The 72,089-nt window shown below is 36.3% G+C and overlaps 6 protein-coding genes across 6 annotated transcripts in view; all 6 read left to right on the forward strand.

Moving 5' to 3' along the window:
- Positions 1-952, forward strand: part of LOC133321680 (aminopeptidase N-like) — a 4,598-nt gene extending 3,646 nt beyond the window's left edge. The window contains exon 5 of the mRNA XM_061530762.1: positions 1-952. This exon is cut by the window's left edge and continues 504 nt beyond it. Coding sequence (XP_061386746.1) covers positions 1-952 — 952 coding nt within the window.
- A 3,889-nt stretch (positions 953-4,841) lies between these two features.
- Positions 4,842-8,666, forward strand: LOC133321681 (aminopeptidase N-like). Its single transcript, XM_061530763.1, has 5 exons — positions 4,842-5,377; positions 5,488-5,643; positions 5,727-6,201; positions 6,268-6,506; positions 7,211-8,666. The coding sequence occupies exons 1-5, from the start codon at positions 4,842-4,844 to the stop codon at positions 8,664-8,666; spliced, it is 2,862 nt and encodes a 953-aa protein (XP_061386747.1).
- A 19,542-nt stretch (positions 8,667-28,208) lies between these two features.
- LOC133321682 (membrane alanyl aminopeptidase) lies at positions 28,209-32,683 on the forward strand. Its single transcript, XM_061530764.1, has 5 exons — positions 28,209-28,705; positions 28,925-29,083; positions 29,157-29,873; positions 31,184-32,308; positions 32,380-32,683. The coding sequence occupies exons 1-5, from the start codon at positions 28,209-28,211 to the stop codon at positions 32,681-32,683; spliced, it is 2,802 nt and encodes a 933-aa protein (XP_061386748.1).
- Positions 32,684-44,218: 11,535 nt separating this feature from the next.
- On the forward strand, positions 44,219-48,786 carry LOC133321683 (membrane alanyl aminopeptidase-like). Its single transcript, XM_061530765.1, has 6 exons — positions 44,219-44,715; positions 45,189-45,347; positions 45,419-45,893; positions 45,957-46,198; positions 47,286-48,410; positions 48,483-48,786. The coding sequence occupies exons 1-6, from the start codon at positions 44,219-44,221 to the stop codon at positions 48,784-48,786; spliced, it is 2,802 nt and encodes a 933-aa protein (XP_061386749.1).
- A 9,163-nt stretch (positions 48,787-57,949) lies between these two features.
- LOC133321685 (membrane alanyl aminopeptidase) lies at positions 57,950-67,187 on the forward strand. The gene is made up of 7 exons (XM_061530766.1): positions 57,950-58,407; positions 63,638-63,796; positions 63,854-64,147; positions 64,311-64,497; positions 64,558-64,805; positions 65,695-66,813; positions 66,887-67,187. Exons 1-7 carry the CDS (start codon positions 57,950-57,952, stop codon positions 67,185-67,187), a joined length of 2,766 nt encoding a protein of 921 aa, XP_061386750.1.
- Positions 67,188-71,350: 4,163 nt separating this feature from the next.
- LOC133321686 (membrane alanyl aminopeptidase-like) overlaps positions 71,351-72,089 on the forward strand; it is a 10,882-nt gene continuing 10,143 nt past the window's right edge. The window contains exon 1 of the mRNA XM_061530767.1: positions 71,351-71,683. Coding sequence (XP_061386751.1) covers positions 71,351-71,683 — 333 coding nt within the window. The remainder of the gene's footprint in view (positions 71,684-72,089) is intronic.

A 72,089-nucleotide genomic window follows, 5' to 3' on the forward strand; every position in this document is an offset into this window, starting at 1 on the left:
TCGTTTACCCCATTCCGTTCTCTTGGACTTGTTCACCTATTTGCCCAATGAAGATCAATACGCCCCCTTGTCCACCGTCAATGGTATTATCAATGTCTACAACCGTTATTTGAATGGTGATGCCAGATATTCGGATTTCCAAAACTTCTTGGCTGAAATGATCGCTCCTGCCTATGAAAAAATTGGTGCCAATGACATTGATGGTGAACAACATATGCAGAAATTCACCCGCAACTCGGTCATCAATATGGCCTGTTTGGCTGGTGTCAAGAGCTGTCTCGTGGATACCAACAATAAATTGAAGGATTTAAAGGAACAGGGTACCCCCGTTGAACCCAATGTTAAAACTCAAGTGTTCTGCCATGGTCTTAGACAATCCGAAGATGATGTGTTCCAATACTATTTCCGCACCCTTGAACAATCCTCCGATGCGACATTCCGTCGCTTGCTCATCAGTTCGTTGGGTTGCTCCCAAAACGAGAAGCAATTGCAATTCTATTTGGAAAGTTCAATTGATCAAAGCAACCAATTGCGCCCCGCTGAACGTACCACCATACTCAATCCAGTCTACTCACGTGGATCGGTCGGTTTGATGGCCACTTTTGATTTCCTCGACCAATACTGGAATGCTTATGGCAATTTGAATGGAGGTTCGGGTAAACCTTTGGATACAGCTTTGCGTGGTATGTCCCAGTATGTTGTGAACGCCGAACAAGAGAAACGTCTATTGGCTTTGGTTGATAAGGTTAAGGGTACCGCTCATGCCACCAGCAATTTGGAGTCCACGGTCAAGACAAACATTGAAGCAAACAATAATTGGTTGAAGGTTCATCGTGATCCATTGATGGATTGGTTCCAATCCTATCATGCCAAGAGTGGTAGTGCTGCTATTACCGGTTCCAGTATGGCTATTGGTGCTCTAATGATGGTGGTTATCTCACGCCTTTTGTAGATGTTTTAGATAATATTGTAGTGTAATATGGAGTGATTTGTATGATGTTGAAAAAAAAAACAAAAGCGAAATATATTTTCGAATTAAAATAATACAAATTGTAATTATTTATTTTTATACCATTCATCTACAAATCCTACGAATGAAAAATTAAATTGGTACGTTGAGCGTATCTAAAATTCCACGTCACCCTTGTATGGTCACTATGTAGATATATGGATCTACTCACTAAAGTCCCACAATGTAAAATTTCAACGACTTTATAATGCTAAAATATAGTCACTTCGGTTGAAAAATGCGCCTATAAAAATACCTATTAAGGGTGTGGAACCTTATATTTATGAGGGTGTGGATCCAATATAGACCGATATTTATAATTTTTGTTAGAAAGGTATGCCACCCAATGATAACCCAAAATATTCACCTTGAAAATTGCAAAAAATGTCGTGTGACCATCGTATGGGGGCTATTCAGTATACTGAACCTATCCGCCGATAGTCTGGAATACCAGCCACTTTGTAAAGCCAAAATATAGCCACTTCGACTATAAAAATGCCTAAGGGGCTGAACAAATTTAGTAGAACATTTATGCTAAATAGTCTTGCCACCCAAATAATTATACAAAATTTTAATCTACAGACACACGGCGCCCAATGATAAATTAATATATTAATGAAGGGACACCTTTTTATTTGGGGGCTATATAAAAGCATGGATCTACCTCACAGGTTATAACATGTATCTACTATTCATCAATATGAAGGGAGTGCCCTATAATAATAAAAATAATCCGAATAATAAGAGCGGTGTACGTTTCAACACAAAAATAGGCATAAAATGATGCCTCTCCCGACAACTCAGATATTTAGATTATGTCGGTGATGTCTGCCTTCAACCTCAAAAGATAACCAATACAAAATTCGAAAACCTGAAGAGACTGTTTCGCAATGTTGGACTTGAGATTAATAGCAAGAAAATGGTCATAAAAATTAACAACACCAGTATAGAAAATATCATACTACAAAGTATTGAATATGTCGATAGCCAATTCTACACCCCAAAATGATCATAACTCCAAATTTATCGGTTCACCCAAAATATAAAATTTAGTACACATTAGTACAATTTTCCTACGTATCCCAATCCTACACACCAACTCCTAATTTCAGGATTCTAGCTCAAAATTTAAATTGTACCAAATATGGTACACATTAGTATGAATTTCCAAACTACATAGCCCAATTCTACATCTCAACAGTGATCATAACTCATATGTCAAGATTCCAGTTTTATCGGTTCAGCAAATATACAAATTGTACCAAATTTAGTATCCATAAGTATGAATTTTTAAAAATTACATCCATACCACAATCCTACACTCCAAAATTTAGTTTTTCAGTTCTATCGCTTTACCCAAATCCGAATTTGGTACCATTTAGTACACAATAGTACGAATTTCCAAAACTGCCTACATAACCCCAATCCTAGCCCCCTTCAATGATCCTATCTCGAAATTTCAGGATCCCTCGTCTATCGGTCCACCAAAAATACAAATTGTATCAAGCGTCGCAAATCTATTGAGGTAAAAAAACTCAGCGCATAAAGCAACCCTGACGACACAAAATACGTGGGAGAATTATCGGGAGAAAAGGAGAGAGAAGAAATCTTAAAAAAAGAAAAAAAAAACAACAAGGAAATTCAAGAGTGAGCAAATCAAGATCTATAGGAGTTAGTATTAAGGCCGGACATTTTACCAAGGAGTAAAACACCAAAGGCTTTGGCTGTCGAGATGAACATGGAAACCTAGGGACGGTTTAACCACCACCATTAAAAAACCTTGGCACGATCGGGAGTGTGGTAATGCTAGTGAGGTGAAAAACGCAGCGTATTTATCAACCCTGCGGCAGTAGCATCACGCAATGCGAAATATAGGAGAAACTTATTAAACGAAAAGAAGAAAGAACAAGAAAAACGTAAGCGTGAGAAAATCTAGATGTACTGATATACAGAATGAAGTTTACCTATGGTACCTGATGAGATTATGAATCTGGATGAAGCATATTGTGAAACTTCTGGTATGAAATAGTGGAGGAGATATCCCAGAGACAATACAAGACGACAGCATAGAATGGTTACAACTGTGACGACGTGTTTATCACTTTGATGCTGGGGTAGGTTCAACGGGGGCTACAGTCGTGACCAGAATTTATTTTTGTTGTGGGATTTTTAAGAGAGAGATATGACTCTGAGGAGAAGTAGTCCACGGGACGAAGTTTTGGTATGCGGTACTAGAACAAGTTTCGGCACGAGAGAATGCGAAGAATTAGATCGGCGTTCGAGATTCAACTAAGAGTTTGGGTTGTTTAGCTATTCGATCGACGTTATTTCGTCTGGATTTGAATCAGATTAATCAAGGTGAAGGTGGATGGTGTAGGTGTTACTCTGTTTAAAGAATGGTGACGGCATTCGGAGGTTGACGGCTGCAGGCACAGTGCAGCCCGATGACAGTAACGGGAGCAGGCACAGTGCAGCCCGATGACAGCAGAAAGAATGCAACCCGCTGACAGTCACTCGCAGTATGACAGTAGAAAACACAGTATAGCCCGATGACAGTGACAGTCGATGGTGTACTCAAAATATTTGGGCAAATGGTTATCAGTAGTATATATCAGCTTATTGCTAAAGGAACGCTTGTTCATTGATTGGAACATCAGCATCTTGTGTCCCCTACACAAAAAATGAGAGATACGTTCTAATTACACAGGAATTAGTCTCATCACATATAAAGAGTTATCCAGCGTGCTGTGTGAACGACTAAACATATTGGATCATTTGACAGCCCAATCCGCTCGAAGGTTTTTAAAGATATGTCTGCGTTCGTCATTCCTGCAAAATTGATACGGCTATGCAGGAAAACTTTATGTGGCACAAGATCAGCAGTTAAAGTCGGAAAGAACCTCTCGGAGCCATTCAATACGTGGGTTCAGACAAAGTGACAGTCTATCGTGTGATTTATTTAACGTCCTTGTGAATATCAGACTAGATGCAAAAGTAAACGGAAATGGTGTCCTTTGAACAAATTAAGAAGGCGTCTGACAAAGTAGGTCTGGCAATAAATGGCTAGAAGCCAAGTTAATGACATCAACACGCAGCAAGACGTCCAGTAGCCTCGGACCAACTGTGGAACTTGAAAACTACTGCTTTGAGGTACTCAGAAATTTTATTTACATCAGTATCGAGGTCACCGAGGTTAGAGATTGCTATAGAGCGGACCAAGCTATTATGACAATTCTAGCAAAACGTCTGGAAGACTACGAGCGCTGAAACTTAATGACAAATTTAATATCCTCCACCTCATAGCTGATGGTATACAATTTCCACCCTGTAGGTGTCCTTGAAAATATATCTTTAAGAGAATCAAAGTAGAACACTGCAACATTTTTGTTTATATATTTGAAGAGCACCTAGACGCGTTAGATTATCGATTGAAATAATCTAAGTTTTTACAATATCAATATCAAACCATTGACATACATACATATATTCCTTATTCAAGATAACGAACAACAAATTGATAAGTAGAAATTTTTCCATAAAACCCGGTAATTGACATTTATTGGTCTCAGCTATCTAAGCAGACATCTAACAAGTTATGATTTCTTAAGAACACAACTTATATCTGTGAGGCGTCAAAATTCCCAAGTCCTAAAAAAATCGCGATAAAGCATCAATATAATGCGTGCCATTGATATCCATATCAGAAGTTCTAAAATAAATAATAAAAAATCGTCACTGATAATCGGCCGAAGAAGTCGGCCAAGTTTATAAAATTCCTAGGATGCCGCAACGGCACGATCAATTGCATGTTGTAACTGCGACGTGAAACAACATGCATAGTTTAGGCGGTATTCTGTGTGTGGGCCTGATGGTCGTGCTCCTGTCAGCAGGACCTGCTTATGCTGGTGTTCGTGGTAGGCCACCATTGTACCGCGAAACGGGTAATTTGGAAAATCCCACAGCTCGTTTGCAGCAACGTGCCGAAGATTTAAATTATCGCCTGCCGAATAACACCATACCCCTACACTATGAAGTCGAATTCACCACCAATGTCCATGATGGTACCAGGGAATTTTCGGGTATTGTTAAAATTGATATAAATGTGGTGGAACCAACGACAAGTGTGGTCCTGCATGCCCGACAATTAACCATTAAATCGGCTAAAATTCAAAGTTCAACCTCGGCTAGTGAAGATTTGAATATTGCCTTCGAAGAAGAACGTGAATTTTTAACTTTGTCACGTAAAACTTCGGAGAATTTCCCCAAGGATAGCAAATGGACAGTGACGGTGGAATATGAAGGTCTATTGCGTCTCGATATGGGTGGTTTCTATTTGTCCACCTATACCGATGAAAATGGAGAGACGAGGTGAGTTTTTCGGAATAAAAAAAAAGAAATTTTCCTCCTCTCCCAAGTGTTTATTGACCCTTCGGAACCCTGATCCTGACTAAATTGCATTTTTATTTTCCTTTCACTAGATATTTAGCTACCACCCAGTTCGAAAGTACCGAGGCCCGTCACGGTTTCCCCTGTTACGATGAGCCCAGCAAGCGTGCCACATTCACCATTATCATCAATCACAGTCCCACCTATAACGCCATCTCAAATATGCCTGTTAATGAAGAGGCCACTACGTGAGTTAATTTTCTCTTCCCTGCGGTACCTCAAGCCCAAAATTATATTTTTTTTTTCGATTATCTCTCCCCTCCCCATTTAGTGTCGGCAGAACAGTTTTCCAGCCCACACCCATTATGCCCAGTTATTTAATTGCCTACGTCATATCCGACTTCGAATATACCGAAGGTGTTTTGGGTGGTGTGCCGCAGCGCATCTACTCGCGACCCAATGCCAAACATGAACAAGAATGGGCTTTGGTTTCGGGTATGCTGATCGTGGAGCGTTTGGGTGAATATTTCAATATTCCATATATGTTGCCGAAATTGGATCAAGCAGCTATACCTGATTTCTCTGCCGGTGCTATGGAAAACTGGGGTTTGGCCACATACCGTGAAGCGTATTTGCTGTACAACAAGGAAACCTCAACCGTTGGCACTCAAACCTCCATTGCCACAGTTATTGCTCACGAATTGGGTCACTTTTGGTTCGGTGATTATGTAGCCATTAGATGGTGGACTTATACATGGCTGAAGGAAGGTTTTGCCACCCTCTTCGAGTACAAAACTACAGATGATGTAAGTAAAACAATTTTGATTTCCGATTTTATTACCTATACATAAAATTTTTTTTTTTTAATTTAGGCCTATCCTGAATGGGGTATTTGGCAACAATTCCACACCGATTCTTATCAATCAGCTTTGGTAAATGATGCCAACAGTTCTCCCCGCCCCATGACCCATTATGTGCAGACACCTTATGAGGTTGATAGTGTATTCGATTATGTATCATATGCCAAGGCCGGTTCCGTGTTGCACATGTGGAATCATGCCTTGACCGATCCAGTTTTCCGTAGAGGTTTACAGAACTATTTGGTTGCCAGGTAAGTTTTAGTTTTGGATTCACATCCAATCGAAATATTCCAATTTTGCAACTGTAGCATTTAGTTTATATAGTCAGATAAAGGGAACTTAAAAGTCTTCTTTAAAAAATCCACACCTCTGGCGGAGCTTGAAAAAAGTCTTCTTTAAAAATCAACGCCTCTGGTGGAACTTGAAAAAAGTCTTCTTTAAAAAATCCACGCATCTGGTGGACCATTAAAAAATATTCTTTAAAAAATCCGCGCCTATGTTGGTCCTTGAAAAAGTTTTCTTTAAAAAATCCGCGCCTATGTTGGTCCTTAAAAGAAGTCTTCTTTAAAAAATCCACGCATCTGGTGGACCATGAAAAAATAGTCTTTAAAAAATCCGCGCCTATGTTGGTCCTTGAAAAAAGTCTTCTTTAAAAAATCCACGCCTATGTTGGTCCTTGAAAAAAGTTTTCTTTAAAAAATACACGCCTATGTTGTTCCTTGAAAAAAAGAACTTCATTAAAAAATCCGCGCCTATGTTGGTCCTTGAAAAAAGTCTTCTTTAAAAAATCCACGCCTATGCTGGTCCTTAAAAAGTTTTCTTTAAACATCCACGTCTCTTTTAAATTTGACCACTTGCCGATAATAATTGAACCTATAATTTTGGCACCGTAATTATGTTCCTCTCCATACCGGATATCCATATTGAACCCATTCTCTCTCCACTCTCTTTACAGCCAATATGACAGTGCCGTTGAAGAACAACTTTTCACTGCCATTCAAACAGCTGCCAAAGAAGAAAACTTCGTCCTACCCGCTGACATCGATGCTATGATGGGCTCTTGGTCACGTCAAGGTGGTTATCCCGTGTTGACTGTCGAACGTAACTACGAAGATGGCTCCTTTACCGTCAGTCAAAAGCAATTCTTTAACGATGAAAAATTGCAATCGGACAAAACTTGGTATGTTCCCTTCAATTATGCCTCGAAATCGAAATCAGATTTCCGTGATACCAGAGCTACCAACTACTTGATGAAGGTGCCCAGCGCAGAGGTCAAGGCCAATTTGGGCAAGGATGAATGGTTGATTTTGAACAAACAATCCACTGGTTTCTATCGTATCAATTACGATGTGGAAAATTGGCGTCTAATTGCTGAGGGTCTGCGCGAAAATCCTTACAGGATTCATCCACGCAATCGTGCCCAGTTGATGCATGATGCTTATCGTTTCACGTTGTCTAACCGTTTGCCACATTCCGTTCTCTTGGATTTGTTCACCTATTTACCGCAGGAAGATCAATATGCTCCCTTGTCCACGGCCAATGCTATTATCAATGTCTATAATCGTTACTTGAACAGTGATGCCAGATATTCGGATTTCCAAAACTTCTTGGCCGAAATGATCGGTCCCGTCTATGAAAAAATTGGTGCCAATGATTTTGATGCTGACCAACATATGCAGAAATTCGCCCGCAGCTCGGTCATCAATATGGCCTGTTTGGCTGGTGTCAGGAGCTGTCTCGTGGATACCAACAATAAATTGAAGGATTTAATGGAACAGGGTACCCCCGTTGAACCCAATGTTAAAACTCAAGTCTTCTGCCATGGTCTTAGACAATCCGCTGATGATGTGTTCCAATACTATTTCGGAACCCTTGAACAATCCTCCGATGCGACATTCCGTCGCTTGCTCATCAGTTCGTTGGGTTGCTCCCAAAACGAAAAGCAATTGAAATTCTATTTGGAAAGTTCAATTGATCAAAACAACAAATTGCTCACCGCTGAACGTACCACCATTCTCAATCCCGTTTACTCACGTGGATCGGTCGGTTTGATGGCCACTTTTGATTTCCTCGATGGACACTGGAATGAATATGCCAATTTGAATGGAGGTTCTGGTAAACCTTTGGATACTGCTTTGCGTGGTATGTCCCAATATGTTATGAACAGCGAACAAGAGAAACGTCTATTGGCTTTGGTTGACAAAATCAAGGGCACCGGCCATGCCACCAGCAATTTGGAGTCCGCGGTCAAGACAAACATTGAAGCTAACAATAATTGGTTGAATGCTAATCGTGATCCATTGATGGATTGGTTCCAAGCCTATTACACCAAGAGTGGTAGTGCTGCAATTAGCGGTTCTACTATGGCCATTGGTACTCTTATGATGATGATTGTTTCTCGTTTATTTTAGATAATGTAGATAAAGTTTTAGTGTAATAAGGAACACGTCCAAAGGATATTCAAATACTTTGAAAATAAAAGAATTTTAAAAATATAATTCTGTTTTACTTATTTGTTAATATTGTTTTATTTTGTTTACTTTTTAAGTCCCCTTTAAATTAATATCAAATCACCAATAAACAATTATTTATAACCGTTAATATATTAGCAAACTTATCGCTGTTTTACATTGAGCGATAACATTGAGCCATAAACATTCATTTTTTATATTTCGACGTTGAAGTCTCCATATTTAAGAGAGATTACCTAATGGTCGGCCATATCTAAGACAGAGGCCTTAAGAACTTCGATAGTAATCATAAATATGTATGTATGTCATGTTTTTATATATTTTTGTTGAAATAATTATTGTATTATATAAATACATTTTAAAGCTTCGTAAAGCTTGGCCATCCCGAATCACCATGATGTGCACATTCAATATACCGAATATACATCGGCACCATTATAAGGGACCTATTGGAAAAAGGTGATATCATATCACTGACTATCACAGACTATCATTGGAAAATTGGCCTAGGATTCCGAACATACCGATCGTCAAAGTTATATGTGGGGCTTTTCCAAAATAAGGACATATGTTGATATTTGTTTTTGGTAGCAATATGTGTCACCCATAGATAACCCAATATATCTAATAGAGCCAATTCGATTAAAATCCTATAATCCTGAAACTTTAGCCAATATTGATAATTTTCGGTATGTTATAATTCAACCAAAAGAGAATCCCAAATAAAAAATTGCAACTATATTGTTTAAAAACCGTTCCCACAATATTGAAATTTGGAAGGCACTGTTATATAGGAGCTACAATAAAAGTGGATCAATATTATTCTTTCACCTTATGGTGCAGGTTATAAAAATAAGATCACCCAGTCTTTTAAGGCGAAAAAAATTAACGGCTATCAGTAGCCTCAAGTTATTAAGGCTAGATATTCGCTATTTCGAATTCGTCTCGCAAAAGGCCTATAAACAAAAGCGGTACCTAGTGTAACAGCTGTTATCGGTCAACAACATATTTTGGCTATTTAGCACTTTGTCGGGTGTTTGACCTCCAGAAGGTACATCGGTGTTTGCACTTGAGCTATTACAACTAAAGTGAGTGAACTATTAACCATTTGGTAATTACTCCATTAAATATCAATATAGATAAAATAATAAAAAGTTTAGATAAAATAATTCAGCAGAAATTTGGAATTAACCCTTTGAGCCCCGAATTTTTTCCGTAGTCATAGATCAATTTTATGTTCACAGATTTAATGCATCTATCCTAGATAGGTTATAGACAAAATTTGAGATCGCTACATCCTTGCATTCGGTAGATACAGTACATTCCTTCTGAAAAATGAAAGCCCAATATCAAGAAAACCAAATGAAAAATCGAAGAAAAAATCATTTTAAATTATTCTCTATATTCATTTTCACAAGAATCAAAAATAATTCTGATGACAGAATTTATACATTTCTAATGCGAAGCGATTTAAATAATTTGGACTGTATACACAAATTAGTACTGTACACATTTTTGCCCTCTTCTCTACATTGAAAAGCTCATAACTTTACCAAAAATTTGAATTTTTTTGATTTTTCTTTTGATATGTGTCGTCGATAATCAGGTCTTGACGTATGAAATACAAAGAATATATATCTACTAGCTACATATGAAATATAAGCTGTAAAACATTTTGTTGCCTGTGGGCAACATTGGGCCACAAAGGGTTAAGGTTACTGTTGAAGATTGAGCTATAGAGACATATTTGGAAGTTCGTATTTATGTGTACGAAAAGTACTCGAAACCCTAAATTTGGAATAATGTTTGCTGTTGGAATATAGAATTGAGATATGGAAGCATAGTGCTTATGTGTACTAAATGGTACTATATTTGGTACAACTTGATTAGATGTGAAAAATTAAAAAAATACTGTTAAAGTGTAGGATAGGATGAGTTAGTTTAGAAAATTCTTAATTATGAAAACAAATAGTACTAAATGGTACCAAATAGTTTCAAATTGTTTTTGTGTGAAAGGATAGGACTGAAATCCTGAAATTTAGAATTTAAATTACAGTTGAAGAACAGGAGTTCGGATATGATATGGTAGTATTGAAAATTCTTAATTATGTGTACTAATTACCACATAATTAGTACTAATTATATGGTACTATATTTGGCACAATTTTTGGGTGAACGGATAGAGATGGAAAACTTAAGTTTGTAATGGAAAATACAGTTTGTAATGGAATTTTGTAAAATTAAGGTTGGAGTGTAGGATTGAGACATTGTGGTAGTTTTGAAAATGCGTAATTATGTGTACTAAATGGTACTACGTTTAATACAATTGAAAACTTATATTTGAAAATAAAATTACTGTTAGAGTACAGGAATGAGACAGCGTTGGAAATTCTAACTCATAAATACGAAAAGTACTAAATATGGTAAATTTGGATATATGTGAACATGGATAGTGCTGAGATCCTGAAATTGATTATTACAATTACTGCAGCAGTGTGGAATTGAGGAGGTTTTAGAAACTCATACTTACGTCTATGAAAAGGTATAAATGGTACAATTTGAATGTTGAGGAACGGATAAAGGTGGGATCTTTAAATGTGGACTTAAGGGTATTATTGGGGTGCATGACTAATGTAGTTTTGGAAATTCGTATTTATGGACTCTGACGAACGGGTAGAACTCGAATCCTGAAATTTGCAACATAGGTTACTATGGGAGTGTAGGAAAAGTATCGTATGCTACCAAATGTGGCACAATTTAGTGAACCGGCAGAGCTGGAATTCTTAAATGTGGACTTATGATTACTATTTGAAATCAGGTTTGGAATATTTAGGTAGGTTTTGGAATATGGGTACGAAAAGTACAGAATAGTACCAAAGCTCGTATAATTAGGTTTTTAATGAACAGAGTGAGCTGGAATTCTTAAATATACGATTAGTATTTGAAAGCTGGATTAAGGTAAATTTGAAAATTTGTACTTATGAGTACGAAAAGTTTAAAATTTGGTACAATTTGGACTTTGGTGGAATTAAGATTACAGTTACAATGTAGGATTAATGTAGTTTTAGAAATTTTTATTTATGAGTATGAAAAGGACTAAATGGTACTAAAATTGGAACAATTTGGATTTAGCTGAGATTTGGAGTTTAGATAAGTGTTGAAGTGTAGTATTGAGTTATGGAGACATCTTTGGAAACTCGAATTTATGCCTACGAATTGTAAATGGACTAGAAAATTTACTAAATTTGGATCAATTAGGATTTGGTTAACCGAGAGAAATGGAAACTTTAAATTTAGAATGTGGGTCACTGACAGAGAGTTAAAAAAAGGATCAAAAGGGTTTTTGGTACTAATTGGTACTAAACTTAGTGGTGGTGATGGTATGGAGGTAGTCGTGAAAATGTGTACTTATGTGTTCGAAATGTGCTAAATGGAACTAAATGTGGAAGATGTACGTTTTGCTAAACTATATAATTGGAATTCAGATCTATTTTTAATCTGTATAATATAAATAAGAAATATTTTGAGTATTTAATACGATCCCAATGGGAAGTTCGTTTCGTTGGCGCCTGACTTCGTGTTCAACAAGGCATTTGCAGACAACTACAATACAAATGCATTGTTGAGCACGAAGTCAGGCGCCAACGAAACGAACTTCTCATTGGGGTCGTATCGCTGGTAACGTAAGAACTTCGAATTGTCACAAGAGACATTTGGGTATGAAAGGTTTTTTGTAAAGAAGCAATAAATATCTTCTGGGGAGAATATCCCAACAAAAAACTAAGGGAACTGATGAGGATCAGTGGCGAGATCCGAAACTATAGTCTTCCCTGCCTTACCCCTCGGCGGACAATGCCATACATTCCCCACTAATAAATAGTTGTTTTTATAAAAACAAAAAACTGGGATTCAGCCTGACTATTTTGAAAACACAAATTAGAAATGGTATCCCAAATAACCCGCCAACACTGCTGAAATATGAAAAAGATTTTGGAAAATAGTGCTTATTTGAATGAAGAATACTTAATAGTAATAAATTGGATATTAAATGTATGAATAGGGGTGGTATTCAGAACTATAGTACAACAAATTATACAGTATTCACGATTTCCGTATGAAATACATTTTTTGTATTCTCTTTCTGTATACGAAGTAGCGGGTTCTTTGCTAGTTTACTATATATGAGAATTGATATGGTAAATTGACTCCGGATCCTTGTAAATATTTATACCCTGACAACAACTACATACAATGTATTACGGGATTACGAATGTAATTATCAATAAAATTATTGTTTTCAAAGTCTAGTCTATAATTTGTAATCTATATTACAGTATCACGTGCCGAACCATGAAATCGATCATACGCTAATGCATTCTAATCTATAGGCAAATGAAATGTTAATTTATGTGGCCATTATTAAATTGTTAATAATTCCACATTTCATAGACGCCAATATCAAATGTTATCGATTGATAATCTTAAAGAATCATTATAGTAAACTGATAATATGTTTTAGTATTCCGATACCAGATGGCACTGTAGGTCATAGATTGATGAAATTAAAAATTTAATGTTCAAGAATATGTTCAGAAAATAGGCGTGGATTTTTAAAGAATATTTTTTAAAGGACAAAATATGAGTGTGGATTTTTAAAGAATATTTTTTAAAGGATAAAATATGAGCGTGGATTTTTAAAGAATATTTTTTAAAGGACTCAAGCAAGGCGTGGATTTTTTAAAGGACTCAAGCAAGGCGTGGATTTTTTAAAGGACTCAAGCAAGGCGTGGATTTTTTAAAGGACTCAAGCAAGGCGTGGATTTTTTAAAGAATATTTTTTCAAAGGACCCACAAGGCGTTGGTTTTTTAAAGAATATTTTTTCGAGGACCAAAAAGGCGTGGATTTTAAAGAATATTTTTTAAAGGACAAAATATGAGCGTGGATTTTTAAAGAATATTTTTTAAAGGACAAAATATGAGCGTGGATTTTAAAGAATATTTTTTAAAGGACAAATATGAGCGTGGATTTTTTAAATAATATTTTTTAAAGGACAAATAATTTTTCCATGTTTGAAAAATATTTTTTTCAAAAGACAAATAATAGTTTTCGATTTTTTAATGATATTTTTAAAAAATATATATTTATTGTTTCCCAAACAAATATTCCACAAAATATACTTTTAGTTTTGCACAAGATGCCAAAACATTATTGCTCTTTTCAATGATTTTTTTAAAAATTATCACAATAGTTAAAAAGTTCTCCAATCGAGCCAAAAACAAAAAATCAATCAATTTTTAAGCTAATATCAAACAGCAAAATACTCACACACACCCATGATGCCTTTTGATTAGTTAACAATCGATTATTTATGGTTTATTAGCGTAACGATTTATTAAAGTACCAAATAGGAAGATAATATTTTTTTGGGGTAAACCAAAAAACAAAAAAAAGTTCAAAAACATAAACATTTTCAAATTCTCAAATGACATAGCCTAATCGCTTTCACTGTTATTTAGCCGAAGAATTAAAAGCAATAAAAATGTTGATATCGATAAGATAGAAATGTCTGAAGAAAATCTGCTATATAAAATACCAAAAACGAAAAAGATTTCTTTTGAGATTAGAAACGCAACGTCAGAGATAAATTCAATGAGCGTTAGGTTTTTTTTAAGAATTTCACAATAATCAGTATTTTTTATGAAAATTAATTGTTTTATATATCCAGAAAAAAGGTTTACAATATATTATCGAATACTAATTATGATTTAATTTGATTGATTGTAAAGATATAAACAAATGTTTGAGATATTAAAACATAAATCTGAAAATTTTTATATTTAATGACATCGTTATGCCATACTAGTATCGACAAATTTGGTTTTATTTTGGTTTTTATTTTTTATAGATATAGTAAAGTATTGTCAAAGTATCATTAAAAGAATTTTGTAATTGAAATTCCTCCTAATATTTATTTGATAATAGTATACCCAACATAAACAGGTGGTAATGGTATAATAAGTAATTTGACCCAGAACTGTATAACATCCTAAACTAAAGGTCCTATCCTACCTAAATATATGCAGATCATCATAAAAAACTACATTATATTTTCAAAAAGAAAGATCTTTTGTGTCTTATATTTCAGGATGTTCGGATTATAATTATATCATAGATATTGAAATGTTTTTTAATCTCAATTGTTGGCCGATCACCACCATTTTATGTTTTGCGAGAATTAGCATTTTTTTTATTAAATTTAAACTTTTTAAAAAATATGATTTTTTGTGGGTTAGGTTCCAGACATGATGGATCTTAATATTTGATAGTTGCTCCAAATCTATGGCTTGTATAAATATAAAGGTATCTTATGTCTAGAAGTTGCCTCTTAGACATTTTCGGATTTATGTCCTTAACTTTGTTGGCGGGCATGACAACTCCTCACTGGAACATCGGAATCCGAAATCTCATATGAACTAGGATTATTGTCATCGCTGAAAAATGAACAAATTGGCGGACGTTTGAAGTTTTTGAGTTATCGTGCCCCCATTCGTAAAAATGTTGTTTCGAGAAAAACAAATTAAAAGTTGGAGAAGCTCTTCAGCCGTTGCTTGATGCTGACACAATAAATCGGCTATATCTTCAAGAGTTGTTGAGATTTGCACTTGAAATTTTATAGAGAATTACTGTAGGTCCGAATCAAATCAAAAGCCAAAATATTTTTTTTTTATTTTGAAACTTAGAATGGTTGGGTCCCCTTAATATAGCTTTCATGTTGTGCCATGTTTTGGAAGCTATCTTCGAACTTGGTCTAGATGGACCATTCAATGGAAAAAAATCAGATACTTCATATGCAAATTACAAGATTTCAAAATTATAGAGTGGATCGATGGCCCCAATCTTCGATATTTATCTACGTTTGTTAATAATACAACAAAGTAGGAATGAAATTGAATATTTCTTCGGTTCATATAATATTTAGAGATTTCCAAAATTGCGAGCCTTGTAGGGAATGTACTAGATAGAGTTCAAAAGCCATATTTTAAGCAGAATTACGACCATTTTGTGGCGTTAGCACCAGTAGAAGTGGATCAGTATCTCATGTTTTCAATGCGAAAAGTTTGGATGAAATCTAGATTCCAAATTGTCTGAAAATAATATTTCGATGAGGCACATTAGCCATAAGGTTGAGGGTCTACAAATGGTAAAAATATCTTTCGGTTACAGTACGCAATGCTAAAGCTTTTTTGGTTCGTCGGACCGGTATACAGAAATTGATGGGAATATCCAATCCGATTACCAAATATTTCAATAAAATATTTCTTGACTGTATCCACCTCGGTAGCTAGGGAAACCCTAGAGTTATGGTCCTCCCTTCCTTTTTCGAAAATGAAGGGGGCCCAACACTTACGACGAGATGATTAATACTTTATTATTGTCGGGATAAGATGTTGGTATTGATCTGGAGGACGTTTACTTTCAACAAGACGACGCTAAGTGGTGCCGGTAAGGTTTCCGGACCGTAATAAATTTCAAAGATGTGATTACAAACTTTTTTCTTTGGGGTCACTTGAAAGATAAAATCTATGCTAACAGCCCAACCTTAATTCAAGACCTCATAATAACGAGCATAATCATAATAATTATGTTTCTCAAAGGATAAACTAGTAATGAAAGTTGTAAAGTCGAACAGGGTCGACTATATGATAACCATCTCCACTTTTTTCTACTTTATAAGTATATCGAAAGCAAACTTGATACACCGAATAACGTATGGCAAACTGTTCAAAATTTAATCTCAATCAGACACCCGTTCGAAATATATATGGAAGCTATGACTGTATCTGCACCAATTTCAAAAAAAAAAAGCAATAACGTTATTCTAGTCTCAATTTTATACGTTTTGCAAAATTTCGTGTCAATCGGACAGACATTAGGGGTTTGGTGCACCATTTACCCAAAATCGGATGAAAATATGTGGAAGCTATATCTATATCTGAATCGAAATTTGCCAGAGATTAATTTATAATAAATTGTGTGTCAATCCGACAAAACTTTGGGTCTTTATATGGGAGCTATATCTAAATCTGAACCGATTTTCACGAAACTTAATACACATCATTCTGGACTTTATTCAGTACGCTGTGCCAAATTTCGTCCAAATCGAAAGATATACAGGGACTTTGGTGCTTCATTTCATTAAATCGGACGAAAATATATATGGGAGCTACATCTAAATCTGAACCGAGTTTTCCAATTTCAATAGGGTTCGTCTTTGAGCCAAATAATTGAGATGTGCCAAATTTTTTTTTAATTAGGATCATAAATGCGATCTGTACTTTGTTTACAATTTAGCATGGAAAGACAGACAAATTGACACAGAAAGTGATTCTGTTTATATTCTCAAAAGGAACCATGTGCCCATCTCGTTTCCTTTCGCCTCTTACAAACATATGCACAAAGCCACAATACCCTGAACCACAATGTGGTGAAGGGTATAAAAACATTGTGACAAAACATATTCAATATAGGTTCGATGTTTCGGCAAAACCTCAATACAAGGATCTCGATCGATGTTGAAAATCCCCAGTACTATTTTTTTAGTTTCGTTTTAGTTCGATTTTTTGTTGTTGTGTTTTTGTTTTTTATCACTTTTATTTCAAACGATCGGAGAAAAAAATGTATTTTGCCTGAATCCCGTCAATATAGATCCATTGTTCTTTATTATAAAGTAGCTCGATGTGTTTTTTGCTTAAACGGTTCCTTGGCTTTGTCAAGTAATTCTATAAAAATACCAATGAATTTCTTAAAATTTTATCGATATTCACCTTATTTTGAACATAAGGCTTCCACAAAGCATCAGCATCTTACTGGTTAGTCCTTGTGTTAGTTTCTCTATTCATTGTTTATACCTTGCACAACTATTTTGTAAGGGTATTGAAGCTTTGTGGGGCCCAAAAGTTTGTAATGCCCTAGACCCACATTTTAGTGTATCAATCGTCATCGTCATATCTAAACTAGCTGAGTCGATCTGGACATGTGTGTCGATATGTCCATTATAATTTGTGTAGGCCACAGATACGAAAATTATGGGTGTATGTCCTTTTTGGGCCAATAAAGACTCCAATCGGTTTTGGCAATGATGTAATGGACCACAAACTTCATTCTCCTGTTTTACTGGTCGCTCTAAGAACTCAATGTTACAAAATTTTACACGGAAAAAGGGATCTGACCAAAAAACAAGCATGGCTTTTTCCATGATAATCGATCAATATTTAGCGGGTAAAATGAACTTTTGTGTTAAAACGGCAATTTGTATTACATGCCGTATATATTTATCTCTAAAGTACTTAGACAAAATAACTTAACAGTATATCCGAGATGAGTGGTTTACCTTTAAACCCATTATTGACCTATTACATTGATGTCAGTACTCGGATGTGGGAGTTATACGTAAATATTTAAAGATGTCTACGCATTATGACACTCTGAATCTGATGCCATTACCACACTAGAGGTTATCATCGAACAGAATAAAATTCTCAATTTTTAAAAGAATCGATAGTGTCGAAAAGTTTGTGGAACCAAATAATCAGTAAATTTTGCAAGAAAAATATTTATTTTTCTACGCAATGTTTTTTAAATAAAGTCTTCGTAACTTTGAAAATGCAGATTATTTTATTCCATGTTTTACCACTATTTTGTCTTAACTGATTTTATTTATTGTTACTATTTTAGCTTTTCATATCATACGATTAGTCATCGAATGACTAATATTTCGAATTAGTATTTCATATTAATAACGACGAATTGTATGTATTATGCTGTGACCTAGAGCAAGCCAACAAAAGTCCAAAATTTTAGTTCGATTATTGTTGCTTGCCTAAATATTGATTATGAGGAAAAATCCCCCTCAAAATAATTATCAATATTGTTAGTCAATTCAATGAATTATTAGTCATTAGTATTTGACGTGTTTTCCTTAAAAATATATGTTTTGTGCATCGGTATATTATTTTTAATTATTCGAACTTGATTTATATCGATTTTTAATCGCAGCGGGATAAGATTTGCAATAAGTGCAATCAAAGAAATAAAACTATTTTTCTTCATGAATAACAGATAAAGAATTAATAGAAAAAGAAAGTTTAGAAAATAAAGTTAATAGAAAAATAAAGTTTATCACGCCATAACTCAAAAAATTGAATTGAATGGCGAATTTTCCCTTATAGGATCTTACTATATTCGCCAAGGGATTTCATTCCTAAAAGAAACCAAAATATTGTTGCAATTTGTATAGGGATAACAAATATATTTTTTTGTGATTGTGTCTGTTTGAAATAGACAAATTTCAAGGTTTCTGAACGTCTTTCATTAAACGGTGGGAAATAGTGTATGTTTATTTATTTAAGCTCAAAAGTCGGACGGGGCCGACCATATGCCATATACCATTCACCACTTTGACAGTGTTTAAATAACACAGGTTTGCTGAAAGACCAGGGGTTTATAAAGATCAATGGGTCTTTATAAAGACTTATACTACTTATTCTCTCATTAGGGGTTTTCCTTATCCTTACTTTATTGAGTCGTAAACTAAATAAAGAAGAAGAGAAAACCGTATATACATTATGTAGAACTGCCAGATTCGTTTGAAATATTTACCCTGAATAGATTTTTTAACAGGATTTTAAGATAATAAACCCGAGTTTTTACCGCCTTTAAATTGTTATGCATATCATTAGAACATCAACCACGTTTTTGATCACATGTAATAAATCGATATTTCCTACAGGGTATGCTTAACGAAATAACATTATTATGTTTTTGGGAATTTTCACAAAAAACTATTGACAAAATTCTTGGAAAGCATTACTAAATAAATTCCATTGAAATTGTTAGAAATAATTATGAGTACCTATATGTGAATTTCATATGCTATCGCATATCGGTTTCTTAGTTATTTATACCCTCTGTTAATCTGTTATAATTATATAGGCATATTTTGTTGTGTTCATAATGTAGACGGCACAGCAAAATAACCAATACACACAAGCGGCCTTTATACATAATGATAAAATTTGATTTAAATTATGTGCATGATACCCCCTAATTTTCAGTATTTTGGGGTTCTTGAGCGCGTTTTTCAAATATGCTCTTCATCCTCGATGCTTGATTGTCAAAAATCGGTTAGAAATGCCTCTATACACATATTCAATACCAAACATCCTAAGAATGTGTAAAATTAGAAGATTCTATGTTTAATATAGCGAATTGATCACGATCAATAGCATACGGACTCACATGGCTAAATCAATATGGAATTTTATTCTAATCACTGGTTTAAACAGCTCACGCAATTTTCGTGATTTGTTTCAGTGTCAAAAATTTTCAGTTTGGTCTATAATTTAAAGTTGTCTTGGAAAATTAACCGAAGATGTAGTTATTTATCGAAAAATGTGGTTCAGCAATGAATCTCACTTTTGGCCGAATTGTCGATTTTGGAGTGAAGACAAGCCAAAGGCATTGCAAAGCCCACCACCATGTATACAGACAAAATCACAGTTTATTGCGTTTTATGGGCTGGGGGCATCATCGGATCGCACTTCTTTAAATATGCTCCAAATCGTAAAGTAACTGTAAACATTGAGTGCTACCGTGATATTGATATTCAAAATTGGACTAAGCGAATAGGCCATTTAAGGGGCAGTCGCCGTCCTCATTTGCATGAAAGAAACTTCAAATATTAAATTTTATAATATAAAATTTTCTTCATTTTATTTATTTATTTTTTTTATACCCTTCACCACACTGTGGTACAGGGTATTATGTCTTTGTGCATATGTTTGTAACAGGCAAAAATAATCGAGATAGACCCATGGTTCCTTTTGAGAATATACATAGAATCACTTTCTAAGTCGATTTATGCATGTCCGTCCGTCCGTCTGTCTGTCCATGTTAAATTGTAAACAAAGTACAGGTCGCATTTATGATCCGAATTGGATGAAATTTGGCATAGGTCACTTATTCGGTCCAAGGACGAACCCTATTGAAATTGGGAAAAATCGGTTCAGATTTAGATATAGCTCCCATATATATATATAACCGATTTAATGTAAACGGTCCCTATATATCTTTCGATTTGCACGAAATTTTGTACAGCCTAATCATTTAGGTCTAGAAGGATGTCTGCCAAGTTTCGTAAACATCGGTCCAGATTTAGATATAGCTCCCATATATAGTTTCGTCCGATTTCAGGTAAATGGTGCCCCAAAGTCCCTATATATCTTTCGATTTGCACGAAATTTGACATAACGTACTAAATTGAGCCTAGAATGATGTCTGCCAACTTTCGAGAAAATCGGTCCAGACTTAGATATAGCTCCCATATATAGTTTCGTCCGATTTCATGTGAATGGTGCACCAAAGTCCCTATATATCTTTCGATTTGCACGAATTTTGGTACAGCCTAATCACTTAGGTCTAGAATGATGTCTGCCAAGTTTCGAGAAAATCGGTCCAGATTTAGATATAGCTCCCATATATAGTTTCGTCCGATTTCATATAAATGGTGCCCCAAAGTCCCTATATATCCTTCGATTTGCACGAAATTTGGCATAACGTACTTAATTGAGCCCAGAATGATGTCTGCCAAGTTTCTTGAAAATCGGTCCTGATTTAGATATATCTCCCATATATAGTTTCGTCCGAATTCATGTAAATGGTGCCCCAAAGTCCCTATATATCTTTTGATTTGCACAAAATTTGGTACAGCCTAATCATTTAGGTCTAGATTGTTGTCTGCCAAGTTTCGTGAAAATCGGTCCAGATTTAGATAGATATAGCCCTTTTTATTATAGATTGATTTTAAGTAATTGACGCACCATATATATTTTCGCCCGATTTCAAGTAAATTGGGCATCAAACTCCTCATGTTAGTCAGATTGACATCAAAGTTTGGACATCGTACAAAATTGAGCATAAAATTATATAGTTGCGTTTTCTAGAAGTACAGACATAGCCCAACGGATGACCTTTTTATATTTGTTTGAAGTCGATTTACATACTTTATGGATAGATCTAGGTAGATTCACATTTAGATAACTATCACATATTTTATTTCATCCAATTCCATGCTAATAGTCCTGTTTAATATACCCATAGTGGTGAAGGGTTTCATATAGTCGGCCCCGTCCGACTTTACTACTTTCCTTACTGGTTTTTTTTGAAAACATTCGTATAGCTCTTAATAACTCCTCAGGCCACTAATGATTTATTTTTATTTTACAGAAAAAAGTCTTCAATCGATTTTTGAATCCTCTTTAGAAAAATTTCATCTATCATATCATTTCTCAGTAAACTGAGGAGGGTTTTCTAAAACCCTCAGTTAAATGAAAATTGTTATCGGTATCTAAGGAATTTTTTCCTAAAGGAAAACCCTTCCTGATAACATTTTTCTAAACAAATAATCTTTTATAAATTTTGTGAAAATCCATTCTCTGACTATGATTACAAAAAATATGTACTCGGTTTCTGGCAATTTTCTTCTTATAAAAAATATGTCCTTAGTTTCTAGAGATTTTTCCCATAGTTTCTGACGAAAATCTGTCCTCTCCTCAGTGTCTTGTTTTATTGAGAAATACATATTTTATAGTATCTATAGAGTAAATTAATCCCCAGTATTTGAGTCTGAACCATTTGCTATAGAGAAAAATATGTTCTCGGTACCTGGATATTATTTTCTATAAAACAAATTGTCATATATTCCATAGAAAGAAATATTTCGTGCCAGAGAATTTTTCCTCCATTAACAAATAAGGCTCTGAGCAATTTATTTCTATACAAAACAAAAACAGTCGTCATTCACAGAGGATTTTTTCATTCTTTAGAAAACAATTATTTTATTGAAAACCCAGTAAAGAAAGTTCAAAAGTCGGACGCGGCCGACTATATGATAGCTTCACCACTTTGGGTATATTAAACAGGACTATTAGCATGGAATTGGATGAAATACCAAGTAAAAAAACTCAATGCACATACCATTCTGAAAACTATGAAAAATTGTATCTCAATCAGATTTTTTTTTTGTACCATTTGTATGAAATCGAGCAAAATAATGTATGTGGAACTATATGTAAATCTGGACCTAAGTGGCATATACCGTTTGATATTCTGCAGCACAGAGCGCTGTTCATAATTGTATTTCGTGTATATGGAACAGACGTAGGTATTCGGTGCACCATTTATCAAAAATCGAACGAAACTGTATATGAGAGCCCTATCTACATCTGAACCGATTTTCACAAAACGTCGTATAAATTAATAAGGACGTATCTCAATATGTCGTGCAAAATTTTGTACCGACCGGACAATCCTTGGAAGTTTGGTGCATCATTTGCCAAAAAATCGGTAAAGGGGATTTTCACAAAACTTCGTATACATCAAAGTGGACCTATTTTAACAAAACTTCATAAATATCAAACACGGACACAAAATTTTGTATCGATCGGAAAATATTGGTAGTTTGGTGCACAAATTACATATAATGTGATAAACTATATATGAGAGAAATATATCTAAAACTGAACCAATTTCATCCAAACTTCACGTACACTAAACTGGACTTAAGTTAGTACGATGTGAACAATTTTGTCTCAATCAGAAAAATATTGGAGTTTTGGTGCACAATTTACCTAAAATCGGACGAAACTATATATGGGAGCTATATCTAAATCTGAACCGAGTTGCACAAAACTTCGCACACATCAATCTGGACCTAATATAGTAAGATGTGCAAAATTTTGTCTCAATCGGACACATTTTGCGAGTTTGGTGCACAATTTACCTAAAATCGGTCGAAACTATATATGGGAACTTACTATACCTCAATTAGGTCCTAATTCAGTACGCTGTGCAATTTTTTTAATCGGAAAAATATTGGAAGTTTTCACCTAAAATCGGGAGCTATATCTAAATCTTAACCGATTTCCTTCAATTTCAATAGGGTTCGTCCTTGGGCCAAACAAATGGGCTGTGCCAAATTTCATTTAAATCGGATTATAAATGCGACCTGTACTTTGCTCACAAAAATACATGGACGAACGGACAGACAGACATACTAAAAATTGAAAAACATATAAAAAAGTAAAAAAAAATGTCATTCGGTGTTGCCGACAGATATATACCCCCAGCCTATGATGGCGGAGGTCTACGGAATTACACACAAATTTTATTATTATTATCAGTACCAGAAGAAGTGCTCCAATCTTCGGACTTAATCTAGACTTCGTAAAGATAATGGGTTGTGCAAAGTTTGGTTCATAACTGGCATTCCATTCTCTGACATTGGATTTACAAATATTGACCCTCTGTGGGGAGGTACCAGAAATAGTCCCATCCCATCTTCAAACTTGATCTAGGCTTGGTAAAGGTAATAAATTGTACAAAGTTTCATTAAAATCGGATAGTCCGTTTGCATGTTATTTTAAAATTAATTTAAAGCACAATTTTGACCATTTTGAGGGGGAGGTACCAGAAGGAGTAAACCGATATTCCCCACCTTCGAACTAAAACTAAGTTTGGAAGAAATATTAAGATGTGCAAAGTTTGAAGAAAATGGGTTGCTGCCTTTGAGAGTTATAGTGCACACCAGGCAGATAGGCTGACGGACATGTGTAAATCGAATCCAAATTTTCTAAAACGGATTTGGGTCCAAAGAAACATAGGGTAATTTTATAGAAAATATCTACTCTCTGTGCCTGATATTTTTTTCTTATAAAAATGGAAACTGTCATCTGCATCGGGGAATTTGTTGTGTAGTAAAAACTCAGGCATCATTGTCATTATTTTCTATAAAAAAATGTGTCTTAAATATCTGAAGACTTTTTAAATAAAAATAAATATATGTTCGACTATTTTTTTAAACAATGGTTTTCTACATGGAAAAAATTGATTTATTTTCTGTTTAATTTTTTTTTTTTTTTTTTTGTATCAACAAATATGTCAAATTATTCCCCACACAATCTAAGCATAATACTATTCCCTTCATATTAACCAATTTCACATAATGAATACCTTAGATTTCAATCACTAACTGTAATTCGAAACTAGGTCCTAAAATTTCGATTAGTAACCGAAATTCGAAACACGTACAGCGTTTGATAAACTTTAAGATGTGTCGAAAAATTATGTAACACATTAAGCACGTACATACATACTATCAGTACTGTCATAAATACTGATTTATGTTTTTTTACATTTTTTCGGTAATTTACAAGATATTTGACATGTTATAGGCCTTTATTTGTATAAATGAGTTGAGATAATGTTGGGCGCCACATTTAGTAAAGAAAATACTGTTTTGTAAAGAATCAAACTGTCACAAACCACAAAGAGATATTTAAAAATATATACACATTTTTCAATGCTTAAAAATCAACATTTAAAAAAATATTATTTTATTAATTTTTTGTAATTATCTATTTCTTTTTGAGAACCACTTAAATACAACAAATGGCTAGCGAATTTTTTTCTTTGTGGTCAAAGTTCACAGGCATAAGTGAATGTTTCCTTTTTTAAAAAACTGATAAGAATTTTTAGAAAAATTTTTAATACTTTCAGGAAGAAGAAAAATTTCGCAAGCTATATTTACGAACATCGGTGTAGGTTGGCGCGTGTATATATATTGGCAATACGAGCAATTTATATGACATGGAAAAAAGGCATAATTATTATGACGAGCAAACAAACCACCAACCAACCTGCTAGTCAACCAACCAACCGACCGACAGTGGAGCAATGAATGGCTAACAACAATTATTATTTGTTTGCCTCTTACCCGTTTGCTCACACCTTTGGCGATCTGCATTGCTAGCCAGGCAGTTAGTACTCACAATACGACATAATGTATTGTAAAATCAGCTAAACGACGATGTGGCCTTATCAGAGATGGCCCATAAAATACAATTCTTGAGATAACTTCAAATGAAATCGAAAAAACAAGAGTTGATATTTGTTATAAATACCACTGCTTTTGGCAGCTAGCTTTCAGTGGGCCGAAAGTTATTGGCCATATTTGCAGAATATAACACTCCTCGACAGCAAAGGATCCTGTAAAGAGGTGCGTATAAAAAAGGTGGAGATCAGGTGGAGAGAGTGAAGTGGAAAAATAAATAAATGAATGAAAAAACATAAAAAGTGTTTTAGTGAAATGTTGTGAAATACATTAGAGTTGGAAAAAAACTGGAAGAAAATATAATTATAAAAATGAAAAATATATGTTTTTAAAAATATATAAATATTTTAATATATAAAATAATAAATAATAAATAACATAAAATAATAAATAATATAAATATAATATAAAAAATCGAAGAAGTCAATTCATAAAAAAATATATATTTTAAAAAAATCTTCAATTTTAAACGTGTATTTCAATATGAGGTGTTTTTGGTATTCAAAGAAAAATTACTTATTTTGAGATAAAATATTCGATGTTTGGTAAAAATTAAATAATGAACCACGATATCAGCCAAATGAATAACACGAGGATTCTTACAGGGTCATATCCTTTTCATGAAATTGTGCATAATTTCATAATAAATAATTTAAAAAAAAATCTACAATTACAAATGTGTATTTCAATAAGAGAGATAATATATCGGATTTTAAATTTAGTATTGAACAACAATATCGGCCAACTGAGCAACACGAGGAGTCTTACAGGGTTATATCCTCTTCATAAATATTTGCATAACCAAATCGCTTAGTGGCTGTCCTAACCTCACTAATTCCATATTTGATTTCTTTAATTGCCGCTGGGCTATTAACATAATCCTTACATTTATAAAATATGTTCTTCCAAGGACCATTACAAGTTTAGATATTTTAAAAATATTTTTTTGCGTAGATTTTTAAAATACTTTTTCCAAAGACTATCAAAGGCGTAGATTTTTATACCCTACACAACTATGTTGTCAGGGTATTATAGCTTTGTGCAGCCCTAAAATTACAAATAACGCTGCAAAATATTGGTAATAGATCCACCTTTATGTATATTGATCGTCATATCTCGACTAGCTGAGTCGATCTAGACATGTGTGTCCGTCCGTCTGTCCATTATATTTTGTAAACACGATACAGGCTACAGTTATGGACCAATCTTCACGAAAATTTGCATGTAGGATGGGTTCTGGCCAATGAAGATCCCTATTGTATTTGGTAAATATCGGTTAATATCTAGGGAATTTTTACATAGAGAAGGGGATTGGGCCATAGAATAAGCATGTCTGTTTTGATAAGGATCGGTCAATTATTAGCGGGTCAAATGGACCCTGACTTTTATGTGAAATATAACAAATTTGTATTCTATAGCTTATAGATTTACCCCTGAAGGACATAGACCCGAAAAGTTGTTGGTATATCCAAGGCCATCGATCTAGACATGTGTGTCCGTCCGTTCGTCTGTCTGTCCATTATAATATGTAAACACGATACAGGCCACAGTTATGGGCCAATCTTCACGAAATTTTGCATGTACGATGTCTTCTGCCCAATGAAGACGCCTATTTAATATTTAGGGGATGAAATGGACCAACAACTTCATTTTTGTCTGATTTTCTGGTCGCTCCAGAGGACGCAATTATGGCCCGAACATCGCGAATTTTGACATGGAGAAGGGGATCGGGCCAAAAAATAAACATACCTGTTTTGATAAAGATCGGTTAATATTAAGCGGGTCAAAAGGACCCTGACTTTTGTGTGAAAAATTAAAATTTTTTTATTCTGGGGCGTATATAATTGCTCCTGAAGGACATATACCCGATAAGTTGATAGTATATCCAAGAGGAGTTGTTGACCCTCAAATTGATACCAATTATATGGCTGTATGTACTCTGATGTGGGAGTTACACTTAAATATTTACAGGTGCGTACGTATTCAGATATTATTACCCATTACCACACTAGAGGGCGGAAATATAGCGCTGATCGCTTTGAAACGTTCCGTGATGTTCCTGTTATGGTCAAGTTTTTTGTGATGATCAGATAATAATATTGGGATGAAGTGGACCGAAATCTTAATTTTTGTGTTCTTTTCGAGTCGATTTATAGGCCACAACACAACTCACGGTGAAGGGGATCTGGACAAGTAATTAGAAAAGCTGTGCTGAACATTAGTAATATTTGTTGACCTCTATTTGGTCATGAGGGTGCAAATATCGCGAAGTTCAGAATATAGAACCACAGAAAGTTATATTTTCGTGGAAGTTGTGTAGGGTATCATATGGTCGGCTCCGTCCGACTATACTGCTCCACTCACTGGTTTAAAATACTTTCTCCAAATATCATATGGTCGGCTCCGTCCGACTATACTGCTCCACTCACTGGTTTAAAATACTTTTTCCAAATACTAAAATATTTTTATTTTTTAAGGACTTTAATAGGATTTATCAAATGTTCTACGTTTTCCTCTTTTCAGATCTTTCAAAATGAAGTTCGCTATTGTAGCTGCCTTGTTGGCAGTTAGCTTGTGCCTGAGCACAGCTGCCCCTCTTGCCGAAGAGGTGGAACCAATTGCTCCCTATGCTGAAGAAAATTATCGTTTACCCACCATCATTACACCCAGTAACTACAATATTACCCTGAAACCCTATTTGATGGACAGCGACGGTGCAAAACAATTCACTTTCGATGGTGAATGTTACATTACCATCAAGTCCAGTGTAAATACCAACAACTTGGTATTGCACAGCCGTAACTTGAAGTATACATTGCGTGAATATTATGCTAAGAGTAATCCAACACAAAAATTCACCCTCCCCAATGCCGAACCTAACACCGTCACCGATATTGTAACCTATCAATTGACCAATCAATTGGTTGCCGGTCAGGAATATGTTTTGCATTTCATCTATACCGGTACCATGGATGATGATATGCATGGTTTCTATCGCAGTTCCTATGTTGATCCCAAGGGTAACACTAAGTGAGTAGAATGTCAAAAACAAAAAAATTCTAGTCAGCTACAATTTTTTTCAAAAAAATAGGTTCTCAAATTGAGAGGATTTTTTTTTTTTTTTTTTTTGCTTCACAGAAAAAACCTCTTCGTCTGAGGAAGAGGTTTTATTTTCTGCACAAAAAATGCATTCACACTGTGCAGAGATAGACTTCAAATTTTATTCACAAATGTGTATTCTCTTTGCAGATGGCTTGGTTCAACCCAATTCCAACGTAATGAAGCCCGTCGTGCCTTCCCCTCATTCGATGAACCCCGCTTCAGAGCCACCTTCGATGTAACCCTTGTCCGCCACAAGAGCATGAAGACTTACGCCAACACCCGCTTGGCCAGCAGTACCACTGATGGGTAAGACAACATAGAACTCTACGAATTTTCCGAACATATTTCTAAAATATACTTAATTTCTTATATCCCCCAGTGATTACGTTACCGATCGTTATATGACCACACCCAATATGCCCACCTACATCTTGGCCTTCATTGTCTCGGAATTCAATGAACGTTTCAATGGTGAATTTGGTGTCATCGCCCGTCCGGAATTCTATCATCAAACTGAATACGCTTTCGATGTGGGTCAATTGACTTTGAAGGCATTCGATGACTACTTCGATTTGCCCTATTACTCGTTGGGTAACGATAAAATGCATATGGCTGCCATTCCTGATTTCTCTGCTGGTGCTATGGAAAATTGGGGTCTCTTGACCTATCGTGAACGTTCGTTGTTGTATGAGCACGGTTCGACCACACTGAGTGCCCAACAAAGTATTGCCGGTGTTGTTGCTCACGAACAAGCCCATATGTGGTTCGGTGATTTGGTTACCTGTGAATGGTGGAGTTATACCTGGTTGAATGAAGGTTTTGCCCGTTACTTCCAATACTTTGGTACTAACTGGGTGGAGACCCACTATCAAATGGATCAACAATTCGTTGTCGATCAAATCCAAACTGTCATGAACATGGACTCGACCAACAGCACCAATCCCATGAGCGATGAAAATACAAATACCAATGAAGAATTGGCCCGTATGTTCAATAGTATTTCCTATAACAAGGGTGGTACTTTCATTCGTATGGTCAGTCATGTTATGGGTGAGGAAAACTTCAAGCAGTCGCTGCGTGAATATTTGAAGGCACAGTAAGTATGAAGATATGAATATATATAGGATAGGTGATGTATGATGCATACTTTTAGGTTGCAGAACAGAAATTCTATAAAAAGAAGAACGGCATCTGGTTCTCTATAAGAAAGCCTTCCATAAAAATATAAAATTCACTCCAGGTCTTCTATGAAAAGATCGATCTTCCGAAAAGAAACCCTCCTGTTCTTGAATGATAGAATCATATTTTCTTCTATAAGAAACCCTGTTCTGTTCTTCCCTAAGAAGACCTTCGGAAAATCTACAAAAATACATTTTGATTTCATTTAAAAAATAACACAGTCCAGTCGTCTACAAGAAGGCCTTCAAAAATTCTATAAAATTCCCTTAAGGCCTTCAATGAGAAGATCTTCCAAAAAAAACCACTTCCAAAATTCCATTAGAAGACTTTCAGAATACATTTTTAATTTCCTTTAAATTCTCCAAATTCTATAAAATTCCCTTCAGGCCTTCTATGAAAAGATCTTCCAAAAAGAAATCCTGCTGTTCTTCAATGAAAGAACTGTCTTTTCTTCTATTAAAAAACATGTTCTGTTCTTCCCTAAGAAGACTTGGTTTGGGAAGACTTACCTCTATGGAATGGTCATCTAGTCTTCTATGAGAATGATATTCGGGTATTCTATGAGAAGGCCTTCTGGTCTGATATGAGGAGTCCTTTTGGTCTGATATGAGAAGACTATCGGACTTCTATGAGAATAACTTCTGGTCTTCTATGACAAGACATTTTGGCCTGATATGAGGAGACCTTCTGGCCTTCTATGAGAAGTACTTCTGGTCTTCTATTACAAGTTCTTGTGCTCTCCTATGAGTTCTTCTGGTCTTCTATATAAAAGGCCTTCTTGTCTTCCATGAGAAGGCCTTCCGGTATTCTATAAGAAGACCTTTTGGTCTGATATGAGGACGCCTTCTGGTCTTCTGTGATAAGGCCTACTAGTTTCCATGAGATGAACTCCTGGTCTTCTTTGAGAAGGCCTTTTTGTCTTCTATGAGAAGAGCTTTTGGCCTTCTATGAGAAGACCTTTTGATCTTCTATTAGAAGAACTGTTGACATTCTATGAGAAAAGCTTCTGATCTCTAGGAAAGGTATTTCTGGTATTCTTTTGGTATACAATGAATACAATTTCTATAAGAATACCTTCTGCACTTCTATAAAAAGCCCTTCTGGCTTCTATAGATAGTCCTACGTCTTCTTCTAGAAAATTTTCTGCAGCTCCTATTGTCAATTCCTCTTTCTCCCCTCAACAACTCAATACTAAAAATTACTGTTTTTTTCGCATTACCCTTCTAGCAAATTCACCAACACCGTTCCCAATGATCTGTTCACCGTCTGGAAGAAATATATCCCAACTCAATTCCAAACCTATGCCGATGGTCTCTTCAAGAGCTTCACCGAACAAGTTGGTTATCCCGTGGTCACATTCAACTTGACTTCAGCCAATACTTTGGTCATCAGCCAAAAACGTTTCTTGTTGAAGGAAAATGATGGTTCCGATTCCAAATTGTTGTACACCGTACCCATCACCTACACAACCAATGTTGAAAATGATTTCAAAACCACAACTCCCAAGTTGTTCATTACCCCCACCCAAACTCAAACCACTGTCACTTTGCCCAGTAATGTTAACTGGATTGTTGGTAACATTCAGGAAACCGGTTACTATCGCGTCAACTATGATGTCAAGTCTTGGCATGGTATTCACCACGCCCTGCTCAGCAACAACTGGGGTGGTATTCATGAATTGAATCGTGCCCAAATTGTCGATGATCTCTTCAATTTGGCTCGTGCCAGTGTTATCGATTACGATTTGGCCCTCGATATTTTGGCCTACTTGAAGACCGAAACCAACTACTTGCCCTGGACCGCTGCCTTCAATGGCTACAGCTACTTGGCTATCCGTTTGGGTGTTGACACCAAGGACTTTGCTGCCTACATTCGTGACATGACTTCCAAGGCCTACGACTTGTTGGGCTTCGATGAAAAGAAAACCGATACCTCTTTGGATATCTACAATCGTGCCAAGATTTTGTCCTGGTCTTGTAAATATGGCAAGACCGAATGTATCTCCAAGGCCCAGGAATTGTTCAAAAATTTGGATGAAAAACCTGTGCCAGTTAACATCCGTTCCGCTGTCTACTGTACTGCCATGCGTGAAGGTACCGAGGCTGACTTCGATAAATTGTTCAACAAATATTTGACTGAAACCGTTGCCACTGAAGTCACCTTGATCTTGAACAACTTGGGTTGTGTTAAGGATTCCAAACTTGTTAAGAAATACTACGACATTATTGTATCGGATAAGGTGCGTCGTCAAGATAAATCGGCTGCCCTCTCCAGTTTGTACAGTGAAAATAATGAAAATGTTGAACCTGTTTTCGATTTGGTTACTGCCGGTTATGAAGCTTTGGCTGAATCGTAAGTTCACTTCTTGTGTGAAGGTTTTCCGAATAGATTAACTAATTTCCGTTATTTTTTTTCCATTACAGCATGGGTGGCTATTCCTCTGTTGCCACTGTCATCTCCAACATTGCCTCCCGTTTCACCACCACCCAACAAGAAGCCAAATTGAAGAACTTCAATAACCAAAACAAATCGAAATTCGGTACCTCGGCCCGTACCTTGGAAAATGCCGAAAAGACTGTTGCCGAAAATCTATTGTGGGCCCAGAACAAAATGGGTCCCTTCAAGCAACATTTGCAAAACTACGGTAAGGGTGGCAGCGCCAGCTTGACTGGTTTCACTGCCCTGACCATGGTCTTGTTTGCCGCTTTGGCACGTTTCTTGTGCTAAGTGTAGAGTGGAGTGGAGTTTGGGGTTTTAGAAAAACCCAAACCCTTAGTTATGAATTTGTTGTAAATTATAATTGTTTAGTACTTAATTAATTAAAATAAAAAAATCGAAATTCTAATTTTTAAACAAAAAAATCTAAAAGGTGTTCTTAATCATAATCTCATCAAATTAAATAATAATACCAACCCCCACCCATCACCGATCACACATAATCTTATCTGGAATTTATACGGTTTTATTTTTAATGGCCGGCTGTCTAAACACCATCTATGGCCCAATAAATTGCCGTTAAATAATTGTTCAAAAAAAGCATAATCACTGATAGTCGTGGAGTGGTGTTATCGGATCATAAAAAGAATTGAATGCAGTCATGGCTAACTTAGAAGTATGACCGACCGGCGACCAATCACTGATGGTATTTGGTGCAAGTGTTTTTTTTTTTAATAATGAATATCGTTGTTGCTGTTGTTCTTCGTTTTTATTTTATCCCTGATTTAATATAGAACATGTCGGCTCTTATCACTAGAAATCATTAATCGATTTCCATTGATCGAGGGTAATAAATAGTATTTGACGGTGATAAAATAAATCAATATTTTTTCTTGTAGCACATGCAAGTGCCTTAGAAACTTACAAAAATGCACACGATAACTGCGAAAAAAACTGATAACGAAAATTTTTAAGCATGGATTTTGTTAAGAAGTATTTGACAGGGTCTAGAAGGCGAAATATTTTAAAAAGGTGTATTATATTATCGTATTTTATACCCTTTACCACACTGTGGTACAGGGTATTATGTCTTTGTGCATATGTTTGTAACAGGCAAACGGAAACGAGATAGGCATATGGTTCCTTTAGAGAATATACATAGCATCATTTTATAAGTCGATTTATGCATGTCCGTCTGTCTGTCCATGTTAAATTGTAAACAGAGTACAGGTCGCATTTTTGATTCGAATTGGATGAAATTTGGCACGGCTCATTTATTTGGCCCAAGGACGAACCCTATTGAAATTGAAGAAAATCGGGTCAGATTTAGATATAGCTCCCATATATATTTTCGTCCGATTTTATGTAAATGGTGCACTATCCTTCGATTTGTACGAACTTTGGTACAGCGTACTGAATTAAGTCCAGAAAGATGTGTGTTAAATTTCGTGAAAATCGATTCAGATTTCCCCATATATATATTTTCGTCCGATTTAAGGTAAATGGTATATCAAAGTCCCTTAATATCTTTCGGTTTGCACGAAATGTGGCACAGTGTAATGAATTAGGTCTAAAATGATGTGTGTTAAGTTTCCTGAAATCGGTTCATAGCTAGATATAGCTTCTATATCTGACCAAATGAAAAATTTGGTACCGTTTGCAGAATGACATATTTATGGATTCAATTTCATATTACTGGTCCTTTAAAAATGCGACGTCTGTTAGGATTCATCTGTTAAATATACCCCAAGTGGTGAAGGGTATCATATAGTCGGCCCCGTCCGACTTTATTACTTTCCTGACTGGTTTATAAATAGTTTTAGAAAGATTAGAAGACAAGTTTTTTTAAAAATATTTTAGAAGGTCTCTCTTTGAGCGCAGTTATTTTTTAAATTATTTTAGAATGTCTTTCTTTGAACATAGATATTTTTCTAATATGGACTGTATACACAAAAATTTGAATTTTTAGATTTTTCTTTTGATATTTGTCGTCCATAATCAGGCCTTGACATATGTAATCCAAAAAATATAAATTTATTAGCAGAGTATTAAACATAAGCTCTAAAACATTTTGTTGCCTGTGGGCAATATTGGGCCACAAAGAGTTAGGAAACCTCAATCTAGTCCAAAGATAGAACCCATCGGTTCACCCCATCTGGTGCCTCTCCCATAAGTTGTAAAATTTTTGAGAATTTATGAATCCAAAATTAAGCGAATGAAATGTAAGATATGATCACAAACTTTGCACATATTTGTACCAAACCTAGATCAAGTTCAAAGATGGGACCTATCGATCCACTCCTGCTGGTACGGCCCGCACAGATATTCAAAATTTTGGAAGTTTGTTAATCAAAAATCAATCGAATAGTTTCATTCTATTCGATCAAATTTGATTCCATATTAAAACATCGGAATATTTGTACCAGACCCAGATCTAGGATGAAGATGGAACCCATTGCTTAAGTCCGAAGCCGTGGTCTACTTCTTCTGACACATCCATATAGATGGTAAACTCTTTGATAAAATCTTATAAATTATATAAAGCGAGTGATAAATCTTGTGCGGTCTAACTTGGAAGACCTTTATATTCATACAAACCATACATATCGGTAATATAGTTCCATCATCTTTGGTACCACCCCAACAAACTGTCACAATTTTGAATAATTATAAGTTTAGCAAAAAAGTTGCTGCACTTCGACATATGGTAGTGATTCCGTAGCCATAGGCTGAGGTAATATATCTGTCGGCAACATTAACTAGTTTCATAATTTCTTTCAAAGAACTGAAAGATCCAGCCGAAGGTTTGGATAGTAAAAATCATATTAGGAAAAAATAATTAACTTTTTAGATATATGCATGGTCCTATCTATAGCAGTTTAGAGTTCAAGGTTATTATTCTGTTTCATAGATAACAATGGTGTGTATTTTTATTTTTATCTTTACAAAATTTTGAAACCCAATAATTCCGTTGTATGTATTCAGAGAACGCCGGAGAACAATGTAATAATCCAAATTCCGAACAAAAGAATAAGTTAAGATTGTAGCTGAAATCCAATTCTCTGAAATTCTATGAAAAAACTCCAGGGCTTTGATAGTAAATGAAAAAAAAAATGGACGGTTCTCACAAGCCCTAAAGTCTCACAAGCCCTAAAGACTGTAGCCTTAAAAACTATATTTAAGAAATCCACTCATGCAGATCTGTAATTTATCGAAAAACATGTTTTTAAGTACTTCACGTAGGTAGCTCTGAAAATCCTTGAAAACATCTACAACTGTAGTTTTGTCATATCCTTGGAAAACTATTCTTTAATTATTTTCTTAAAAAGTCTCAATTGGAAAAAATCCTAAAAATCCTCTCGTTGATAGTCCTAAAAAAGCCCTTAAAATCCACGCCACTGATAGTCCTTGAACCAATATATAGCTAAAAATTCACACCTGTTACTAAAACTCCTTCGGAAAATATTATTAAAAAATCAACGCAGCTGTAAATCCTTGAGAAAATATTCTTAAGTAGTGCAGATAGTCCTTAAAAACGAACACATATTATAAACCAGTTAGCGGAATAGTATAGTCGGACGGTGCCGATTATAAGATACCCTACACAACTACCTTGAAAAGCTAAATTTCTGAGCTTCTATATTCTGAGCCTCAGCCATTACTTACTTACTTAGCTGGATTATGACAGAACGTTTGCTCCATAAGCCGAGCTTAAAAAAGATTTCCAAGACCATGTTCCGAGATGTTGTCCTCTACTTGATCTTTCCCTCTAATTCGTGACCTTCTCCTTATACGTGAACTATCAGTTGGCTCGCTTTTATATGCCTTTTGAGCTGGAGCATCCTCATCCATTCTCACAACGTGATCTCGCCAATGTAGTCGCTGCAGCTCGATACGCCTATGTCGATATCCGAGAATAGATGGTATCGTCATTTGACGACAATATTCACCGCCGATGCAGATCGGCCCATAGATATTTCGGAAAATGTTTCCCTCAAACACTCCAACAGCTGAATCGTCTGCTTGCGCAAGTACCTATGCTTCAGATTCATACAACAGCACGGGTAATATCAGCGTCTTGTAGAGTGTGAGTTTGGTCTGGCGAAAGGTGGCCTTGCTTTTGAGTTTCTTATTCTCCTCCGGATTTCAAAGCTGATGTTATCGTTTTTTTCATGGCGGTACCGAGGTATATAAAATCGTTCACTACCTCGGAGCTGTAGTTTTAAAGTTCCACAGTTGGTCGGAATTTACTGGAGGTCTCGCGCGTTGATACCATCAACTTGGTCTTTTCGCCATTTACTGCCAGTCCCACTTTGACAGACTCCTTCTTAATTCGTTCAAAAGTGGCTGTTACCGCTCGCAATGATCGACCCATTATGTCGATGTCGTCGGCGTAGGCGAGTAAGATATGCTGTATGTTTGAGTCTCAGCTATATTTCGTGATATTTGCACCGTCTTAACCGATTATAGGTCAACAGCTCCAGATCCCCTTTTTAACTTTTTGTTTTCCTGAGGTGAATATTTACGGCATAAACTAAAAATCAGAATATTAACCGATCAGCATCTTAACAGCCGTTCTATGTATTTGGTCAGATCCCCTTCTCCGTGTAAAATGGGTGATCTTCTGCATATAATTGTGGCCCCTAGAGCGACTAGAAAATCTGACGAAAATTAAATTCTCGGTTCATTGCACTCCCTAAGTATCATTTCAACATCACCGAAAATTATAGGCGTCGTCCTTGACCATAACCGGAACTTCGTGCAAAATTTTAAAGCGATCAGCTCGACATTTCCGCCCTCTAACCCACTAGAGTAATACTAAACAATAACATAACACATATACAACTTTTAATATTTACGTATAACACCTACATCCTAGTAGCTCTGATAGTCCTTTGCGACACTAATAGTCCTTGAAAATGTTTTCCTAAAAATCCCCATCGCATCCTCTTATTTTACATTTTTCCTTCAAAAAATCGAGACTGGAACAAAAATTCCATAAGCTCCAATGTGTAGCTGCATAGTTACAGATACAGAAAATATTTACCACCAAGGAATTTCAACGTCATTACAACAATTTTCCAGACAGACATGAATTAACCTAATACTTGTACAAACAAGAGGCGTCTGGACTTCAGGAAGTTTGACGTTTTTATTATGACATTGCCAATTAATAATTTATGAATTATTTGTTTCAAAAGTCGTTAGCGACAAATTGAGGAATTCTTGTAGAAAAAATTGCTATACCAAATGGGTTTAATTGTGGTTGTTGTTGGGTCATAAAATCTTATCACTAAACCAATGCACGGGCATTTAACAACTTACCTTCAATGATGAGGTCAATAAATATTTTGAACGCCATTGATGGGAATTAAAAAAAGAAAAGATTTTTTGTGTTGCATGAGGATTATATGAATTTATAAATATTAGCTTACTATTTCAACGGGTGATGAAAATAGCCACCCCTGGTGACAACGCGGGGAGGTCAGTTTCCACAATTGATATGAAAAAAGAGGGACCAAAATAAGTCTAAACTTTGCCAGGTTGCTTGGTATCTATCATCTCCTACGCCACACAGTCCAAATCCAGTGTTTTAGACGTTCGATCGACCCGAGAAGTGAATATCGATCGATCAATCGACAAGGCTCGCAGCAAAGGTGAAACATAATAAAACACGGAAATTCTTAAAGTGCGGAAACTTCAACGATAATTACATGAAGCAAAAGGTGCAAACACAACAGGTAGCCGAGTGTATAGGGCAACCCTACAGTAGCAACACGTAATGAGAATTATCGGGAGAAAAGGAGAGAGGAGATTTTTTTATGAGGAACGAACAAGGGGTCAGAACGAAAGAAAAGGAGTCAGAACGAAGTCCGAAAATTTTACCAACGAGTAAAACACCAAACCGAAGGCTTTGGTGCAGGCACATCCTACTGAAGAGTTGGTGATGGAAACCTGGTGACAGATACAGATAGCGTGTTGAGGACCTGGAAGGAGCATTTTGCCAAGCTTCTGGTATCAAATAGTGGTGGTGAAGAAGATGCCCCAGAATCAATAAGAGATGAGGTTATAGATTGTATACCACCTAGCCAAGACGATGTCAGAATAGCAATCAAACGGCCGTTGGATTATCAGCCGAACTATTCAAAACCGGTGGTTAAATGATTTAGGGAGATGAAAGCATGTCCAGTGATTGGAACCTCATCATCCTGTGTCCCGTATATAAAAAGGGAGACAAGACAATATGTGCCAACTATAGAGGAATAAGTATCCTTCCCATCGCATATGAAGTGCTATCCAGCATGCTGTGTGAACGACTGAAGCCAATGGTCAATGACATTATTGGACCATTCCAATGCGGCTTCAGACCTGGCAAATCCACCATTGACCAGATTTTCACTCTGCGCCCACGAAAACCACATCGAAACATTCCACCTATTTGTCGACTATAAAGCCGTAATCGACAGATCTATCCGTTCAGAGGAGTTTAAAGCCGTTCGGCATTTCTGCAAAATTAATACGACTATGCAGGCTAACTTTAACGCGCAAAAGGCCAGCTGTTAAAGTCCGAATGGACCTATCGAAGCCCTTTAATACCGAACGAGGATTCAGACAAGGTAACAGTTTGTCGTGTGTTTTTTTAATATCCGTCTGGAAATAGTCCTTCTAGAGGTAAGGGTAAACAGAAATGTAACTCTATACACCAAACAACACATGTTCCTTGCCTACGCCAATGACATCGATAAAATGCGTCGAACATTTTAACAAATTGAGAAGGAGTCTGGCAGTAAATGGCTAAATTGAACCATTCTTGGACATAGACATTGTCAGACGTATTGAGCGGCAGCGACTACTTGGCTAGGTCATGTTGTGAAAATGGATGAGGATGCCCCAGCACAAAAGACATATTAGCGAGCCAACTGATGGCTAAGTAAGGGAAGGCCACGAATTCAATGGAAAGATCAAGTGGAAGAGAAGAAGAGAGCATTTGGAACAAATGTTCTATCACAAGCCACCTAAGTAAGTAAGTAGACACTAAGCACAGACTTCTCAGACCCTTATACAGATTTTTCTGTATAAACATATTCTTAGGGCACTGAGGACAGATGTTTTCTATAGTAGAAGACATTTTTATAAAACAAGAAAAAACGTCGTTAATATCCGCCGAAACCTCCACCACAAGTTGGGCATTTGAAATGACCGTAATCATTCAGTTCCTTTATATATATCGCGCCCTGTGTCATGGTAATTTTTGGATTTTTAATAATGATAAGCCAAATAACCAACACGAGCAGGCTTGCAGGGACCTATACTTTACATAAAGTTTTAAATAAAATTGCCTAAAATTGGCTGTTCCATGTCCTCGATAGCCTCACTAATTCTATATTTGAGGTCCAGCAAAAGGACTCGTAAAGTGTTATGCCACAAGGTGAAAAAAATTACAAGGCTTTTGAACTTTTCATCAATAATTTTGTAACTTAAAATTTTCCATCTTATCGATATACTTGATCAAATACCACCTACAGTATTCATGTGTCCAAAATCCAATCGAAGATCCAATTATTTCTAGTCTATAGAAGTGTAAAACGATTAAAGCGAAATCTTATCTCGTTTTATTAAAGATAGGATAAGATTTATTTTAAAAAAAGCAAACTAAAAACAAAACCAGTATATACCTCATAAATAAAAATCGCATAATTTCATTTCAACAAGCGGGCGTATCTTTATTATATTCATACTGGTCCGAGTAATAAAGAGAACAAATAATCATGTTTGATTTGAAATGTTGTTTTTAATATACTCATTGAAAATTCATAACTGTTGTACTGACATAACAACGGTTAAAACACATTGCAAATAATGTATGGGATCAGTGTCAATGTGCCCAAAAAATGTGAACATTAAAAATTATCTCAGATCGGAAGTGATTTTATTTCAAGTTTGATTAATATCGCAAATTTATTAAGATATAAACAGTATTGTGCACAAGTATAACATGCACAATTTTTTTTTAATTTTTTCCATTTTTATACCATACACAACTATGTTGTCAGAGTACTACAGCTTTGTGCAGCCCCAAGAGTTTGTAACGCCGCAAAATATTGGTCCTAGACCTACCTTTAAGTATACATATCATCATATCTCGACTAGCTGAGTCGATCTAGACATGTGTGTCCATTATAATTTGTAAACACGATACAGGCCACAGTTTGAACACATCTTGACGAAAGTTTGCATTTGGATGGGTTCTGGCCCATCCCTATTGTTTTTGGTAAATATCGGTTAATATTTAGGGGATGAAATGGACCGCAATTATGGCGCAAACATCTCGATTTTTATATGGAGAAGGGGGTTGGGCCAAGGAATAAGCATGCCTGTTTTGATAAAAATCGGTCAATATTTAGCAGGTCAAATGGACCCTGACTTTAGTGTGAAAAATTACAGAATTTGTATTCTATAGCGTATATATCTACTCCTGAAGGACATAGAGCTCAGAACTTGATAGTATATCAAAGTGGAATGGTTGACCTTTAAATTGATACCAATTATATGGTTGTATGTACTCGGAAGTGAGAGTTATACGTAACTTTTTGAAGGTGTCAATGTGCTATGTTATTGTTTAGTAGTACTGTTACCCCACTACATAAAGTTTCGGTTACTGTCAATGACGATGCCTATAATTTTCGGTGATGTTGAGATGGTGCTAAACTGAAATCTTTATTTTTATCTGAGGCCATTATTATATGCAGAACATCACATATTTTACACGTTGAAGGGGATCTGAACAATTATTTAGAACCACAATCTAAAGTGACCACATTTTTATTTTATGGCTTAAATATTCACCTCGGGAAAACAAGATTTGGAAAATATGCCAGGGTTAGAACGTGGAGCTATTGACTTATAATCGGTCAAGAGAGTGCAAATATCTCGAAATTTTGCCCAGGCTTAGAGTATAGAACCGCAGAAATTATAGTTTGGTGGAAGTTGTGTAGGGTTTCATATGGTCGGTCCCATCCGACTATACTGCTCTGCTCACTGGTTTTAATATAATATTTGTCCGAGGATTTAGAGGCGTAAATTTTTAAAATATTTTTTCAAAGAGCTTTATTATCTAGGTATGTTTTTGACCGTATATGTAGTAATTTTATTTTAAGGTGTTTTCACCGGGCTGATTGGACTATATTATCATTTTGTAGTTTTTTTTAAATTCCAAGAACTATCATAGCGGTAGATTTTTTTTTTAATTTTTTAAAGGCGTAGATCATTAACAATTTTTTAATAGGCGTAGATTTTTAAAATATTTTTTTCAAAGGACTATCAAGGGCGTAGATTAAAAAAAATGTATCAAGGACTGTCAAGGGCGAAGATTTTTTAAAATATTTTTCCAAGCTCTATTATAGGAGTTGATTTTTTAAAAGGAATATCAGAGGCTTTTTTTAAATATCATTTTCCAAGGACTATTAGTGGTCTAGATTTTAAACATATTTTTTCAAAGGACTAGCAGAGGCGTAGATTTCATATATTTTTTATACATTTCGTATTTATTTTATTTTTTTAGTTTCTTCCCACTATTTTTTTATTTTATTCCTTAAAAATTTCATTAATAACCAAACAAAGAATTATCTACGACCAATGCGAATGATATGCATTTTTCAAAACAACCACTTGAACTGGACAGGCAAATGGACGCGGAAATTTTTCTTATGGTCAATGTTCATGCTGAAGAGTAGATATTTCCTGTGTTGTGTATATCGATAAGAGATAAGGAATTTTTGTGTTAAGAAACCCTGGACTATAAGACAACGCGTGCATACGGAGGCTCTATCGTCAATCGCCACAATTATACGATATCGGAAAAGGTATAAATAATAAGAATTTTTAAAAAAGCCCGATTGTGGAGCAATGAATGATTATGATGATTATCGTTTTTTTTTTTTTTGTAAGATATATACACAAATATATATGTATGTAGATCAGGGTTAGCCAACAATACATATGCAAACTGTTATGATTGTGTTGGACACACGCATAGATCCGTTGGGAGAGTAATTTTCGCTCTCTCGGTACAGAACGTCTATGTTAAAGCATTGCAAAGCATACGACATGTTCGATGTCGAGAATAATGTCGAGTTCGAACACAGAACTGTGATTGTATTGGTACTCTCCCAAAGCGCCCACGGGCGCCTGTTTGGTGAACAGTGATGTAGATCCATGATGCTCATATTCGAAAACTGTATTGCCAGTGTTGTGAAACAGTTAATATATGTTTGTAAAATAAAAACAAATCGGCTAAACGATGAGGGGTCTTATCAGATGGCCCATAAAATAACAGAAACAAAACACACATACATAATTCTTGAGATAATTTCAAACGCGGTGGGAAAATGAGCTGACATTTGTTATAAATACCAGTATTGCTTGCTGCCAGTTTTCAGTGGGCCGAAAGTTATTGGCCATATTTGCAAAAAACCAAAAACACTCATCGAAAAATTCCGAATTCGCAAGGATTCTACTAAGAGGTGGGTATTTGAAAAAAAAAAAAATACGAGGAGCAAAAGTAAATCGTATCTAATTTGTGAAGAAAACCAAAAATGCTAAAAAATAGCAAAAAGTTTGTGATCATGTGACCGATTAATCGTGGCAATTAAATCCAAATCCAATTGCGAAATAAATTATTAAATGATAACCATTTTGAAATGGGCAAATGAATTTAAAACAAAAACATAAAAAACGATCGGAAAATACCATGTCAGATGAGAGCAACTACTTTGAATTATAAAAACACAGAAAGAAATAATGAATCATGTCTGATTGTTGGTACGTTACGGCCGCACAGCACTAGAAATGGCCAAAATCTATGCCAGTGGTTCTGATAGTCCTTGGAAAAAATATTTTAAATAATCTACGCCTCTGATAGTCCTTGGAAAAAATATTTTAAATAATCTACGCCTCTGATAGTCCTTGGAAAAAATATTTTAAATAATCTACGCCTCTGATAGTCCTTGGAAAAAATATTTTAAATAATCTACGCCTCTGATAGTCCTTGGAAAAAATATTTTAAATAATCTACGCCTCTGATAGTCCTTGGAAAAAATATTTTAAATAATCTACGCCTCTGATAGTCCTTGGAAAAAATATTTTAAATAATCTACGCCTCTGATAGTCCTTGGAAAAAATATTTTAAATAATCTACGCCTCTGATAGTCCTTGAAAAAATATTTTAAATAATCTACGCCTCTGATAGTCCTTGGAAAAAATATTTTAAATAATCTACGCCTCTGATAGTCCTTGGAAAAAATATTTTAAATAATCTACGCCTCTGATAGTCCTTGGAAAAAAATATTTTAAAAAATCTACGCTCTTATAGTCCTTGGAAAAAATATTTTAAAAAATCTACGCCTCTGATAGTCCTTGAAAAAAATATTTTAAATAATCTACGCCTCTGATAGTCCTTGGAAAAAATATTTTAAATAATCTACGACTCTGATAGTCCTTGGAAATAATATTTTAACTAATCTACGCCTCTGATAGTCCTTGGAAAAAATATTTTAAATAATCTACGCCTCTGATAGTCCTTGGAAAAAATATTTTAAATAATCTACGTCTCTGATAGTCCTTGGAAAAAATATTTTAAATAATCTACGCCTTTGGTTTGTAGTCCTTAGAAAAATATTTCAAAAAATCTACTCCTTTGGTTGGTAGTTCTTGGAAAAATATTTAAAAAAAATCTATGACTTTAATAATCCTTGGAAAATGTTAAAAAAAAACTTCTTAACAGTACAACATCGTTTTCTTTTCTCCCTCTCTTTTCAGATCTTCAAAATGAAGTTCACCATTGTAGTTGCCTTGTTGGCAGTTAGCTTGTGCCTGAGCACAGCTGCCCCTCTAGCCGAAGAGGTGCAACCAATTGCTCCCTATGCTGAAGAAAATTATCGTTTACCCACCATCATTACACCCAGTTACTACAATATTACCCTGAAACCCTATTTGTTGAACAGCGACGGAGCCAAACAATTCACTTTCGATGGTGAATGTTTCATTACAATCAAGTCCAGTGTAAATACCAATAACTTGGTATTGCATAGCCGTAACTTGAAGTATACATTGCGTGAATATTATGCTAAGAGTACTCCAGCTGTAAAATACACCCTTCCCAATGCTGAACCTAACACAGTCACCGATATTGTAACCTATCAATTGACCAATCAATTGGTTGCCGGTCAGGAATATGTTTTGCATTTCATCTATACCGGTACCATGGATGATGATATGCATGGTTTCTATCGCAGTTCCTATGTTGATCCCAAGGGTAACACTAAGTAAGTGAATATGGATAACTATCGGTCCTACAAATTCTGTCTCAGAATAAAAATAGGAACTCAACTGAGGACAGATTTTTTTCTACCAAAAAAAAAAACAACAAAAAAAATTCTAAGAGACTGAGGGAGATATTGTCATATGAAAACAGTGCCTGAAGAAACTGAGGATAGATTTTTCTTCCTTTAAAACTTGAGCAAAAATTCGCCGGATAGATTTTTCTTCCCTTAGAAAAATTTATCATATACAAAATTTGTCCTCAAATTTTATATACAAAAATCCGTTCCCAGGGTCTGAAAAATTCCTCCTTTGGATGATTTTCTAGAGAGAAAAAAATTAGATCAAAGTGCCTGAAAATTTTATTTTCTTTAAAAAATCGAATCCCTAGTTTTCAATATTTTCTATTTATCTCCTACTACGTGTCTACCGCATTTCTTATATACCTCAAAAATCTTACATCACATCCCTTTTATAGATGGCTTGGTTCAACCCAATTCCAACGTAATGAAGCCCGTCGTGCCTTCCCCTCATTCGATGAACCCCGTTTCAAGGCCACCTTTGATGTTGCCCTTGTTCGTCACAAGAGCATGAAGACTTATGCCAACACCCGCATGGCCAGCAGTACCACTGATGGGTAAGAAATCTCACACCTCATCGAATATTCTGAACATTTCGTAATTATAATTATTTTCCAATTTCCCTCAGTGATTACATTACCGATCGTTATATGACCACCCCCATTATGTCCACCTATCTCTTGGCTTTCATTGTCTCCGAATTCAATGAACGTTTCAATGGTGAATTTGGTGTCATTGCCCGTCCTGAATTCTATCAACAAACCGAATATGCCTTCGATATCGGTCAGAAGACCTTGAAGGAACTCGACACCTTCTTGGACATTCCCTATTACTCGATGGGTGATGACAAAATGCACATGGCTGCCATTCCTGATTTCTCTGCTGGTGCTATGGAAAATTGGGGTCTCTTGACATATCGTGAACGGGCTTTGCTCTATGAGGAAGGTTCCACAACGCTGAGTGCTCAGGAAAATATTGCCCGTATTGTTGCTCACGAACAGGCTCATATGTGGTTCGGTGATTTGGTTACATGTGAATGGTGGAGTTATACCTGGTTGAATGAAGGTTTTGCCACATACTTCCAGTTCTTCGGTACCCATAAGGTGAGTTCCAAAGGGACGATAATTCGTTGAAAAAATATATATGATTTTTTTTCTTGTTTTTAGGTTGCTCCCGAATTCCAAATGGACCAACAATTTGTTGTCGATCAATTGCAACCTGTAATGAACATGGACTCGACCAACAACACCAATCCCATGAGTGATGAAGATACCAATACCAATGAAGAATTGGCCCGTATGTTCAATAGCATTTCCTATAACAAGGGTGGTACTGTCATCCGTATGGTCCGTCATGTTATGGGTGAAGAAAAATTCAGAGATTCTCTGCGTGAATATTTGAAGACACAGTAAGTATGAAGAGATGCATACATATGGTATAGGTGTGGTATATAGCAAAGGAGTGATGTGTGATGCATACTTTTAGGCTGCAGAACAGAAATGCAACCTTTGCTTCTGGACTTATATATGAAGACCGTGGAGTTCTCTATAAAAATACCTTCCTTCCGGACTCCTATAAAAAGACCTACAGAACACCTTCCGAACTTCTACAAAACCCCTTCCGAACATCCATTAGAAGATCTTATGAATATATTTTTCTTTTTCTCTATAAGAACGCCTCTTAGAATTCTATCAAAATCCCTCCAGGTCTTCTACGAGAAGATCTTCTGAAAAAGAACTATTCTTCAATGATTGAATGTTCTATGCGAAGACCTTCTGGACTTCTTTTGGTCTTCTATGATAGTCCTCTACGAGAAGATTTTCTGAAAAGAAACCCTACTGTTCTTCAATGATTGAATCTTCTATTAGAAGACCTTCTGGTCTTCTTTTGCTTTTCTATGAGAAGAGCTTCTGGTCTTCGATAAGACGGAATTTTAATCTTCTATAAGAAAACCTTCTGGTCTTATATGAGACAGACCAGTAGTCTACGAGAAGATCCTCTGAAAAAGAACTATTCTTCAATAATTGCATGTTCTATGCGAAGACCTTCTGGACTTCTTTTGCTCTTCTATGATAGAAGCTTCTGGTCGCCAATGAGACGGAATTTTAATCTTCTATAAAAACCCTTCTGTTCTTTTATGAGACAGATTTCTGGTCTTCTATTAGCGGACCTTCTGGCCTTCGACGAGAAGACCTTCTGGTCTTCTATGAGAAAACCATGTTCTATGAGAAAGTCATCTGGTCTTCTATGAAAAGACCTCTTGGTCTTCGATGAGAAAACTTTCTGGTCTTTTGTAAAAGGTACTTCTAAGGCGACCTTTTGGCTTTCGATGAAAATACATTCAGGTCTTCTAGAAGATGGCCTTCTGGTCATGTTTTCTATAGACTATCCTATGGCCTGTATTAGAAAATTTTCTGCAGCTCCCATTGACTATTTCCTTTTCAAGCTCTGCTCAACAAGTCAATACTAATAATTTTTTCGCATTTCCCCTCTAGCCAATACACCAACACCGTTCCCAATGATTTGTTCACCGTCTGGAAGAAATATATCCCAACTCAATTCCAAACCTATGCCGATGGTCTCTTCAAGAGCTTCACCGAACAAGTTGGTTATCCCGTGGTCACATTCAACTTGACTTCAGCCAACACTTTGGTCATCAGCCAAAAACGTTTCTTGTTGAAGGAAAATGATGGTTCTGATCCCAAGTTGTTGTACACTGTACCCATCACCTATACAACCAATGTTGAAAATGATTTCCAAACCACAACTCCCAAGTTGTTCATTACCCCCACCCAAACTCAGACCACTGTCACTTTACCCAGTAATGTTAACTGGATTGTTGGTAACATTCAGGAAACCGGTTACTATCGCGTCAACTACGATGTCAAGTCTTGGCATGGTATTCACCACGCCCTGCTCAGCAACAACTGGGGTGGTATTCATGAATTGAATCGTGCCCAAATTGTTGATGATCTCTTCAATTTGGCCCGTGCCAGTGTTATCGATTACGATTTGGCTCTCGATGTCTTGGCCTACTTGAAGACCGAAACCAACTACTTGCCCTGGACTGCTGCCTTCAGTGGCTACAACTATTTGGTTATTCGTTTGGGTGTTGACACCAAGGACTTTGCTGCCTATATTCGTGACATGACCTCCAAGGCCTATGACCTTTTGGGCTTTGAGGAGAAGAAAACTGACACCACTTTGGATATTTACAATCGTGCCAAGATTTTGTCCTGGTCTTGCAAATTCGGCAAGACTGAATGCATCACCAAGGCCCAAGAATATTTCAAGAATATGGATGAAAAACCAGTGCCAGTTAACATCCGTTCCGCCGTCTACTGTACTGCCATGCGTGAAGGTACCGAGGCCGATTTCAACAAATTGTTCAACAAATATTTGACCGAAACTGTGGCCACTGAAGTCACCTTGATTTTGAACAATTTGGGTTGTGTTAAGGATGCCAAGTTGGTGAACAAAATGTTCGATATTATTATTTCCGAACAGGTTCGTCGTCAAGATAAATCGGCTGCCCTCTCCAGTTTGTACAGTGAAAATAGTGAAAATGCTGAACGCGTTTTCGATTTGATTGCTGCCAAACTTGATGCTGTTGTTGAATCGTAAGTTCATTAATCGTTTTAAGGATATCTCGAAAATTTATTAATTCCCGTTATTTATTATTTTTATTACAGCATGGGTAGCTATTCCACTGTTGCCAGTGCCATCTCCAACATTGCCTCCCGTTTCACCACCACCGAACAAGAAACCAAATTGAAGAACTTCAATAACCAAAACAAATCGAAATTCGGTGCCTCGGCTCGTACCTTGGAGAATGCCGAAAAGACTGTCGCCGAAAACCTGTTGTGGGCCCAAAACAAATTGGGTCCCTTCAAGCAACATTTGCAAAACTACGGTAAGGGTGGCAGCGCCAGCTTGACAGGTTTCACTGCCCTAACCATGGTCTTGTTTGCCGCTTTGGCACGTTTCTTGTGCTAAGTGGAGAGGAATTTGGGTATTGATCTACCCAATAGTTAGTTATCAATTTGTTTTAAAATAATAAATTGTTGTTTAGTACGTAATTTATATTAAAATTTAATAGAAGAAATATAGAAATTTTAATTTTAAAATAAATTAAATTTTTTTATGATTTTGATAAAGATTGGTGCTGTTATCGGGTCATAAATCGTTTGATTACAGTTGCGGATAATATGTCGGCTATGTTAACATGCAGTAATTTTATATAACTGATGTCGTTGTTCTTGTTTCTAAGTGCTTCCTATCTTAAAAAATGTGGACCTATAAAATGTTTCCGATAGTAAAAAAAAAAATCCACACGTTTTCATTGGAATCCCAAATTAACCGAAGATTACATCCTTCGCCACAACCGATACTATTATATGTAAGGTTGTCAAATTCCAATTCTCAAAAATCGGACATTCCCTTCCCAGCTGAATATTGAATTTATAAAAATTTGACATTTTGAAACTTTGCGGGAGAGCTACCAGAAGGAGTGGACCGATGTGTCCTATCTTCGGACTTGATCTAGTATTGTTACAATTTATAAAGTTTGGGTCCAATTGGACATTCCATTGGCCTAATATTTGATTTTTTTTTTAAATTTTAGGTACTAGAAGGATGACGCCGATATACAGGCTTGCTAAAAATACTTAGTTGTGCAAAATTTGATTCAAATTGAACCTAAAGTAATTTTTTTATACCCTTCACTAAGGCAAACATTTATGCATGTCCGTCCGTCCCTGCAAGTTAAATTGTAAACAAAGTACAGGTCACATTTATGTTCCGAATGAGATGAAATTTGGCAAAACCGACTTATTTGACCCTACTGTAATTCGAAAATAGTTTCAGATTTAGATACAGCTATGTTCATCCGATTTTATGTGAATGGTGCACTAATTTCCCCGTGTTAGTCAAATAAAGGCGAAATTTGGAATGCCATACCGTATTAGGTCGATAATTACGTGTGTTAAATTTCGCGAAAATCGGTTCAGGCTTATATATAGCTCGAATGTATATTTTCGTCTGATATTTCATTTGATTTAGACGAAATTCTTCATGGCGTATTATATTACGCTTAGAACGATGTCTACTAAGTTTCGTTGAAGTCAGTCAGATTTTGTGTAAATGGTGCACGAAACTCCCAGTATTTGTCCGATTCAGAGGGAATTTGGAAAACCATACTGAAATCGTTAGAGATTTTGAAATAGCTCCCATATATATTTCTGTCCGATTTTATGCACCAAATTCCCGATATTTCTTTCGTTTTGAACGAAATTGCTCATATCATATTGATAGTTTAGAACGATGACTAGGAAATTTCGTTATATATATGGGCAATATGGCCAATTTTTTAACATAGCTGAAGCGGAGGTTCACCCCTTTATAACTCGGGAATTACTTAAGTATATGAAAAAAGTGAATAGTTTTGGGTTAATTGATCTGTCGTTGCAAACTGTTCATGATATTGACCTCCTTTTGACTTTATTTTGGTAGAACCAGTGTCTACTTTAATGTAAAAAATGTGTAAAAACAGGTTGAGGCGAACCAGTTTTTTTATGTTCTCCATCGATTTGTGACTAAGCCACACATTTCACGGTCTTCGTGTCAAAGTAAAACTTGAAGCCAACAAAATGGGGACTACGCCCCTTATGTATCATTTTTCAAAATTTTAACCGCATCTACCTTTAAATGATTCTGACATTTTGAAGCTCGATTTTGAGTGTTTTTTTTAATTTTACTTCTAGATTAAATACGCAAATAGGAATTTCTAAAAATCGATTATTAGTTTATTGTAGTCGCGAATCTGCGTAATTTGATATGTATTTTGTGTATGTAGTATGTACAGCTTCAGAGTAATACTCATCCGAAGTTGAGAATTTTGTGCGATCAAATTTCTAAAAAACCTATTTTTCGCGCCAAATTTTTAGATCCGTCAACTGAATGATATGGGTACCCGCGATCAATAAGGTTTTTTTACGTTTTGGATGATATAAAATCTTCTTCGTGAAAATCCATCTAATAGAACGGCGGGAACTGGCCTTCCAAAAACACGAAATTTGGCAAAAAAATGTTTTTAAAAATATCGCGGATTTATTTGCGTTTTCTGTGGATCATTTCCTCTTCAATAAATGACCTCATACGGATTTTGATCTTTTTCGAAAAGAGAACTTTAAAAAATTCAGCCGAAAGAGAGATGTACCCAATTTATCTCAAAAATAGTGTGAACTAGCACATCCATGGTTCTTAATGGACCACATTGAAATCGGTATAGATCGATGTATTTTTTTAGGGTGCGCACCGAAATCGGATGCGCATTAATGGAATATGGAGTTTTCGGAAATTATTCGCTTTTTACGAGTTTTTGGGTACTTCAATGCAACATGTGTATAATATATATGGATTGGAAGATAAACTTTAGTACTTCCTGGAAACCGCATGCGCATCAAATGATTTTGATAATTACGCGATTTAGACGCAATTTAAAATGTATATTTCATAATATAGTTTTATTTTAAGATTTATTTCTACTTATAGAACCCCAAGATTTATCGGAAGGGTCTTGGTACAATCCGCAAGGTGTATACTTATACACAAAAAGTGATTATTTTATATATGTCAATTTTTCGGCGAAATTCGGGTAAAATAGAAGAATAACCCCAACATTTTTTTCTGAAATTTCTTGTATAAAATTAAAAAATAAATATGATGACATTATTTCTTCGAACTAAACACAAATATTTTCCCTCAATATCTTGTTTTGTTGTCGCTGTAATTTACAAACCGCTACACGGACTTGTGTGATTTTGATATCATTTGATTCATCATGGTGTTTAGATTATGTAGATATTTTTATGCGGCTTAAGTGTGAAGTTGGTTTCGAAATAATGTAATTAAGTCCTGTGGCGGGAAAAACGAAGTTACTTTCCGAACAACTCAAAGTATATTTTAGCTTGCAACTGGACAAACATTAAAGAAGCTGGAAAATTCAAGCAAGTCAAGCCAGGCCTGCAACCCTATTTATATATGTTGCGAACTCCAACAATTCTTCGGTGACCCATACTATTGTCTTGTAAAATGTGAACCGTATTTTTTTAAGATCTTTAATTAGAACCTTCCCCTTAGAAAAATTAAAATGTCGTCTACATAACAGACTGCTTGAAATTCCTCCATAGTTTCTATGGAAAGTGGTAAGTGAGTGGAGACAGCATGCCTGAGGTGTCCTTTGTTCCAAATTGTCCCTGACAATTATGGTTTGTAGACTACAGTTTATCCATATATTCATTGGCATATGAATGACCCAGTCCTGATCCCTTTAAAAGTATTAGAAGGTCGTATGCATAACAACTGTTTTAAACCGCTAGTCTGCCTGTAACAACGCAAAGAAACTCTTTATTGCCTCTCGTACCGTTGGTTAATCAATCTTAGGTTATTCGGATCAAAAGATTCGGTGGGAAAGAGAGCCCTACTTTTCTTTATTTCCGAAAAACGTACATGTTGTCTGAGTATAAAATATATATTTTGCGCCGTGATCTGTTGTCAAGTCTTGGAACCTCTTTCCCTTTCCATCCAGGGGGTTTTAGAAGGAAGACTTCCTTTATTTTGCTTAGTCATCTGCAAGTGCATTTAAAACATCGTTTGCGCTATCGATTTATTCACAGAACATTTTCGAAGAGATGCGTTAAGCGGTTCTTGGCATTTATCGGGCCTCCTTCCATTTGTTCCGAATAGGGATAATTAAATGGACTAATCGATTAATCTACTTTTTCTATTGAAAGTCGAAGTCGACTTTTGATTTTGAAGAATTCGCAAATTAGATTTTTCAAAATAAACTTTAGATTTTCTTCATAAATACATTCCATAACTTTATTTTATCTTTTGACAAACAATTCATATACAAAATCAACCTTTTAGACACTTTTGCATTAGTCGGTATAAGTCGAAAATAGGTTCGACAAAATCGAAAGATTGAAAACTCGACTACTTTTTAGTTAAAGGCGAAAATCGAAATCGGTAAAAGCTGAAAACTGGGTTGACAAAATAGAAAGAAAAGTCGACAAAAGAGTATTAAAGTCTCTAGTTCCGAATCTCTTTTGTCTTCTGGGATTTTTCGAAAGCTGGGTTCATTTCTCAATGAATACAATTCTCTTCGAAGTACTGTATTATTGTTTCCACTTGATTGTTGACAATCCTGTCTCTGTTATCCGTGTTTAGGTTGTCCTAGTTTAATTAGTCTTCGAATTTTACCTAATTAGTTATGAATTTGTTTCGGAAGTATATGAGTTGCGACGGTGGCCGTATTCCGTTTTAAACCTAATAAATCTGTTTTCAGAGTACTCTTGCGAGATACTCAATTCCTGAACCTCGTCTATAAGGTTCGCTGAAAATATTATTATATCTGTTGGCGTGATACCGATGAGGGGGAGAAAACCCAAAAAGAAAAATAAAATAAAATACAACAAGTTGGGTATTAAATGTAATTTCAAACTTTTTCGGCAAGGTTACTGAGTTTCGAAAGAAACAAAACTTTACCTTAAGGCGTGCGTCCGAGAAAACCAGTTTAACCAACGAGATATGGAAAACAAGTTTAATCAACGATAGCGAGATTGCAAGTGATGTTGCGATGGGCAAGAAACTGCAGCAAGGTCGTGATCAACAACTACGACCACAGCATTGGAAAGCGCCTCTCTTCATCCGAACTAAGCGAATGTGGCTTCCAGGAGATATAGTAGAAGAGAGCGAACTCTCCCCTACAATCCGAACTAGGTGAATGAGGCTCCTGGAAGATATGCAGAGAAGATTTCCCCACTGGGTTCCGAAGAGCGGTCAATTAAAGTGGTTAATTTTAATGCTGTAGAAGGGGAAACAATGTATCGAACATAAACATTGCCGTAAGCAATGTTTCGAACTTATACAATTCTCTCTAACTTTATTAACAAAAGTTGTTTTATTGCCTATGTTAAAGGTCGTTGGCATTCATATACTCTAGAAAGACCTGGACCCTTCTGTTATTATTAATATTAGTTTAGCGTGGAAGTTGACTGTCATAGTTGGGTTGCCCTAACCTTTCTTTGATCAGTCTTCTGAAATTAACCCAATTAGTGTTAGACTTATTTCAAAAGTGTATGGGTTTCGGCGTTGGCTGTAAGCCGTTTCCATGTATATTCCAAGGTACGTTTGATTAGTATAATCGGAACCATTGTAGATGGAGGCTTCAATCAATTTCCCTCTAATACAGCATCGGGCAGAGCGTAAGAATTTGCGTTCTCACATATTTGTGTGTGTGTGTGTGTCAATGGTTTTACAGTTTTTGTTGTTGTAGCAGCTTGTTCTGCTATGTATTTCTCCTGCTGGTTATGGTTCTAACTGCAAGTTCAAAAAAGCTACGACCTATATTGGTTGTGTCTACTGTGAAATTGGGTTTAGATGAGTGGGATTAGCTGACAGTTGGTGTAGCGTGTAATGTGGACCATTACCACATGCCGGGCTGATATTATTAACCGCGCCTTCAATTTTTTACCCAATAAGAATTGAGGCGGCTACACCATCCAGATTGTCAGGGTAGCTGCTGCTCTTCTGTAGCTGTCGCAGGCGGGTGATCACCGAGGCTCGTATTCACACGATATTCTAGAGTTGCTTCTCCAACTAAATCCGTGTGAATACGACTCAGTTCAGCTTTATGGGCCTATTGTTCTAGATGCTCCCTTTCGTATCGTTGGACCTCTATCTCCAGATCATGGAGATCCTTCCTGACATGCCCAGATAGTGGGTGACTATCCATTAGGCTTCTTATATAACACCCAAGCAGGTATTGCATCGACAACATATTATTGTGTTGACACACATGAAGGATTTTCGTCTCATGTATGTGATCTATTGGAGTGATCTAGATCATGTATGTGATCTATTGGAATCATGAAGAGACACCCTGTTGCAGTCATTAGGGCGGCATTCTGGCAGCATTGAAGATTTTTCCACTTCGTTGGTTTTACAGTTGTTCCAATTAAGTGTGCGTGAGGGAATGGTGATATTTACACTTGCGACAGAGCAAGCTTGCGGGGTTTTGTCCGATACGGTTCTTATAATAAATCCTACCGAGTCGGTCATATCCGCAGTTTTTTTCCTACCTTTCCAAATCATAAGGAATACAGCATTGGTCAGTGAAGCTTTTGATGACTTGCCCACGCCTACCTCCAGGAGAGTCCCCTCTTCGTTCTCCTATCTATGGAAGACGTCAAACTTCTTAACTAATAGTGTCATGTTCTGCAGACCAAAAACTTTGAGCATTCCTTCTGATGAGAACTCGCAGACTCATCTCTAAATTCGCAGCTGTACAGATTCACCTTGCATGAGATGCTTCACGATCTTGTTAATGACCAAATCCATCACCTCCTTACAGGCCTCCTTTTCTAGTTTACCTAACGTCTGTTCTCGTCGTTCACTACATGGAAGAGCTCGTCTCGATAAGTCATCTGGATATGTCAGCTTTTTCACCCTCAATCACTGGATTGTCATGGCAGACTCTATCAACTTTGGATTGGCTCCACTTTATCTTTATATCAGTCGACAATAACATCATTTTAAGGATTTGGCATTTGTCTGCTCTTCTAGAGGCTTAATTCTCTTCGCCGCTTCCGAGGAAGTGGAGCGAAAGTTAGGGTTATCCTTCTGGGCATCAGTTTGCTGATCGCACTTGTTTCCCCAGTACATCCTGGTCAGTTTCCGGTTTTGTGCCCTAGATAGCAATGCCTTCCTTACTTCTTCCATCATCTTAATAGCCTCTAAGCTTCTCCAAAATTCCCAATCATAAGGAAGACAGCATTGGTCAGTAAAACCTTTGATGACTTGTCCACGCCTACCACCAGGAGAGTCCGCTCTTCGTTCTCCTATCTATGGAAGATGTCAAACTTCTTCACTAACAGTGTCTTGTTCTGCAGACCAAAGACTTTGATCATTCGTTCTGATGTAAACTCGCAGACTCAACCTTATATTCGCAGCTGTACAGATTCACCTTGCATCAGATGCTTCATGATCTTGTTAATGACCGAATCCATCACCTCCTTACAGGCCTCCTTTTCTAGTTTACCTAAAGTTCTCGTCTTTCACTACAGGGAAGAGCTCGTCTCGATAAGATGGCGGCTCCTCAGCTATTGTTGTTATTTTCCAACTTTTTCGTAAAATCTGGTTAGTCCTTTAGGGAAAATGCCGATGTACATCTCATCTTCTGGATACTATATCTTTCTCTTTGGGTTGGCTCAGTTTTATCTTTACATCAGCCCACGAGAAGCTCTCTTTCTATTTTACGGTTTTGACATCCACATACTCTCCCTGAGACCTAATCTTCCTCGACGCTTTCGAATTGTCAGACGTCCCCATGTTGTTTGCGCTTGTTTATACGGTTCATCCTGGCCAGTTTCCTCCAGATAGTCTCGCCTGTCTCGGAAGGTTGGGTCGAACACACAATTCTCTTCGATTACTGAAGAGCTCATCTCTGTAAGATGTCATTCCCAATTGTTGTTACCCTATTCCTAATTCGTAAATAACGGCTAGTCCTTTTGGGATTCCCCTCACGTCATCTGGATATAAGAGTCAGCTTTTTCGCCCTCAATCACTGGATTGTCGTGGCAGACTCTTTCAACTTTGGATTGGCTCCACTTTATCTTTATATCAGCCGACAATAACCTATTTTTGGCATTTGTCTGATCTTCTAGAGGCTTAATTCTCTTCGCCGCTTCCGGGGAAGTGGAGCGAATGTTAGGCTTATCCTTCTGGGCATCAGTTTGCTGTTCGCACTTGTTTCCCCAGTTCATCCTGGTCAAATTCCGGCTTTGTGCCCTAGATAGCAATGCCTTCCTTACTTCTTCCATCATCTTATTATCCTCTTAGCTTCTCCAAAATTCTAATGTGGTTATGTTAGTCTTACTCTCGTGTTCAGATTCGGAAATTTGGAAACTCAGATCCAATTTTTCAGAGTCAGCTTTTTCGCTTTCAATCACTGGATTGTCGTGGCAGACTCTTTCAACTTTGGATTGGCTCCACTTTATCTTTATATCAGCCGACAATAACCTATTTTTTGAGGATTTGGCATTTGTCTGATCTTCTAGAGGCTTAATTCTCATCGCCGCTTCCGGGGAAGTGGAGCGAATGTTAGGCTTCTCCTTCTGGGCATCAGTTTGCTGTTCGCACTTGTTTCCCCAGTTCATCCTGGTCAGTTTCCGGCTTTGTGCCCTAGATAACAATGCCTTCCTTACTTCTTCCATCATCTTATTATCCTCTTAGCTTCTCCAAAATTCTAATATGGTTATGCTAGTCTTACTCTCGTGTTCAGATTCGGAAATTCGGAAACTCAGATACAAATTTGTCTGCTTGGCTACATGCTAGTAGGGATAACATCTACTACGTGCTACTTGCGATAACCTCTACATTTTTGAGCGTGGTCTCCGAACAAATGAATCAATAAAGTAAATATTTGCAATATAAATACTGCGTGCAAAAATTTAATCAAATCGGATGCTCAATGATCTTCATATGAGAATTGTTGACGAGGAGGTTCCGTGAACGAGTACACTGATATGATGCACATTCAAGCAAGTTTCGGTAAAATATTACAATGTTTAATGCATGGGCCAAATCGAATATTCCATTCGATTCGTATTTGTTTAAGAATGTTATGGAAGGTATCAAAAATTGTGGTCCGATAAGGACCGCCTTCGAAGTTCATCTATGTTTGCAGGTTTTTATTCATAATCAAAATCTCTGCGGGTTTAATTTATTTTATTTTAATTTAATATTATTACTTTACCCAAAAATTAATATACCACCCTCGACGAGATGGGGGTCTTCCCCGATATGAACTTGTTTATGTCGATTGGTCAATGCCGCAAAAGCAAACCAAAATAAAAAAAGCCAAAGACAAATATCTTCCGTACTTGTTTTTGCCGTATTTAACGAAACAATACTCTCTTTGCAAATCTAATCGCGTTCATCGTTCAATGTTAACAATTTATGACTTGCGGCTAGCATTCGATTTCACTGAAAGCGTTTGCCCCCAGTCTATATCAACATTTCGACGTGAGCAAACAAAAAATAAGCAAAGAACGGAACGGATCGTACAAAATTAGACGGTATTTTTTTCGACATTGAAATGAAACGTTTTATCATCCACTTGCTGCTGCTATCGGTGGCGGCAAGTCGTACTGGTGTTCTAGCACAAGATTATCGCCTACCCAAAGTAGTTATACCCGATGCCTACGATATTGCCATCAAACCTTATCTACAGGCAGGTGATGGCAGCGACAAACAATTTACCTTCGACGGTGAGGTCAACATAACTCTGCATGCCATTGAGGATAAGATACAGCAGATTACATTGCATAAGGATTATATTGAAATTTTGGATACGATCCTTTATGATACTGAGGGAAAGGTGGTTGAAAGAGTTGGGAAGGAGAAATTGGTGTACGAGTCAATTACCGATAAGCTCACGGTACCTTTGCAAACCCCATTGACGAAGAATTCGAATTATGTTTTGTATTTCAAATATGTTGGACAAATACGCAGCGGCTTGGCTGGCGTATTCCGCGGTACATATGACAATGAAAAGTAAGTTGAATGTGTTTGGAATATTAGCCTATGAAATTTCACCTATATTTAAAATTATTATGATCTACTATTAACACCTCAGAACCTTTATGATTCGAATTTAAATAGCTCATATGTAATCGGATTTCTTTTGGTTGGGAAGGTTAGGTTTAATGATGCAGAAAGCCGAAATAATTAAACATTCATCCATTGCATTCATTCCGGACACATTCGGTGTAAGATTGAAATATTAGTGAAATGTCCGACCAGGTAGTATTGGCAGTTTCGCATGCGGATTCCTCTTGTCATCTTCCATATTTCTCACACAGTAACCACTCTAGATCACACAAGGAGAGCATGTAATCAGGTGATGGTACTGTCATCTAGTGTTGGTTAGAAAAAAACGCATCCTACAATTTTGGGCTGTGGTTGAGGATGATGTAGTGTGATAGTGTGTCAGACCACAAAGCGATGGGTCCGGGAGGAGACATTACCATCCCCTTCCCGATGAAATGCACCCTAAAAACTCAGCACCAACATCATGACGATAACACAATAGATATCGAACTTAGCGTATCTCAGAGGAATATGCATCCAGAGAAAAAGGGCCACACTAAATAATCAAGGACTCCAACCACCGCACAAGGTCGTTGTTGTCGGCGCCAACATCACAAAACTGATCGAATATAGCGACACTCAGAAGAAAATGACAACACTAAAAAATCAAGGACCATAACCATTAACATTCCAGTGATATGGAGTCACAAGTCCTAATTTGTAAAGAACGGTTAGATTTCCGGTTTTGGGATTTCCGTCACGTCATAATAAGAGCCAGCTTTTTCGCCCTTAATCACTGCATTGTCCTGGCAGACTCCTTCAGCTTTGTATTGGATGTACTTTATCTTTATATCAGCCGATCATAACCTCTTTTTTTATGGATTTGGCATTTGTCTGCTCCTCAGAGGCTTAATTCTCTTCGTCGCTTCCGAGGAAGTAGAGCGAATGCTAGCCTTATCCTTCTGGGTATTAGTTTGCTGTTCGCACTTGTTTCCCCATTTCATGCTAGTCAGTTCCCGGCTATTTGCCCTACGTATAAATGTCTTTGCTAACTTTTTCTACCATCTTATTATCATTCGCTTCTTCAGAATTCTAATTTGGTCCTGTTGGTCTTACTCGGAAATTGAGTTTGATAGTGGTCCTTAACCCTTTGTGGCCCAATGTTGCCCACAGGCAACAAAATGTTTTAGAGCTTATATTTTATATGCAGCTTATATTTTATATCCTATTTAGGATAGTTGCATTAAATCTGTGAACAGAAATTTGTTCTAAGATTGCGGAAAAAAAATTCGGGGCTCAAAGGGTTAAACTCAGATCAAATTGTCTACATGCTGGTAGCGATAACCACTACATTTTGAGGAAGTACGAGTAGGAGGTACCCGCTCACACGAATTGTCTAAGGAGTTTTACACTCCGATTGAGACACCTCCAGAACAGCATATTCTGGCAGCGAAACTCGTTGATTACGCATTTTTTGTTGTTAACGTATGGGATGAAAATGAGGTCATTGGGTTTCACGTCAGGGTTGTATGGCAGATGACTCAACAATAATTTTTTTGTCTATCAAATCAAATAGTCTCTAGTTTCAGCTGAGATCTTCTTTTGAATTTCTTCAAAGTCTTCAGGCAAACTAGTTGTGGGGTATTACTCAGTATTGACCGTACTATGTGATTCATGCGGGAAAGTCGCCACATCACCAGTTATGCCATTTGTTTCAAAGTTTTTCTTCCACGAATAAGATTCGTTAGATATAAATTTCGATATGTTGGGCACGCTTTTAAGCCGAAAAATAATTTACTAAAAATTATAAATATTGGGCTACCTCAAAACCTCATATAACCAGAAACCCTATAATTCTGTATTTTGGTACGTTTGGCTCTAAATTGAGTTTTATATCCTTCACCATAGAGTGGAGTGTAATAATAAAATTCGATGCTAATTAAGGCTCGCAATATTTAAGATAGAGTTTTGGAATATATTGGTCTACGTTATGGTATGGTATATAAATGTACCCCGAAATGTTCAGTATTTATTTAAGGGATTTTTGGAAGGTTTTTCAATAATAGGCACAACTTTTTACGATGCCCCCATATGACGGTACCTCCAAATTTCGATATTTGACATTTTGTAGAAAAGCTTCCACCCAAAAATTATCAATATCTGTGCTCTTTTCGGTGTAGTCCTTATATAAGGAAAGTATTTTGAGGACATCGGTATGTACAAGGTCCTAGCCCAATCTATCGACCTGACAATCTGTTGTTTGATATTTCGTTTTTTCGAAGCAGCAATTGCATTCATATAAACGTAATTTATATAAAATTATATACGGACTTACCTTTGGTATTCATGTCTTCACTCAAAATGGTGATCATTTCTCCTACAAAATAGCATGGGGCTGGCAGATGCCACAACAAGCAGCATTTGTTAACATTCGCCTGGTCTACTGCTGTACTATTACTGAAAGTAGAAGAAGTAATAAAATTAACATTATTCGTTTCGTTATATGCGGTAAAAATGGAATGATGTAATATTTTAAGATTAATCTAGTAAACTAGTACGATATCGACGTCTTGTAAGGAGATTTTAACCCTCCTCTTATTAAATCCGAAGCTCAACAATGATTCTGCTGATATCTATTTTTGTTCCTAGAGCAGGAGGTTGCAGTTCTCACATGCAAAAAAAAACAGGTATCTTGGTGTCCACCTCACAAATCGTCCAATTAAAACCCCCATATAAAGTGAACGCCCTATTTTCGGTATTGCGAAGGTTTTAAATGCATTCTCTCGCCGATGTGGCTATAAATTGGCATTCAGGGATTATGTGCAATTTTGCATAGCCCCCATATATAGATCCATGTAAGTTTAGGCATTTTGAGGGTTTTAATCGAAATTGCACATCGAAGTGGCTGTAATTTGTAATTCCAAACTTCAGGATGGTGAAATACATTTCGGAAAATAATTTTTGATATGTGAATTGAATGGAAAATTACTAGAAAATTCCCATCAAAATGGAGCCAATTTCTAATTCCGTATTCTTTCTGCAGAAAATTTTCAATATAGGATTACATTTTAGTGTAGTATTCACATCCTGCCCTAATAGCCGCATTTTTCTACCAAACCCTTCTTCTTAGAAAACGTTCAATGTTTTAATATTCCCCCTCACATAATATTCGGTATGTTGAAGTTCTTAGCCCACTTGTCCAAAATGCGTGTCTGCAATTCGGTATTCAATTTTTCCAGACCAAAAACAACCACAACACACAATTAATTTCGGCGGGAACATTTATAAATATCGAAATCTAAACCGATTTCATCGAAACTTGTCACATGTTAGGTTACACTTATTTCAGTATGTTTTTGCATTGGGCCATCTTTTGAGTTCTTTATTTACTTATAAATCCAAATTTCGTGCAAATGGAAGGATATATAGGGATTTTGGTGCACCATTTACATAAAATCGGACGAAAATATATATGGGACCTATATCTAAATATAAACTGATTTTCACGAAATTTAAAACACATCTTTCTAGACTTAATTCAGTACGCTATGTAAAATTTCGTGCAAATCTGAGGATATATAGGGACTTTGGTGGACTATTTACCTAAAATCGGACGAAAATATATATGGGAGCTATATCTAAATCTGAACCGATTTTCATGAAATTTAACACAGACCTTTCTAAACTTAATTCAGTACGCTACGCAAAATTTCGTGCCAATCGAAGGATATATAGGTACTTTGGTGCACTATTTACATAAAATCGGTCGAAAATATATATGGGAGCTATATCTAGATCTGAACCGAATTTTCCCAATTTCAATAGGGTTCGTCCTTGGGCCGAATAAGTGAACTGTGCCAAATTTCGTCCAAATCGGATCATAAATGCGACCTGTACTTAGTTAACAAAAATACATGGACGGACGGACATGCGTAAATCGACTCAGAAAGTGATTCTATGCATATTCTCAAAAGGAATCATGGGTCTATCTCGATTCCTTTTGCCTGTTACAAACGTATGCACAAAGACATAATAGACTAGACTACAGTATGGTGAAGGGTATAAAAAAAATTAGGACTCTATTTTTCTATATTTTATGCAGAAAACAAGATCAGGTCTCTGAGGACTCTTTTTTCTATAGAAAAAATCAGCAGGACCGTTAAGAAAAGTGAGGATTAACTTAAAAGTCACACAATTGTTTCTTACTTCAAGTAAACAACTAAACCAATTCCTCAGGTCCTTGAGAACTCTTTTTCTATAGAAAAATAAAGAAATCTTGATGTTCCGAGGACTCGTTTTTAATACATTTTTTTCTGTTGAAAAAAAATAAAAACAAATCATCAGGACTATAAAGAATAGAGGGATCTACATAAAAGTCGAACCATGGTTTCTTACTTTGAGTACAAATAAAGTACATAAACTAATTCTTTAGCTTCCTGGGGACTTTTTTCTATAGAAAAAACATTCGGTTTCTGAGGCTTCTTTCTTGTATAGAAAACACATCATGAGGTTCCTCAGGACTCTCCCTTCCACAGAAAATAAACAGCATGTCCCCAAGTACTCTTTTTCAATAGTTTTTTGTAGACAACACATTATACCTCTTTTATCTATAAAAAATTATAAAGATCATCAATAATAGGGGGATTCACTAAAAATTCGTACCATTGTCTATTACTTCGAGGAAAAATTAACTACAGAAACTAATTTCTCACGTTCCAGAGGATTATTTTTTCTTTAGAAAAATCATGGGGACTTTTTAGAAGGACCATGAGGTGTCTGAGAAAACAAATCAGCAGGTCCTCGAATACGCTTTTTTCTATTTTTTAATGTAGATAAATATCAGAAAAAAAAAGAATAGAGGAATTTTTCTTTGTTTCTTACTTCGAGCAAAAATAATCTACAGAAGCTAAGAGCTCAGGTTCCTGAAAACTATTTTTTTTTCTATAGAAAAGAAGTACTTTTTTATACAGACTCCTGAAAACAATTCCTTTGATCCTTTGATATTTTTCTAAGGAAAATTAACTTGAGCAGGAAAACAATTTTTCTATAGAAAAAGTTCCTCAGGTTACTGAGAATTCACTTTTGTCTATAGAAAAATTTCCTCACCTATGGTCTTGACTTTCCATTATCTGTTGTTTATACTACAGATCCCATTATCCTAAATTCCTAATTTAAAATATGTACATATTTCCAGTTGGTATGCCATTACTCAATTCCAACGCATTGATGCACGCACCGGTTTCCCATGTTTCGATGAGCCGCAATTCAAGGCCACATATCGTATGCGTATCACCCGGCCCAAGGAGTATTTATCGTCCTTTAATACGAGACTTTTAAATACTAAAGTTGAGAGGTAAGTAATCTACATCCCTTTTCCTAAAAACATATTTAAAAAAGTATCAAATTTCAGTGATGGTCGTTATACGGACTATTTCGATGTAACTCCGCCGATGTCAACATATTTGGTAGCTTTTGTGGTTGGCGATTTCGAAGCTGTGGGTGATGATGATTTCAAATTGATAATGCATCCATCATTGAGAAATAAAACGACATATTCGACCGATGTTGCCCTGAAAACATTGGCAGCCTTTGATAAATATACTCAACTGCCCTATAAGACTTTGGGTAATACTCTGATGCAAAAGGCAGGTTCAATGCGTTTTCCTCACAATGGCATGGAGAATTGGGGTCTGGTGATATATCAGTAAGTAAAAAAATTTCGATATAATTGGATCTTTGATTCCCTGTCTCTTCAAGGGTATATTTTTTGTCGAGATTTCTTTCCCTATTTTCATAGATCAAGTATTAGGCCCCTGTTCTTTCTTCCTTTTACTATTTAACCTAAATTGTTATATTTGTACTTCCAGCGACTCAGTTCTATACCATGAGCCTGGCTACACAGACGGCTGGTCAGACAAGGAATTTACTGTGACAATTTTGTTCCACGAGACATCGCACATGTGGTTCGGCAACAGTGTCACCTTTAAATGGTGGAGTTACTTTTGGCTGAATGAGGCCTTCGCTCGTTATTATCAATATTTCTTGGCTCACGAAGTAAGTCGTCCCCTTCGGGAATATTCCGAAATTTTGTAATATCTTCATTTTTTCGTTTAGGCTTACCCCGAATTCGAATTGGACAAACAATTTGTGGTGAATCAAATTCATTTGATATTTGGTACCGATGCTGCCCGAAGTACCCAACCATTAACTAGTCCCGAAGAAACCATAAATAGTCCTTCTGATTTGGCGTATAAATTTAGTGGCATAACTTATGCTAAGGGAGCTGCTATCCTGCGCATGTTCTCTAATTTGATGGGAAAAGATAACTTCGATAACTCTATAAGGGAATATTTGAAAGAGAAGTAAGTATTGGGTGGGAAATTTCGAAAGGATCAGAAAAAAGAGCCCTTAGAGTACTAAGGAATATTTTTCTATGGAAAAAAGAGCCCTTAGAGCACTTATAGAAAAAAAGAGTCCTCAGTGTACTGAGGAAATCTTGAAAGGATCAGAAAAAAGAGCCCTTAGAGTACTAAGGAATTTTTTTCTATAGAAAAAAGAGTCCTCAGTGTACTGAGGAATTTTTTTCTATAGAAAAAAGAGTCCTCAGTGTACTGAGGAATTTTTTTCTATAGAAAAAAGAGTCCTCAGTCGGTCCTGATGATTTTTTTTCTATAGAAAAAAGAGTCCCCAGTGTACTGCGGAATTTTTTCTATAGAAAAAAGAGTCCTCAGTGTACTGAGGAATTTTTTCTATAGAAAAAAGAGTCCTCAGTGTACTGAGGAATTTTTTTCTATAGAAAAAAGAGTCCTCAGTGTACTGAGGAATTTTTTTCTATAGAAAAAAGAGTCCTCAGTGTACTGAGGAATTTTTTTCTATAGAAAAAAGAGTCCTCAGTGTACTGAGGAATTTTTTTCTATAGAAAAAAGAGTCCTCAGTGTACTGATGAATTTTTTTCTATAGAAAAAAGAGTCCTCAGTGTACTGAGGAATTTTTTTCTCTAGAAAAAAGAGTCCTCAGTGTACTGAGGAATTTTTTTCTATAGAAAATAGAGTCCTCAGCGTGCTGAGGAATTTTTCTATTTTGAAAAAAGAGTCCTCAGCGTACTGAGGAATTTTTTATAGAGGATTGTTGAGGATGGTTTTTCTACAGAAAAAAAAAATAAAAAAGGTGTCCTCAGTGAATTGAAGAACTTTTTCTTCGGTCCGCCAGTACTATTTTTCTATATTTTCCAATTTTGTTGTATAATTTTAGTCACCTGAAAAACGTAGTTCCTGCTGATCTTTTCAAACATTGGAAACAACATTGGCCCCAGGACCAAGAAGTCAATTTAGATCAATTGTTTAATGATTGGACAGAGCAGCCAGGATTCCCTATGGTTACCATTTCCACCACCAAATCGGGACGGTATCTTTTGAAACAACAACGATTCCTGCTTGATCCCGAAGATGGCAGTGATACCACCCTAAAATATACCATACCCATTACCTATACCAACGACAATAAGACGAATTTTGAGGATCTCACTCCGAAATTCTATTTCAATAAAACCCAAAATGAAGTCGAATTTGGAAATTCCACAGCCGATAAATGGATTATTTTGAATTTACAACAATCCAATTATTATAGAGTTTTTTATGAAGCCGACCTCTTGGAGAGAATACAGAAGGCTTTATTGGAACGTGAGCACAGTGGTATCCATGTCAGTAATCGTGCCCATCTCGTGGATGATTTGTTCACGTATGGACGCATAGGTCTTATGGGTTATGATGAGGTGTTCGCCTTCATGGAATATTTGGGGGGTGAAGTTGAATATTTAGCCTGGAATCCGGCATTTAAGGCATTCAATCTCCTCAGCCAGAGATTTACTTTGGCACAACACGAAAAATTTGGTAACTTTTTATTCGAGATCATGTGGGCAGTTTATTCTAGGTTGGGTTTTGAAAATCCCCAAGATACGGTATTGGATGTATACAACCGCAATAAGGTTATCTCTTGGATGTGCAAATATCATCATGAAGATTGTACCCGCAGGGCCCAACAACTATTTAAATCATGGGAACCCGCTCAGGTGCCAGCTGATTTCCAGGAAACTCTTTATTGTGCTGCCAATCGCGATGCCACCTTTGATATTTATCTTGAACTCAAGGAAATGTTCGAAGGAACCTTATTCCAACCTCAAAAGGAGAAAATCTTAAGGGCAATGGGTTGTACTCGGCATTATGTCGATTTCCATTATGCCTATATTTTGAGTGATGGCGTACCACAGTCGATGAAGACCACTGCCATTAGTGCCTTGTACAGTCAAACGCCGCAAAATGTGGAACCTGTATTTTATGCTATCACCGAAACCGTGGAAGTTTTGGCTGCAGTGTAAGTCCGCCTAATCAAATTATTCACTATTTTAAAATTCTTTTAATTTTATTCTTATTTCTCCCTCTCTCAGTTTGGACAGCTGGTCATCAACGGCCCAGGTGATCAGTGGCATTGCCAACTACTTCACCACCCAACATCAATTGGATTTGCTAAAGGAATTCATTGATACCAAGGGACATTTGTTTGGCAGCTCCGTTACGACCCTAGAGACTGCAGTAAAGACGGTGGAATCAAATTTGGCGTGGTCCGAAAAACACTTAGGAAAACTATTCGACTATTTAGAGAATCGTAATTCAGGTGGTTCGATCCTAAGCATACCATCCTTACTTTTGCCAATTGCGTTATTTGTTTTATTGAATAAATTCTGGTGAAATGAGATATAATTTTAATAATGATTTCCTTAAATAATTAAATGCTGAAGATATTTAAAATGACAACATTTTTATACGAAGATTTTATACAAATAAATATTTTTTGGTACAATTTATTTCAAAACATTTGGAGTTGTATAGGTATTGGCATGCAATGACGTCCGAAGGTCTAAAATAAATTGTTGCCAGAATTTTCCTTTGGGTTCGGTTATGGTAGCTACTCCTTACAATTTTAATTTAATTTTTACATGATGCTTGTTTTCTGTTAGCTACACATTCGAGATGATTTTTTACAGAAATCACATTTATGACTTTAGTTTTTTTTTGATTATATAATGTACAAAAAATACGATATTCAACTTTTGGTTCTGTTATAGTAGCTCCTTATATATCCTCCTTATATATAATTATTTACAGTAACCCCACTTTCGTTCCATAAGCCGAGCTTAAAACAGATTTCCAAACTCGTTGGCCTTTTGCGCAGTTTTTCCAATTTGAAAGACCATGTTCCGATATGTTTTCTTCTACTTAGCCTTTTCTTCTAATTCGTGGCCTTCCCCTTCTGCGTGAACTCTCAGTAGGCTCGCTTTTATATGCCTTTTGAGCTGGGGCATCTTCATCCATTCGCACAACATGGTCTAGCCACCGTAGTCGCTGCAGTACAATACGTCTAACTATGCTGATGTCCGCGTATAGATTATAAAGCTCGTGGTTCATTCGATCAGCCCATAGATTTTTCAGAGAATTTTTCTCTCAATCCAAGAGCTGCCTCATCTGATTGCGCAAGTACCCATGCTTCAGATCCATATAACAGCACGTGTGGTATCAGGGTCTTAAAGAGTGTAAGTTTAGTCTGGCGGGAGTTGGCCTTGTTTCTAAACTGCTTACTTAGACCATAGTAGCATCTGTTGGTTAACACTAGCCTTCTCCGAATTTCAAAAAAGATGTCATTAGTTTTATTTATGGCGTTACCAAGTTATATAAAATCTTTGACCACCCCGAAGCTTTAGTTCTCAAGTTCCACAGTTGGTCCGAGTTTACAGGACGTCTTGCGAGTTGATACCATCAGCTTGGTCTTTTCGGCGTTTACTGTCAGACCACTTTGGCAAACTACGCTCTCAATGTTCGACCCATTATGTCGATGTGATCGTGGGCGAGTAACATGTTTTGTTTGGTGTACAGAGTGTCATTTCAGTTCACACTTGCATCACGTATGACCTTTTCCAGCAGGACGTTAAACAGGTCACAGGATAAACAGTCGCCTCGTCTGGATCCTCGTTCGGTATTGAAGGGCTCCCGAAGGCCTTCCGACTTTAACTGCTGACCTTGTGCCACTCAAAGTTATCCTGCATAGCCGTATTAATTTCGCAGGAATGCCGAACGCAGACATGGATTTAAACACCTCTGAACGGATAGGGCGGCTGTCGAATGCGACAAATAGGCCTATGTGTTTTTCCAGGATTTGACTCTATTTTCCAGGATTTGACTCTGAGTGAAAATCTGGTCAATGGTGGATTTGACTGGCCTTAAGCCTCATTGGTATGGTCCAATAATGTCATTGACCATTGGCTTCAGTCGTTTACACAGCACGCTGAATAGAACTCTATATACGATGGGAAGGAGATTTGTTCCTCTATAGTTGGCACATATCGCCTTGTCTGCTTTTGTGCACGGGACCATGATGCTGAGGTTCCAATCATTGGGCAAGCATTCCTCTAGCCAAATTGTACTAATCAGCTGGTGCATGCTCCTTACCAGCATCTTACAACCAGTCTTGAATAGTTCGGCTTGTAACCTATCGGCACCTACTGCTTTATTTTTCTTCAGCCGAGTGATTGTTGTTCTGACCTCATCTTAGCTAGGGGGTATACACTCTTTGCCGTCATCTATTATTGGTTCTGGAGTATCCTCTTCAAAGCTCCTATTTAATACCATAAGGTTTTTAAAATGCTCCTTCCAGATCCTCAACACGTTGTCTGTATCTGTCACCAGGTTTCCTTCTTCATCCCTACAGGAGCATGCGCCTGTACCAAAGCCTCGTTGGTAAAATTTCCGGAGTTTATTCTGACTCCTGTACATCTCAATTTGCTCACGTTTTTCCATAAGAGATCCCAAAAGGGGAATTCTACATAAATGTTTCAAAGTTTATTTGTTTCTTATGATAAACGTTAACATGATAATATGCATCGTAAAAAATATTGTATTCATAGGTGGAAGTCTTGTCTTGTCCGAATATAATGCTCCGCTTACTCGTTTTTAGTTGTGTTATTAGGGAGCCCATAAACCCTCCACTGAATAGTCGGCGTTCAGTAATGGCCAAATTTTTTTTTAGATCTCGGCAGTCTCGTCACCTACTATATCCAATTATTTTAAACCAGATTTCACAAAAATTATTATTCGTCACGTAATTGGACGAAGGGTATAGAGGTGAATTCGAACCGATTGCTCTAGAACTTTATACGCCCGCACTTTTATAAAGACAACAATATATTACCCATCGGATAATCTTATTATAGCCTTATAAGAAAAAACTTCCATAATTGCTATGAATCTACACAATCACAATCTTATCAGGACATAGTATTTAGCACACATTTTATAACCCACTTTATGGTATGAAATTAGGAGACGACATAGAGGAGGTCTCTGATGCAAGGCCCTAAATTAAAAACATGTTTTATAAAATATCAAATAAAATATTTGAAAAAAATTAAAACAGAAATATTGTACAACAAAATATAAAGGTGTGCTAAGTACAGCACACAAAAAGTGGCGCCCAACGAAAATTACCTAAAAACGTTATGGACCAATGGAGAATTTTTATCCTCTGGGAATATTAAAAAGCAATTTATGGTGGCGCCGCTGAAACCTGTTAGTAATAACGCGTAGTTATGGATTAGTTAACTCTACAAGTTACTTCTAAGGTTAGACGACAAGTGATTCTGCTGTGACATTCTCTCCCATTGGAAGAGCAAGGAGAGCAAAACAAGAACAACAAGGAGAGCAAAACAAGAACAACCTCCACCGCTTGGTGGCATCTGCACTCTACGCTCTACACCTCATTAATCGAATTTAATGTCTGTTATGAACCACAATTCCTGCAAAACATGGAGCCATTAGTCCAAACTTTCTGATACATGCTCCAAAAAGAGGTCAAACATTAAAAAAAAACAAAATGTTATCCGATATTTTACATATCGTAAAATTATTACCAAGGCTAGATCGTGTCTGCGCAAGCACAAAGTACAGAGTCGGAAAATAATGTGAAACAAGGAATCACGTAGTTAAGTTCGACAGGGCCAAAGTCCATGAATTGATCAGGACTTTTACAGGGGTGATTTTTTATGGTGGATAGATTTTACGATCAAATGAAAATATACAATCAATGATCCGTACCCGGAAACATGGGCCAATATTGATAATTTTGTGTAGGGAGAATTTTTACACAATGGTAATCCTATATAGTAAATTACAACCTCTTTGGTTGAAAAAACGTACCTAAATTTGGGAAAGTCGTTACATGAGGATTACCCTAAAATGGGGATCAATATTTTCTACTCAAGAGATTTCAAATTACCAAATTGTATGAAATTTGGCTGTTACCTTAAACATTTCCGCAAGGGACGTTCAGACGCAAGATAGTTACAGGCGTTTTGGGTCCTACTTTGAATAGTACAAGATATTTATTGATGGATATCTAAATACATTGAAAAAACAGTTATTTTTATATACCACCAACACAGATTCACGCTTGACCGAATAAAAGTAGAAATTACTCATATAAAGTATTAATCTATTGTAATATTTATGGAAAAATTTTAAAGCAGATCGAAGTTTTAACTTAAGTAGCCCAATGGCGCCCAACATTAAGTAGTAAAAATTCTACACTACTTGGCAATAAACCTCAAATTCTCTATATTTTAAATATAATGATAATAGTTTCATATTAAGGCCCCACTCTATATATACACAGCAAAATACGTTACTGATAATTAATCTTTATTGCATTTTATGATCTGTTAAAAAACAGCAACATTTCAATTCCCTCAACGGGGTAAGTAAATCAAAAATCCATTCTCAGTTTTTAGTTTGAACTGAACGCGAGAACGCAACAAGTCGCAGTTGCGGTGCGTGCGTTTTAAAAACGAAAAGAAAAAAACAACATGTCCCGCTTACAACAATTCGCATTTTGTTTATTTTTAACACTGATAATCGCCGGGCCGACATTATCTCAGTCCATAGTCGACTATCGTCTAAGCAAAGATGTCGTACCCGATTTCTATGATATCAAACTGAAACCTTATCTACAATCTGAAGATGGTGTCAAACAATTTACGTTTGATGGTGAAGTTAATATCACACTGCATGCAACAGCGGCGAATGTTCGTAATATTACCCTACATGCGGCAATGATAGAAATTGTGGAGACAATTCTCTATGATGCCGATGATAAGGCGGTTGACCACTACTGGGGTGAAGATAAATTGCTGTATCAAGTGATTACAAATAAATTAAGTGTACCATTGTCCACGAACTTGACTCCCGAAAAGCCGTATAAGTTATATTTTAAATATACCGGGCGTATTCGTAGCGATATGGGTGGTATTTATCGTGCCACATACGATAATAAAAAGTAAGTTGATGTTGAAGTATTTATGAGTATGTTATGTGCATTTAAAGATTATAAAGTTTGTTTGGGAATGTCTTATTTTTGGTTATATATAGAACAGCTGTAGAAAGTGTTTTGTTTATAAATAAGTAAAAAGGTCGTTAACTTCGGCAGGGCTGAACTTATTATAGCCACCACCATAAGATGGATATTCATAGTTAAATTAATAGTTTATTTGTTCCATATTGCACATATGTATACCTCTCTTAGAATATATGTTTTTATTTATATAT

Source organism: Musca vetustissima, unplaced genomic scaffold (assembly GCF_032173495.1).
Source record: "Musca vetustissima isolate MV318-11 ecotype Yass unplaced genomic scaffold, APGP_CSIRO_Mvet_v1 utg6577, whole genome shotgun sequence".
Lineage (NCBI taxonomy): Eukaryota > Metazoa > Arthropoda > Insecta > Diptera > Muscidae > Musca > Musca vetustissima.

Coding starts and splice junctions, on each gene's coding strand:
- LOC133321685 (XM_061530766.1), top strand. CDS start 57,950: ATGAAACGTTTTATCATCCACTTGCTGCTGCTATCGGTGGCGGCAAGT. Junction 58,408..63,637: donor GGTACATATGACAATGAAAA/GTAAGTTGAATG, acceptor ACATATTTCCAG/TTGGTATGCCATTACTCAAT. Junction 66,814..66,886: donor GTGGAAGTTTTGGCTGCAGT/GTAAGTCCGCCT, acceptor TCCCTCTCTCAG/TTTGGACAGCTGGTCATCAA.
- LOC133321682 (XM_061530764.1), top strand. CDS start 28,209: ATGAAGTTCGCTATTGTAGCTGCCTTGTTGGCAGTTAGCTTGTGCCTG. Junction 28,706..28,924: donor GATCCCAAGGGTAACACTAA/GTGAGTAGAATG, acceptor TTCTCTTTGCAG/ATGGCTTGGTTCAACCCAAT. Junction 29,874..31,183: donor CGTGAATATTTGAAGGCACA/GTAAGTATGAAG, acceptor TTACCCTTCTAG/CAAATTCACCAACACCGTTC.
- LOC133321683 (XM_061530765.1), top strand. CDS start 44,219: ATGAAGTTCACCATTGTAGTTGCCTTGTTGGCAGTTAGCTTGTGCCTG. Junction 46,199..47,285: donor CGTGAATATTTGAAGACACA/GTAAGTATGAAG, acceptor TTTCCCCTCTAG/CCAATACACCAACACCGTTC. Junction 48,411..48,482: donor CTTGATGCTGTTGTTGAATC/GTAAGTTCATTA, acceptor TTTTTATTACAG/CATGGGTAGCTATTCCACTG.
- LOC133321681 (XM_061530763.1), top strand. CDS start 4,842: ATGCATAGTTTAGGCGGTATTCTGTGTGTGGGCCTGATGGTCGTGCTC. Junction 5,378..5,487: donor GATGAAAATGGAGAGACGAG/GTGAGTTTTTCG, acceptor TCCTTTCACTAG/ATATTTAGCTACCACCCAGT. Junction 6,507..7,210: donor CAGAACTATTTGGTTGCCAG/GTAAGTTTTAGT, acceptor CTCTCTTTACAG/CCAATATGACAGTGCCGTTG.